The sequence below is a fragment of the Neoarius graeffei genome, chromosome 1, assembly GCF_027579695.1.
Source record: "Neoarius graeffei isolate fNeoGra1 chromosome 1, fNeoGra1.pri, whole genome shotgun sequence".
NCBI lineage: Eukaryota > Metazoa > Chordata > Actinopteri > Siluriformes > Ariidae > Neoarius > Neoarius graeffei.
The window spans coordinates 19,951,947-20,023,787 of NC_083569.1; the positions used below are offsets into that span (position 1 = coordinate 19,951,947).

Below are 71,841 nucleotides of genomic sequence, written 5' to 3' on the forward strand. Positions count from 1 at the left end.
TCAGAAGCTGGACTGCTGGGCTGAGGGAAAAGTTATGACAAGGAGCTCGTTACAACTCTCCCCCTATGAGAGCTTCCACACTGCAAAAAGTTGAAAACTGAATTTGAGAAGAAAATTACTTAATGCTAATGAAATTATCTTGCTGCATGGATGGATATTTTTACTTGATACCCCGCCTCTCACCCATAGTCAGCTGGGATAGGCTCCAGCTTGCCTGCGACCCTGTAGAACAGGATAAAGCGGCTAGAGATAATGAAATGAAATGGAAAGCCATCTTAGAATCAGTTGATTGCAATCTAGAACTAGGTTTAATAATCTCAGAATTGGTGTCTTGTATTCTTCGAATAGGAAATGCTAGATTGTTTCAACTATTTTCAATATATTTTCACTGGCTAAGATATCATATTTTGCAGTGCAACGATAGGATTTCAGCTCTGGGTAGCCTGTACCTGTCTTGGATGGCTTCATCACTGTAGAGTGCCAGTGGATTGAGATGAAGTCTTATTTTTGCATTTCATGTGTTTCTCTAGGGTAGCATGGTAGTGTAGCGGTTAGTGCTGTCACTTCACAGCAAGAAGATCTGGGTTTGAGCCCCGTGTCTGGCAAGGGCCTTTCTGTGTGGAGTTTGCATGTTGTTTGTGTGGGTTTCCTGCGGGTGCTCTGGTTTCCCCCACAGTCCAAAGACATGCATGTTAGGTTAACTGGTGACTCTAAATTTAGTGTGAATGGTTGTCTATGTGTCAGCCCTGTGATGACCTGGCGAGTTATCCAGAGTATACCCTGCCTTTTGCCCATAGTCAGCTGGGATAGGCTCCAGCTTGCCTGCGACCCTGTAGAACAGGATAAAGTGGCTAGAGATAATGAGATGAGATGTGTTTCTGTGACTGAGTTGCAGGATTCACTGGAATGCAGCCATGATTATTTGAACTGTTACCCACAATGCCAAATTAGATAATTGCTTGCCGAATTGAGTTAAATGTGATTAAAGTGTGACAATATCAATGAGATGTTATAATTCCATAACATATTGAAATATATTCGTAATGTTTTCTGTATATTTATTCCATAATTAACTCAATGTACTTGCAGTGTACAAGAAAAATAGTTGAAGACTGGCAGCAGATTCAACACCAGTTTCCCCTATTGATTGTGAGAGTCCCATGCACATTCTGTGTATTTGGCTGTGAGGAGACGCTCTTTGTTGTGAAAGAGTGATCCAGGTCCATCCTCAGTTAAGAGCGAACTAAATTACTACTTTGGCTATGACGTTGTTCAGGAAAACCACATTAGGAATTATGGAATTATGGCAGGTAATAGTGACAAATGTGTTTTTCTTGAAAATAATTATTTCTTGATGAGGGATTTGATTTTCTCTGAATGAATTTATTTCAATTAAAGGCTGGATTTTTCTCATTTACTTCAGTGTGAGATGAAGTTACTTCACCAAACGGTGGAATTTTTTCTCACCCTTTTCACTAATCTTTACAAGGGGTGCCTATAATTGTGGAGGACACTGTATATGAGAGGGTGGAGTTACATCTGGAGACAGCAGAGACAATCTCAAGTACACAACAATGACATTTATTTCTAAAGCTAGAGGTCTGAACTAAACACTCAGGATAACGATGTTACTCCTCTTCATGCTTTTATTCACCATTGCTGAAACTGGTAAGCCATATATATATATATATATATATATATATATATATATATATATATATATATATATATATATATAAAACGTGAAATTTTATGTTTTAAAGGTGTCATTGCATCGTTTTTTCATTAATTATGCGGTGGTCTCTAGTATGAATGAATGCCCTGTGAGCCAGTTTTGGCGGAAAAAAAATGCTGTGGTGCTCCTGTTTCAGGCTGTTCTAGTGTGGTGGAGGAGTGGGTGGGGAGAGAACGACAGGATTTCAGCTCTTACTCATTGTGGCAGCGGGGGCGTGGTCAAGTGCCAGTCTGTGACAGGAGGGCGGAGTCAGGGAAGGTACGTGGCAGAATCACTACACCTGACGTCAATTAACCTGTGTTTGTGTGTGTCTTCCCAGTGACCGCGCCCTATTTAAAGAGGGAAAGCAGAGAGCAGAGGAGCTTCCCCCGAACCAGATGCCGGTTGTGGGTGTGTGTCTGTCTGTGTTTTCAAACCAAGTTAGACTGAAAAGTGTGACAATAAAACGGTTTATCAACCTGAGCTCTGTCCTGCCATCTTCTGTGCTCCGCCCATACACGAGAACTGCCACACTCATGAATATTCATGACATGTAAACATATCACTTCTGATTGGCTAACGGCACTGTGACGCTCCCTCCAGTGGGTTATGGGCGAGGCCATGACTACTAATTTTCGAAGTGACGTAAGTTTGTAGGGCTTTTTCTGATTCGCTCGTTTTTCCATCTATTTTCTTTCATAGGCTAATCCAGGGAATGGGGGTAGAAGAACATTTTCACGTGCAGCATGCAGATGCAACTCAGAGTGACCTATGGTATTTCACAAAGAGCAAGTATTAAACGGTTTGTCGTGGAATGACACCTTTAAAACAAACAAAAAGAACAATTATTTATTGATAAGTTTATTCATCGCGGAGCTCCATCCTGAAGACACACAGGGATCCCAGCTGTGTCCGTCCCCGCCCCTCGAGATTCTGATTGGCTGTTTGATTTTGGCCGGAACTAGAAGCGCGAGCGCGCCTACGTCACTTATTTTTGTCTGCAGATAATTTTGTGTTTTTCGGGTTTTTCCACCGAGAGCAACTCAAACAGCGCAACACAATAATCATCACTTTACACACTTTAATACAAACTTTAAAAAGATGTCAAAACAAGTGAACCAAGGAGAGAAAGATGAAGTCAAAGAGAGTTTTGCCAGAGGAAGAAAAGGAAAGAAGCGGTGAAAGAGCGAGAGAAAGGCAAAGAAATCTTTCACAAGAAAAGCCACAAGCTGAAAGAGGAAGAAAACGGGTAAAAAATGAATTAATATAAATGATGAGTTGTAGGAATTTAATTCTAAATAGTGATGCTGATTTTGAAATCACTGCGAAATTCTTCGGGATCTGACAAGTTGCCCTGAATCCACTCGCACCCCTGTCAAAATGGTTCAACCCACGAAACCCCTCTATCTGACCCAAGTGGTACAGTCCCTCGCTTTCCCCACCTAAACCCGGAAGTGCCGGAGTTTGATTGCCAGTGAGTAAAGTGAATATGGAAATGTCATCACAAAGTTTTACCCAATAAATGAGAGTGTTTGTTTTTCACAGCCCGTGTGTACATTTGCATTTCTTGATATTAGACAAAGTGAACACAGATGAGAGATGTAAATGACAATGAGCATTTTGAACGAGACATGACAAATAGGGTTGCCACCATCAAGGGCGTAAAAACGGTGTTGATATTGGTGGGGACATAATTTGGCCAAACGCCCCAGTGCGCCATGGTTGTCGCACGAAATGTGGCCTACACTGTACAAATGATTGGTTGTCCATTCCTTTGTGTTATTTTGATTTTTAGCACCAGGTACACTTAGTCTTAGACTTAGGCTAACATCTGCATGTATACGGGCAATACATTATCACACAGAGAAAGTGGACATTGAAGTTGCTGTGAATTTCGCTGTAGTGGATGACCTACCCAAAATACAACAACACAATCAATCAAAATTATGTGCTGCTGCTTCATTTTCACACAACTTTTACTATTTTCACACATTTGAAACATCATGTGCTTCCTTTTGAGTTACTGCAATTTCAGAATCTGGAAGTAATGTAGGTATGGGTGGTAGAAGTGTGAAGAGGTTTGGTAGTTGTAGTGCATTTTGCAAAAATGTTTATTCATTAAGTTGAAAGGGTTAAGTGACAATTGTTTCACATTTTTACATTTTCACATTTTATTGCAGAAGTTACATACATACGCATATACACATGCATATATGCATATGCATATACATGCAAACAAAGAGCAAGAAAAAAGTAAATATAAGTAAACATTTAGCATTACCTACAAGCATTTATTTGTGTGTGTGTGAGAGAGAGAGAGAGAGAGAGAGAGAAAACGTCACTGTCTGAAGAGGTTCTCTAACAAGGCTATTTTGTTTTGAATAGCTTACCGTTGACTGGGTAAAATAATGTCTTATGTCCTCCTTACGTTTTCTTTTATTGCCCGACATCACTGCCTGTGTGCTGTTTTGCTGTAGCAGCGAGCTGGATGCTGATTTTACCGCTTGCTACTGCTTACAGCCAATGACAACAAAAAAACCATAGCAACGTCAAGGCAACAGGAGGTGGGCCAATCAAAGCTTTATAAAGCTTTTTTACCTGCTGTCCCCACCAGTAGTCAGCCGTCTTTGAGAGGTCTGTTCACAACTGAAAATCAGCTGGAAGCGATACCGCGTTTGGTGTTTTTATTCAGCGTTTCCCGCATCGCGGCTTCTCCATTCAAAAATGGTATGGACATTTTAAACTCAGCTGAATATTGGTATGGACGCGTCCATACCGTCCATACGCATTTTTACGCCCATGGCCACCATTCAGAAATGAAAATAAGGGACGCCCACCACGGCTCCTTGGGGCCATGACCACCACGGGCACGACTCCCATGGGGTGGGGTGCCCGCAGCAGTGGTATGTTTTATTTTGTAGGTGTTTTTAGTAAAGGGGTGATCAAGAAGCAATTACTCATACTTAAGGCTTGAAATGCTTTATTGCCAATGCTGTAAAAATGTCTAATGTACAAGTAGGCAACAGTGAACTTTTAAAATATAATCTAAATATATTGAGAACTTAATATCACTGTAAATGTAAGTGCATAACTGTTCTTGGTGTAGGGACTCTCTTTGTGAACCTTGGGGACATTTTTATTTAGAGAGGAAAAAGAGAACAAAAAACAACAAACGTATGTCTGCTTATTCAAGAATGCAGAAAACAAGAAAGTGCAAAACATTACTCCTTCCCTCAACAGTCCTGAGTTCATCAGGAACTGTTGTGTTTCTCTTGTCTGTGGAGTAGACCAGATTTAAACAGTCAACAGATTAAATTGAACGGTATTTGTCTGCTCTCTGTCTTATGACTTGAAATGAAGTCATGTCATCCAAACAGTTAAAGTAAACCACACTAATAAAATAAAATTTTTAATCTAGGAAATTTATTTATTTATTTATTTATTTATTTATTTGTTACTATTATACTGTGAATGCTGTGTGATAATAATAATAATAATAATAATAATAATAATAATAATAATAATAATAATAATAATGTGTGTTTTCTGATTGTCAGTGAATGTGTATAGTACGGGCAAGTACGTGGTTGGATGAGAAAGTGAGGGGGGGGGGTGAGTGTGGAAGACAGGGATCCTGTGTGTGAGTGAGTGAGGTGCTGAGATTTAGTGAGAGCTTGATTTGTGGATCAACTCTGTCATCCTTTTTAACACGTCCATTCGGACGGATGAATGATCATTAATTCAAACAATCAATCAAACAAACGACAATCATAACATAATGTCCCATACCGTATCACTCTCAGGAGATGATTGGGGTATAAAGAACTGTGACACTGACGATTGTGTCTTCTGTGTTCTTACATATCTGCAGTGTTGCTCTCCCGACGAATGCTGTCTAATGTCAGACAGCCCACCGTCTGCCACTGAAAACACTCGCTGACAGACTTTACAGTTTGCTGTGTAGTCGTCTCCACTCACGCTGTCCAGCCAAGGATGTGCCTCTTCCCACTTACGTCTGTATTTTTGTAAGCGTTTACGCTTTTGAGGACGTGGTGGAGTCCCGGGTGCAGCAGACATTTTTAAAAGGCCCGGGTTTTTTGAGCAGCGCCGGTGTGTGTTGTCTGTCTCTAGGCAACCGTGACAGCGCCACACGCAGTGATGCAGGCAGCCAGGCACAGACGCACAGAGCGTGACACAGAGTGGAGGGGTTTGTGTCCTGGGTAGATCCCGCAACGGAGTATTTCCTGTTTTATTTTGTTCATTATTGTTAGATTTAGTGTTGATATGTGTGACAGACATGTGTATTGGACATTTATGAAAATATGGAACAAATCGCGTCCCGTATCGGTTCAATACGGGACACAAGATTTAATTGCCAAATAAAGGACGATTCTGTATTTTATGGGACGGGTGGCAACCCTGATGACAAACATTTGGTATCCAAAAAATGCCGCTCAGCCTTTCCCCGCTCTCCCCATAGCACAGTTAAATGCATGAGAATGAAGTGATGGCAAACAGTGATTTAATGCCGAGCATGGCTTATGAAACCAGTTATACTGATCAATTCAAACAGTGTGGACAAAGAAAGAAAACAGCAATACACTAGCGACAGGTCAGCTGATGGTAAAGTGGTGGCAAAAGGCTGCCTGCGCACTGCGCATGAACTGTTAGCTTAGCTTTAATATCGCCTGCACGGTTTGGCTCCTGTTACAACTTGGCCCACGAGGGGAAACATTTCAACCAAAGACCTTGAAAACTTTATATATTTTGCTTACTTTTCGGTGAAATTTGCCATTCTGTGTTCAAAATAAGAAAGCATGTCACCTATGATTTTGTTGTAGAGCAGAGGAAAAACCTGGGTGGGGGAGGGGTGGTTTCTGTCCCGCTCAATCCACAGAAATGACGTCAGAGAGCAGATTATCTCGCGAGCGCAGTGAGTTTCTAAGATGAACACAGTGCCAAAGATGAAAATGACACACTCCAGATGTGTCGTGTTCTGTGACAGACGACTGACTGGCTGTCTCATCTCATGATCTCTAGCCGCTTTATCCTTCTACAGGGTCGCAGGCAAGCTGGAGCCTATCCCAGCTGACTACGGGCAAAAGACAGGGTATATCCTGGACAAGTCGCCAGGTCATCACAGGGCTGACACATAGACAACCATTCACGGTCAATTTAGAGTCACCAGTCAACCTAACCTGCATGTCTTTGGACTGTGGGGGAAACCCACACGGACAACATGCAAACTCCACACAGAAAGGCCCTGGGGCTCGAACCCAGGACCTTCTTGCTGTAAGGTGACAGCGCTAACCACTACACCACCGTGCCACCCCCTGACTGGCTGTATTGGAACTATTAGAGAGCAGCAACTGCAAGTCGTGCGGATTCGTCATTCTAAATGACATGCTTTGCAGGCTGCTTTAGAACATCCCCACACCAACACTAGCTCTATCGGTATTTACTCACCACGGAAATCAGTTTAACCTTTAACTGAACCACACTCCTATCTGTAATTAAAATTTAAATCTTCATATTAGTGGCGCTCCTTCGGCCCATGCGAGCGGAGCCCCATAGGCGTTGAGTGTGGAGACATAAAGAAACCCATCGAGTTGTTTTCTGATGGTTTCGGTCCTGTGTGTGCATGCCTGCCGCCACAGGAAACCCAACAACTAGTGAAGTAGAGTAGTAGTCGGGACAGTATAGTAGTGAGTAACTTGTCACTGTTGTCGCCTGACATTTTGTGCAACATAAGGAAACAGTATAGTAACTATAACGGTAAAGAAATAAAACAAAAGAGGCAGGCTATGATATAAGAAAATTCTACAAACCAGAAACAGATGGGCGCTCCACTTTTAGGCAGTGCCTCAATCTATATATTAGTCTTAATTTGAAGTCTTTTTTGTTGTTGACGTTATCATCTGTGCATTGATGGTGACCTGAGTGCAAAGTGCTTTGCAGAAATTGCACACCAAAGACACCTTCAGGTCCTCAGTCTCATTCAGAGTAATCTCACTGATCTTTAAACTGTCCACATGGGGCCATTCTCACCAGCAGAAAGTGGTCTTCAGGTGATGAGAAATCATGAGCAGCACTTTCTGGTGTTAGTGTTCTCAATATTCCCTCTTTTGTCTGGATCATCTTTTTACCTTAAAAGTATCCCTTACAGGCCCCAGTGAGGCTTGAACTCACGACCCCTGGTTTACAAGACCAGTGCTCTCACCACTGAGCTATGGAGCCTTAAATCTTTCACAGCTGCTGAAGCTTGGGGCCACAGCAGAACCTTGAAGCCCCTGCACCGATCCTCAAAACAGCCCACAGAAATTGGTGTCACGTCACTCACAACTTTAGTTCCTAGCTGCAGTTAGCTTCTGTTTACTATTTGCCTCACAAAAAAAGACACACATTTTAAATAATGTGGTGTGTCAATTGTAGAGTGGGCTGTGGACTGTACATTCTGGCTACTTTCTCATCTGAGCTAACAAAAACACTGGACAGGCCAAGCCCTCAAGAGACGAACCATAAGCACCATGAGTGACCTCCTGATCTTCAGGCTCTTCATGTGGGGTCATCCTCAGCAGCAGCCAATGGTTTTCAGGTGATGAGAACTCCAACCAAAAAGAAATCCAAATAGTATTTTTGGTTGTATGTCTGTGAAGATTCTCAGTCATCCAGGTCATAGTAAACTGTGGGTGGTAAAAGAGAGCAACTGGACTTGCTTGAAGATTCTTGAAGACGTTTCACCTCTCATCCAAATACTTCTTCTGTCTTAGAAGCCTTTCGGATGAGAGGTGAAACGTCTTCAAGAATCTTCAAGCAAGTCCAGTTGCTCTCTTTTACCACCCACAGTATTTTTGGTTCTTTTTTTTATCCTCCGCTCAAACGAAGTTTGGTGGGGGATATAGAAACGGGTTCCATCTGGTCATGTTTTCATTTCCAGGCCATATCTTTAAAACTACTGAAGATATCTTCATGAAACTTTGCATACGTATCAAGCAACATGTGACCTGCTGCGTTTTGCTATTTTGGATTTTTGGAAAAAATTAATTTTCAAATTTTTACATAAAAAATTGATTTTGAACCCGTTCCTAAGAACAATGTTCGTTTCCGGAGCATAAATCCAAAACTATTCATGATACAGATTTGAAACTTGGTATGTATGTTAAAAAGATAATGTATATGTGCCTTTTGATTCTAAGAAATGTGAGAAATTTTAATTTTTAGCTCACCTGGACCAAAGGTCCGGTGGGTTTATGCCATGGGCTGCTGAGGTCAGTGTAAAGAGGTAGGGTTGGTTTCCTGCAGCAGAACTTGAAAAATGTGACAAATAATATCTTGAAACTTGGTATATAGTTGGTATATAGGGTGAGGGATATAGATGACTCTGTCTTCTTGTCATTTTTAACTTGTAATTTTCTTAACCTCATGCTTTTTCTGTGTACATCTCATGGAGTTCTTGTCCCGAGTTTCCTAGTGCTAAAAGTTGGAATTGTGTAACCAGGAACATATAAATATTTGCAGCATGATAAGAATCCTTTAGAGTTTTAATTGAAGTCTTTTGTTTATGATGTCAAAGGCTCACTGATAGATACTTGAGTGCAACATGTTTTGAAGAAACTTTATAGTCAGGGAGCATATGTAACCTCCTTTGCAAAATTTGCCAAGTCTGGTTTCTCAGTATTAACCCTTTATTTACATCCCAAACAAATTATTTTTACTTGTTGTAATGTCAGCAATCACCATTTTCACCAAAAAAAGGAAATGCTAAATATCGCATGTAAAAACGTAAAAAAAAAAAACAACCATATATCCGTATCACTTAAAGTGCTGATGACACGTTTTTGACATCTTTGGCGATGTTTTATAACATAAAAAGTAATTCCCGATGATCCATATATTAATTCACGAAGGCGCCTATTTTACAAGTTATGATAAAAAATGCGGCTATTTGGGCAAATTTGACGGGGCTGCAGCACCCAGGAGACGAAAGAGGAGGAGGAGCTATATGACGTCAGCGAAAGAACCTTCCTCCTAACTTACCAGTTTGTTGTTGATGCGGCAGGTGTTCAGTTTATCATTATTAGTATTATTATTATACATTATTATATATATATATATATAGTTATTATGCCTTCGCGTTGTGTTGCCGGCTTTTGCTCCAAAACCCACAAGGATGGGGTAAGTTTATTCAAGTTTCCCAGAGATCCCAAGCTGCATGCGAAGTGGGTGAGGCAAGTCAGGCGCACTCGTGACAAGTGGAAGCCCTCACCAACATCCGTCCTGTGCTCTGAACACTTCGATTTGGATTGTTTTGACACCCTTCCCAGCTTAAAAGAATCCCTTGGGTGTTCAGTTCAGCACAAACGTGTACTGCTACCATCAGCAGTGCCTACAGTATTCCGGAGGGGGTCTACTAGTAGCTATGCCGGATCCAGCAGTCACCTGGGACAAGCCGACTCCTCCAAAGACAGTCCTCCTGTCAGAACATGTGTTGACAAACGACATAAGATAAAGGTACGTAGAGCTATAGAGTGCTCCAACATGATGCTAAAAATAGTAACCATGCGGTCTGCGTGGCCATCTTGGAAGTGACTCGCTCCAGAGCGCTCATAGAGTACACATCATAGAGTACACATTCATGATAATCATAAATGTAATCATAAAGTCAGCATGATAGCAGTCATGTATTTGCTTGTGAAAGCTTGCGGCTTTCATGTAACTGCCGCCTAGCAATGAGAGGCAAAGGGTAAAGAGGGTAGGCTATCATAGATTCTATTCGGAAGAGATCAACACATGCTTGCATTAGGTATTTTAACAATTTGCATCTCTTTTGTGATTATCGTGACACTTGTGTGTTATAGAGGATTTCGACGTGACGTCACAGGTCACGTGACGCCCTGGTGTCTGCCATTTTGAAGGTCAAGCTAGCTAATGTCAACAACAGTAGCTAGTATGTTACTGTAGCAATGTTTACGTTCAGTCATTTGGATGACTGTTAAAACCTTTCAGTCTCAAGTTTTTCCTTTACTGTATTTACTAGTTTACTGAGCTAGCGTGCTCGGGCAGGCTGGGAGCGAACGTGCTAGCTCGGGCAGGCTGGGAGCGAGCGCGCTAGCTCCCAGCCTGCCCGAGCGCGCTAGCTCAGTAAACTAGTAAATACAGTAAAGGAAAAACTTGAGACTGAAAGGTTTTAACAGTCATCCAAATGACTGAATGTAAACATTGCTACAGTAACATACTAGCTACTGTTGTTGACATTAGCTAGTGCTAACAGCTAGCTGCTAGTGCACTGCTACAACTACACCGACCCTAATAATACAGTTCTTGGTCATTGCCTGGTAACAGCAAATTTATAACGGGCCATGTCTCAACAGACTAAGAAGTTATTTCAATGACATTTAATAACATTTTGTTTATCCTGAGGACCGAAAGTAAATGAAAATGTGAACAAACCTTAGCTGTAATAAGATGGCGACCACCGGCTCCAGGGACGACCCGCTGATGTAGGCATGTTACCCAGCCTGGTTTTTAACGACATAGGTATACAGATCATGTGGGCCGAAGTCAGGTAAAGACGAGGGCTTCGTGTACTTCCGTATGTCAGTGAACAATCCTGGTGGAAGCAGGTAAACGTCGTTCTCTAAGCCTGCTAACCTCAATTTTTGCAAATACCTCTCCCTCTGCTCGCCCTGTAAATGCCCTACGTCGCTGGATAGTGAAGGTGTTTTCTGCATCTCGCTCCTTTTTCTTTTATGTTTTTTCCCTGGTATTTCCCACATGCCTGACTGCAGGTCAGGAAGATCACCCGCGCTGCAGCGCTGCAAAGCCAGAAAAAGATAGCCTGGTAACGTGTACGGATCACGTACACCAGCATCATTGATTTTCTGGTGATATCGCTTCTTACTCGCGTCATCTAGGCCGGATAAAATACTCGACAATGAGACTTCGTCATGATCAACAGTGTATCGCTACCAGTAGTCGCCATATTTGTGACCGTCAAAATGGTGGCATAAATATTGTCACTATGGAAACAATGACGTAGGCCGAAATCCTCTATATAGAACTATATGTCTTATCAGCACATCGAGGATCTTCCACCGGAGGCTTTAGCAAGTACTCGTAGCAACACTACACTTTACCCTTTGCCATGCGTTGTTAGGGAACGGTAGCAAGTACCCCGATGACCAACTTCAAGAATATGTAGAAAAAATTTAGAAATTATACTTTCCAAAAGTCATTTGAGCTTAGTGTATTGCATTTCCATTTATATTGTAGGTTCTTGCTGATGTTTTTGCGGAGTATGACGCAGCTGCTGAATCAGAAGCTGCAGAGTTTGTATGTACTAGTTGTGAACATTCACATTATTATCAATCTCATTTATTTAAAATCAGATAAAATCATGCCATCATGATCACTGCTTAAAGTACCAGTATTTGGTTGTTGAAGAGCTAGCACTAGAGAGTTCACCGGTGTTTTCATGCACCATTTCCATTGAGTAGAACAGCCAGTGAACCGCAGCGTGTTCTTCTGCTGACGTCACAGCATGGCCGCGAGCCACGGACCCAGTTTTCTTGCGCTGTGCAATTAAAAGTTGGATATTCGCGTAACAACAGCTTCTTTTCACGTAATTATAACAGAAATCTAACATGTTTGCCATGTTGTATAGTTTATTTAAGAAATTGCATAGAGTCATGTTTGTGTCATCAGCACTTTAAGTCCATTATAACATCTGTATTTTTTTATTTACCCGTTTACTAACTTTATATGAATAGAAATCATATATGTACATGATATTATCAAGTTAAGTTTAAAATGAGACATTTAAGTACAGAGAGAACATAAAAAAGCCAGAAATATTTTACACTATTGCTACAGAACTTGAGAATATTTATAGCTTATCTACATTCCAGAACTCAGCTCACAATCTCTCATCTCATCTCATTATCTCTAGCCGCTTTATCCTTCTGGGTCGCAGGCAAGCTGGAGCCTATCCCAGCTGACTACGGGCAAAAGGCAGGGTACACCCTGGACAAGTCGCCAGGTCATCACAGGGCTGACACATAGACACAGACAACCATTCACACCTACAGTCAATTTAGAGTCACCAGTTAACCTAACCTGCATGTCTTTGGACTGTGGGGGAAACCGGAGCACCCGGAGGAAACCCACGCGGACACGGGGAGAACATGCAAACTCCACACAGAAAGGCCCTCACCGGCCACGAGGCTCGAACCCGGACCTGCTTACTGTGAGGCGACAGCGCTAACCACTACACCACCGTGCCACCCACAATCTCTCATTGTAGAAATTTCTGTGATACATTTATTACTAAGCTGCTCGCAGTTTTTATTTTTTTTTATGCCCAAACTACATCAAGAAGGATTCAAACACAAAACACAAAGATAAAAGCAGTTATTGGTAACACATATTATGACCAGAACAGCCACTGGACTATTTTCAAAAGTAAACAATGTCACTTTCACAACTAGACAATGTCAGTTTCCTCTGTATCTGCTGGACTGTCTGTTGTTCTGTATGGAGAGTGCATGGACAGATAAGCATCAGACAGCGGACATTTCAGTAACTCTATAACTAACAGGTTCACTAGTTATCTACAATTTGTAAGAAAGAGTTATATTCTTAATTATGGCAGACATCTGAGACAAGCATGCAAACGTACAGATAGGCAAAGATAGACACACAAAGAAGTGACTAACTTGCTGAAATATTTTTTGCAACAAATCTCACAGTTATGGGACCCCAACAGAAAATCAGTCACCTTGTTAAACACTTTTTTCATCAATCTTGAAACAAACGTACTTTTAGATCAGTGGCGGCTGGTAGTCTTTCAAACAGGGGACGCTGGTTGGTTACGATATTTCCAGATTTTAAAAGAAAAAACATCAATTTTGCCCATACTCTTGCCTCTGATCTGGCTGATTGTTGGCAGCGTCACAAACTGTGAAATAACAGGTTCTTTTGGCCCATTAGCCTACTGTCCAATATACATGATGGTGGTGTTGGGGGGGAAGGGTATATTTTAACATTTTATATTTTAAAATTGTGGCATGTTGTTTAAAAATTGATCATTATTGAAAGTAGCTCTTTGTCAGGAACCTCAGCAGTAGAGCTGGGTGCCACACATTTCATTCAATGACACTTTCCCTATATTTTACTTATTTTGACTGAGAAATGTTTTATTGACAATTTTGATAACCCTTCACTTTTAATCCAGGTCTGTAGTGTGAAATGTTCTTGGCTATGTTTTTGTTTAAAAATGTTTTCCAAATTGTAGCGGTGTTTAATTCATATCCAGAAAAATATATATTCCAATATAATATACTCAGCATAAACATTTTAAATAGATTCTATATTTTTGGTCCATCCATGACATATTACTAAAGTAGCCTATTTACTGTTGTTGATGTGGGTCACTTGCTGTTAGCCAATTCACTTTCTCGTACCAGGAGAGCTGAAAGGAACGAGTATTATTCCCTACCTTTTTCACCAAGTCAATTTGAGGCGTTGGTCTACTCTGCTCTTAAATTTTAATTTTTTCCTCGAAAGGAAGACTGGCAAATGGCTTTGCCAAAATTAAATCAGCAATGCTTGGCATCCGTGCGCAGCTTTCTTGCTAGCTGACTAGCCCCCTCAAGTTCAAGTTCAGTCACTCAAATAAACGAAATTTCTGGAACTAAGATAGCAAACTTGACAACACTATATTTACACTTTATTTACAATGAAAATATATACAAACTAAAAAAGCTGGTAGAAACCGTATGTAATGAATGAAATCAAAATGTAAGCTGATCTCTTACAATACACCACAGCACTTGCGAATCTGCATGGGACTGAACTGAAATTCACCACTGCCTGCCTATATTTGAAACGAGCTGTCAATCAAAGAAAATATCCGGCCGCTTTCACCAATCATCAGTCTCCTCGCAGAAAGCTTTGCCATGTCCTTCCCACTGTGAGGCTGGGAGTCCGTGGGCGGGCATTTTTGCAGTATTTGTCCAATAATCGTCTTGCATTTTGAGATTGAAAAGCGCATAGCTCCCAAATGCCATTGAAGTCCACTGAGGCTGGGCTGCATCGCACTGTCACGAGGGGGAAAAACTCACGCACACATTAAAGTTATAAGGGAATGGTTTTGCACTGTAGTGGGTTGAGCACATATATTTCTATGATTCTGGATTTGAAATAGCAATGTTATAAGGTCGGCTATAACATAAGCCTAGCGCAATTCGTCCTACACGATGTTCGTCATTTTTAGAGGAGGCTGAGCCTCCCTCGTTGTCTTAGAGCAATTGCCCATGTTTTAGATAAAGAATCTATAGAGTAACAAACTCCAAAAAGCAGAAAGTTATGTCAGTTGAATAGACTGAGCAGCACACCACCTCTGAGGTTTTAACTGATCCCACTCAGTAGTTTAGGTCCTTTTAGGGTTAAATGGGTATCTAATGTATGAACCATGCTTTTGACCTGAGTAAAAAGGTTGCGTGCCACAAATAACACCTATTATGGATATAATAATTGCATATTAATTATGTAATACTTTTATACCAATTTCCTATATGTGGTTTCAGGGCTCTTTTTATGTGCAAAGTTCCCCTGCATAATTAACTATGAAACAGCAGCCTACAAACATTACAACAAGCCCAGATTTATGAATTCATATCTGAACTTGTATATTATTACCAAAAACAAGGCTTGGTAAATTTTGCAAAGTAGCCTCCAAATATAAACAAATACCACCTGACAATGGGCATTGATGGAGACTTGAGGGCAAAGTGCTTTGCAGAAATTACACACCAAAGACAACTTCAGATCCTCAGCAATCTCACTGATCTTCAAACTGTCTATATGAGGCCCTTCTGACCAGCAGAAAGTGGTTTTCAGGTGATGAGAAATCATGAGCAGCACTTCCTGGTAGTAGTGTTCTCAATATCCCCTCTTTCACCTAGATCATCCTTCCACCTTCAAATCATTCCTTGCAGGCCCCAGTGAGACTTGAACTCACAACCACTGGTCTACTAGACCAGTGCTCGCACCACTGAGCTATGGAGCCTTAACTCTTTCACAGCTGCTGAAGCTTGGGGCCACAGCAGAACCTTGAAGCCCCTGCACTGGGGTTATGACTGTGAAAGTGTTTTCAAAATTTCTACTTTCCTGATGTTGCATTTGGTGAACTTTTACTCATATATTACTTTTTTGAAGTTATTTTTATTGGGTCATGCAAAAACCTCCCGCACCCAACATCACCTCACTTTTGATAAATACATGTATATTAAAGAAATAAATCATGATTATAAAATAAATTCATTGAAAAATGTGTAAAGTACTTTTATATAACAATAAATTGCTTAACAATTGTTGCAATAATAATTATAATTGTTAATTAAGTATTAATTATTGTTATATAAAAGTACTTTACACATCTTTCAATGAATTTATTTTATAATCATAATTGCTATTTGTGGGCGGCATGGTGGTGTAGTGGTTAGCGCTGTCGCCTCACAGCAAGAAGGTCTGTGTTCGAGCCCCGTGGCCGGCGAGGGCCTTTCTGTGCGGAGTTTGCATGTTGTCCGCGTGGGTTTCCTCCGGGTGCTCTGGTTTCCCCCAAAGACATGCAGGTTAGGTTAACTGTTGACTGTAGGTGTGAATGGTTGTCTATGTATCAGCCCTGTGATGACCTGGCGACTTGTCCAGGGTGTACCCCGCCTTTTGCCCGTAGTCAGCTGGGATAGGCTCCTGCGACCCTGTAGAACAGGATAAAGTGGCTAGAGATAATGAGATGAGAATTACTATTTGCCTCACAAAAAAAGGACACACATTTTAAATAATGCAGTGTGTCAATGGACTGTACATTCTGACTACTTTCTCAAGTATTTTTCAAATTTTTACATAAAAAATAGATTTTGACTTAGTTTCTAAGAGCAATGTTTGTTTCCGGAGCATATATCCAAAACTATTCATGATACGGATTTGAAACTTGGTATACATATTAACAAGGTAATGCAGATGTGCCTTTTCATACTAAGAAATTTGAGAAATTTAAATTTTTCATGTTTCCATGGAAACAATTTCAGACTAAGTCTCTCAGGTTAGTCTGAGGTTTTGTTTCCAGAGCAGAACTTGAAAACTATGAGTGGTATGGTCTTGAAAGTTAGTCTATGCCTATCTCTGAGTATTTTGCCATGATCGTATAGTGGTTAGTACTCTGCGTTGTGGCCGCAGCAACCCCGGTTCGAATCCGGGTCATGGCAAGAAAAAAAAAAAGCTACCTGAGTAGGCAGAATTTTGGGTGGCATGGTGGTGTAAGTGGTTAGCATGGTTGCCTCACAGCAAGAAGGTTCTGGGTTTGCAGCCAGAGGGGGCCTTTCTGTATGGAGTTTGCATGCTCTCCCTGTGTCTGGGTGCTCTGGTTTCCCCCACAGTTCAAAGACATGCGATTAGGTTAATATGGGATGGCCTTGAGCAAGGCACCTAACTCCCAACTGCTCCCCGGGCGCTGTTAGCATGGCTGCCCACTGCTCTAGGTATGTGCGTGTGTGGGTTCACTGCTTCAGATGGGTTAAATGCAGAGTGGAAATTTGACAAGTTTATGATGAATAAAGTTGTGCTTGCTTTCTTTTCTTTATGTGTTGATTAAGTAATGTATATGTGCCTTTTGAGATGAAGAAACGTGAGAAATTTTAATTTTTAGCTCACCTGGACCAAAGGTCCGGTGGGCTTATGCCATGGGCTGCTGAGGTCAGTGTAAAAAGGTAGGGTTGGTTTCCTGCAGCAGAACTTGAAAAATGTGACAAATAATATCTTGAAACTTGGTATATAGTTGGTATATAGGGTGAGGGATATAGATGACTCTGTCTTCTTGTCTTTTTTAACTTGTAATTTTCTCAACCTCATGCTTTTTCCATGTACATCTCATGGAGTTCTTGTCCCGAGTTTCCTAGTGCTATGTAACCAGGAACTTACAAATATTTTCAGCATTATAAGAATCCTTTAGAGCTTTAATTGAAGTATTTTTGTTGGTGTCAAAGGCTCGATGATAGAGACTTAAGTGTAACATGTTTTGAAGAAACTTCTCCTTCCTCAGCAGCAAGAACTCACAAGCACCACTTCTCTCAGGTCCCAATATTTTTAGATCAGAACCTGAGACGTGATCTTTCTCCCTTCAGGTCTGTCAAAGGCCCCAATGAGGATTGAAGGAGGAAATAAGAAACACAAATAAATAAAACACCCAGTTTCTTTCTCTCTCTCTGTGCAACCTTCACTTGATCCAGCAAACTTCACACACAAAATACATCACACCTCTTAAGGCCTAATGGCTTGTTGGCATCTTTCATAATATTACAAAGAGCAGCAGCTGGTTTGTTCCTCACCTCAGTGAAATAACAGGCTTCATTAGTACAAAGTCAATAAATCAATCACATTGTAATAATAATAATAACTTGTCAAACTAAATTATTTGTCATGATTTATACTTATTTACAGCAATTTCAGATCAGGCCAAATCTCCTAATGCAGCAAAACCACTTTTAAAACAAATATAACAGGGAATTTAAACATTTAATAATGTATTAACTATATTACATTTTTACAGATTAGAATGACTGATTTTTCATAATTATATGAATTCTGCTGACAGTTGGAGTTGAAGACAGGTTCCCCATGTGAGGCTGAATGTAAAGCCAGGATGCTTCAGTAAGAATCAACAATCTGTCAGTAACAATGGTGACACTGTCATGTGGTGCTGTGGGCTGGAGCTTCATGAACCTTTATGATGTGAACATATCATAGTACAGAAAGAATACTTTCACTCAGCTGAGCCCATTCATCATGTTCACTGTTATATTCATGTGTCTGTGGCTTTCACTCGGTGAGTTAACTTTGACCTTTTTTTTGTCACTGCAGAAATATTAAATGTTGAATTAGTGATTTATTCTTCTGTGTGGTGGTCAGAAAAATGAGAATGTGCATGCTCTCTTCTCCATGACAGGTGACTCCATGGCAGCTTCAATAAAGCCACTTTTCACACATACAGTTATAGATGAAGGCAGTCATGTTACTCTGTCCTGCAGCTACAAATCAAGTGGTACAGGAAGCTACCTGCACTGGTACAGACAAAATCTAAACTGGAGTTCCTTCTTTTTATATCACAAAGTGGACATAAAAGTGATTCAATCCCACCACGTCTCTCTGCTGAAGTTCATGAAAAGAATAATCAAGTGGATCTGCTCATCTCCTCTGCTGCTGTATCAGACTCTGCACTATACTACTGTGCTCTGCAGCCCACAGTGACAGGAAATCCAACTGCACTGTACAAAAACTTTCACACAGTTATATTATACTGAAGGCTGATCAACTGCTAAGGTTACACAATTCCGGATGATATAATATCAATTATATAATCAGTTAAAAATAAATAAATGGATGGTTTGAGAGGTCAGTAAAAATATACACTCACCTGCCAGTGTAATCGGAACTTGTTCTTGATTTGAAGATTCCTGTTCTTGGCTGCAGGAGTGGAACCCAGTGTGGTCTTCTGCTGTTGATTGCTGAGCTGCTTTTCTGCTCACCATGGTTGTAAAGAGTTGCTGTGAGTTGCGATATCCTTGCTAAAAGCACTAAACAAGTTTTCAATAAGTTCATATACATCCCACTTTCTAAAGTCAAGATCCTGCAGAGTCTGAATTTTACAATGATATTTGTGTGTTAGCTTTTTGTGATCCACAGTGATTTTACACAGTGAGGTGTGTTTTAGTGAAATGAAGTCATTATTGAGAATTTCTGATATATATTAGCCTGCTGGATACACAGTACAACTAGGAACAGCTATTACACAGAATATAATCTTGTACCTTTTATATATTTACTTAAAATGAGAAAATTGTCATGCTTGTGTGCAATCTACTTTCAGTGTTTCCTCTTTTTATAATAAACTCTTTATTGGTGAATTATTCTGAAATGCTTCAATATGTCTCAAGGCTTGTAAAAATATTTCTGCGAACAAAGACTAAACAATGGGAGAAAATCTTTCAGCAACATTGGTAACAGCCGAACATTGGCACCAGTTACCAGTTCTGTTCATACGAACTTTCATTTCTGAGAGGATCCATAAGCAAAACTCTTCTTTAACATAATGAGAGCATGAAAACTGATTCCATCATTGTCTTGATTGTTGGATTTTAAGTTATCCTTTTAATGTACTTCTTATATTTAATGACATTTTTTCAATGAAAAAATACTGCTTCACAAAAATGTTCAGTGATTCCTTGATGACTTCTGTTAAAAGCGAGTTTGGATATTTGGGGTTTATATTCTTTTTTCAGGTTTTTTTTTCATAATCTATTTTTTTTATACCAACACAAAAGCTATACAGCACAACAAAACAAAGACAATAGACAAAGACAACAGTGCACAAACAATGAACACAAGATGTGCAATGAACCAAATGAATAGGTAGATTTTCAAAAGTGGAAATTAAATCCTTAAGTGATTCATACAGTATCAGTGATTTGTATCAGTTTTTTTTTTTCTATTACCATTTTCTACACCGCAGAACAATACTGGAGACACCAAAACTTTGAAAAAAAAAAAAACATATGGAACACACACAGAACTATGTGACATACAAAAAAAGTTAAAAAAAAAATTCCCACAGGAATGACAGACCGCATAAGAAACAAGGGGATACAAAAATTAGAACAACAGGGACAATAGAAAGAAAAGAGCAATGACAAAACCTACACAACACCTACACAACAATCACAATACAAAAGAACAGTAAAAGATAGTGCAAAAACCCCCATCATCCCACCAGCCACCGGCGAAGCAGGCAGGGGCCCGATACAGACACAGCAACCACCGATGGGTCACATCACCACCTCCAGGACCCCAGACAGACCAAACACAGGGCAGCAAACGGGAGAGTAGAGCCGACACCAGTGTGCAGCTTTGTCCTCGACGTGCACTGCAACGACCTCATGCCATCTCTCCTGCACATCTACCATTGTGTGTGTGTGTGAGTGAGAGAGAGAGAAAGATTTTGATCATATAATCAAAATCTCCCTATTCTTTATTCAGTTTTTTATTTCACAATCTATTTTATACACTACACACAGATCAAAACCTCTCTCTCTCCCTCTCTGTGTGCATGTGTGCACTTATAAGGGAGATCATTACCCACTTGACACTGTGGATAACAGTGAAATAATCAAGACTGCATGATTGGGGTGTAACAGTGAAATGAGCAAGCACAGAGAACACATTTACCTCATTATTTAGCTTATTATTTACTCATTCTTTCATGTGAACATTTGTTCATTTAATTAAAAACACGCTTGGAATAAAACAAATTGCCAACAACATAAAAGAGTTTTATTAATCAATTAGCACATTACATACGTAATGCTTCCAGATGATACTATCTATTATTTTAAACACTTTATATTTCATTAGATTTTGGTTAAAAAGGAAAACCATGTGACCTTACCGATTGGATTTAGCAACTACTAATGTTTATATCGGTGACGTGACTGCTCAGATGGTGGCATGCTCTTGCCGAAATAGCTCAGTAGGGAGAGCGTTAAACTGAAGATCTAAAGGTCCCTTGTTCAATCCCGGGTTTCGGCACTAAGGAGTGTGGTGTGTGTTCATCTAAGCCTTTGATTTTTTTTTGCCAGGTCGCTGTCAGTATATGCCAGTAATTTGGTGGTGAAAACAATCTAACCTCTGTTCCATGGTGTAATAGTTAGCACTGTGGACTTTAATTCTAGTGATCTGAGTTCAAATCTCTGTAGAGCTTTTGTTTGCAGATTGTCTCAACTACAGGGTCCTTTTGGTCAAGCAAGCTGTCATGTCCCAAACCCTTTGTTTCCGTTAAAGTGCTCGTCTTACAAAAATTACATTACCACTGGAAATTATACCTTATAATACTAGACATGTTAAACAGTTTACTGTCTAAATTGTATTTTAATATGAGACCAAGGACATGTTCTGTTTAGTTGGTAAAGTTTGGCTCTTTGAGTCCGCCATTACACGAACGCATTCCTGGTAAGTTACTGTTCATTCAAAGAAGTGACGTCATATGCAAAACGCTTGAAAGTTCGTGGCATTTCTGGCTTCGTCTGCTTTGCAAAGTGCAGCACATTTTAAACTTTTTTTAAAATTCTGCAACAAAACCAAAGCATACCTCCTAAGGGGTGTGTCCTTCAAGGCTGTTCAAGTGTAGCCGATGAAAAAAGTAGACTTTTGATCCATTGTAGCCCAAAGTCAGCAGGACACTTGCGGAATGAATGGGTTTGATTTGTACCAACAAAGAGAGGTAACTTCAAGCCGACAGGACAGTTTGGTGTCTGCTCCATACATTTTGCAAAAGACAAATTTGTGCGGCAGATTCACATAGAAGGATGTGAGCGATGTCTGGTACATGGAGCAGTTCCTACGATCTGGAAACAAAAGTCAGTAACGCCATCCCAAAGAGCTCACCGCACAGGAAGGGTCAAGCTTGTGTTTAACCTGTTGCTTGAATTTATGAGTTGTCCATCGGCGTCGCCAAACCCATTTTACTGGGGCATGTGCCCCAATATATATCTGCTGTGATCCAGTAAAATTTCCTGATCACATTTCAGAAACAGTAATGTATTTGGCACTGCGGAATAACCGTACACTGTAAAAAATTGCAGCCTCATTTAGTTCTGTCCACTTACTACCTCTCTTTAACACAAAGAGCTCTGACAATTTTTGGATTTTGAACTCAACTTTATGAGTTTTAGAAAGTAAAACTTATTGCTATCCATTGTGTTGACTATTTGAGAATTTCGCAGATTTGTATGTGTTGATTGAACTTGGGTTTGTACGTCATCAGTTGGAAAAAAGGAGAGGAAAAAAGGCGGGAAATTAAAATTTATTCATTGTGTTGACTATTTGGGAATTTGTCAGATTTGATTGAACTTGGGTTTGTAAGTCATCAGTTGGAAAAAAGGAGAGGAAAAATAAGGTGGAAATGGGGGATGGGAGCTACAGAAAAAAAACAACTGTTTGCAGTGTCTTTAAGGCAACATTGAAGAATGCGAATGCATTGCAGATAAGTCATATTTCAAATTCTATCCAAAATATACACATTTTGCAGTAAACAAGGAAGAGAGACGCGTGAGTTTTTCATGCAGCATCAGTGCCAGGTGAGTTTAATAATCTTTAATTAACTATTTTTCCATTAAGCGTCGGTGCAGTAATGTAATATCAGTAACTATGTAGGTTGTGTTTTTTAATAGCAGGGAAAAGCTAAATTTGAGCCTTTGATTATAAGCTAATGGCTTGGTGGCATCTTTCATAATATTACCAAGAGCAGCAGTTGGTTTGTTCCTCACCTCAGGCTTCATTATTACAAAGTCAATAAATCAATCACATTATAATAATAGTAATAATAGCTTTTATACTAAATTATTTATCATGACTTATTCACAGCAATTTCTGATAAGGCTAAAGTCCCTAATGCAGAAAAACCACTTATAAAACAAATGCAACATGAAATTTAAAGATTTAATGATTTATTTATTCAATTACGGTATATTTTTACAGAACAGAATGATTGATTTTTCATAATTCCATGAATTCTGTTGACAGTCGGAGTTGAAGACAGGTTCCCCATGTGAGGCTGAATGTAAAGCCAGGATGCTTCAGTAAGAATCAACAATCTGTCAGTAACAATGGTGACACTGTCATGTGGTGCTGTGGGCTGGAGCTTCATGAACCTTTATGATGTGAACATATCATAGTACAGAAAGAATACTTTCACTCAGCTGAGACCATTCATCATGTTCACTGTTATATTCATGTGTCTGTGGCTTTCACTCGGTGAGTTAACTTTGAATTTTTGTTCTTGCAGAAATATTAAGCATTGAATTAATGATTTATTCATCTGTGTGGTGGGAAGAAAAATCAGAATGTACATGCTCTCTTCTTTATGACAGGTGACTCCATGGCAGCTTCAATCAAGCCACTTTTTACTCATACAATTATAGATGAAGGCAGTGATGTTACTCTGTCCTGCAGCTACAAATCAAGTGGTAAAGGAAACTACCTGCACTGGTACAGACAATATCCAAAATCTAAACCTGACTTCCTTCTTTATATATCACAAAGTGGATATAAAAGTGACTCAATCCCACCACGTCTCTCTGCTGAAGTTCATGAAAAGAATAACCAAGTGGATCTGCTCATCTCCTCTGCTGCTGTATCAGACTCTGCACTATACTACTGTGCTTTGGAGCCCACAGTGACAGGAAATCCAACTGCACTGGACAAAAACTTTCACACAGTTATGTGACACTGAAGGCTGATCACTTGTCAAAGTTACATAATTCCAGATGATATAATATCAATGATATAATGAGTTAAAATAAATAAATGGGGGGTTAGATCAGTCAATAAAATCTATATTCAGTGTGTCTTGGCTTGGGGCGGCACGGTGGTGTAGTGGTTAGCGCTGTCGCCTCACAGCAAGAAGGTCTGTGTTCGAGCCCCGTGGCTGGCGAGGGCTTTTCTGTGCGGAGTTTGCATGTTCTCCCTGTGTCCGCATGGGTTTCCTCCAGGTGCTCCGGTTTCCCCCACAGTCCAAAGACATGCAGGTTAGGTTAACTGATGACTCTAAATTGACCGTAGGTGTGAGTGTGAATGGTTGTCTGTGTCTATGTGTCAGCCCTGTGATAACCTGGCGACTTGTCCAGGGTGTACCCTGTCTTTCGCCCGTAGTCAGCTGGGATAGGCTCCAGCTTGCCTGCGACCCTGTAGAACAGAATAAAGCGGCTAGAAATAATGAGATGAAGTGTCTTGGCTCTGTCTCCTGCTCCAGATCTATGTTCACACTCAGGATCACACTTTTTGGTTGCTAAGTACAATGATTTCGTAGATTTTTGTTATTGTTGTCAATGGCTTCATAATATATTCAAAACACACACACACAAATACTTTCAAGACTCATAATGGCCATTTTAGTCTTGCCTTGCCTGACCATAGTTTTCATTGATATCACTGTTTAAAGATCATGATGGCCAAATGAGACTTCGAAGCGCATATCAAGAATAAGGGGGCAGATGAAGCCCCGCTTTGAGGCTTTGTATCATTGAGCAGAAAACCACATGACCCATGATAAACAAGGCCTCGGTTGTGATTCAGTAAAAGGTTCATTACTCAGACTCTCATTCAGCAGACTTCACTAGCGACCTACTGCTAAGAGAAATGTACAGCATGTTTAATTTCTACATCACGTCAATGTTCTGCCACTTTACATTATTCTTTGCATGTACAGTAATTTGCACAATGTTCCATTTTAAAATAACTTATGTCATCAGATTTTTTTTGCTTGTTTGTTTTACTTATTTGCCTGTATGTTATTTGGTGTTGACCCTCTGTCTCTCTCTTACACACACACACACACACACACACACTTTGTGTCTTTCTATGGATTAATGATCAGTATAATTTTGTCTGCACAATAAAAAGGTGTACATAAACGGAGTAAGCTTTGTGTCCAGTGCTTGTGTGATGGGACTGTGAGTGTTACTGCAGCCGTGCAGTGCACAGAGTAACTTTTAGGGGAACCTTTATTGATTTTTGTTGAGGAACAGATTTTTTTTCACTGTGTTTGGATTGAGGTGATTCCTTTTCTTAGAAATTCCCTCCCCAGCCTCACATGGTTCCCTCACGTGGTTTTCTTCCGAACGATCCATGCCTCGAGGCGGGGCTTCATCTGCCACACCCCCTTATACTCGACACGCGCTTCGAAGCCTCGGCTTCAGATGGCCATCACTACCGACCAATAATTGCTGATTATTGTCTGTCTGTGTTTTGTCACAGCATTAAATCATAATGTATTTTGTGTGTGTGAGCAGTTTAAGGACAGTTCCCCTAGCCTGGCTAACGCGACTTCAAAGCTCTCCGAGCATTTGGTCTGGCCAAGCTATTAAGCCAAACCGTTTCCCAGAGCCCGTGGTTGACCCGCCTCCCTGAAATGCCTCAGTTTGCTACTGATCGAAGCCAGAAAAGGCTGTGACGAAGCTTAAACCAATCACATCACTCTTTCCTCTGACGTATGCGACGCGATGGGGCTAACTGGTCGATTAAACTCTTACCAAAGCTGGTCGGGAGCAAGGCAAAAACGTCCTTCCTTTCAATAAATACCTCCAGGGCTGCTCTTTGCTCCGTTTTCAATGAGAACTTCCCGTTGAATGCTTTCAATACAGCATCTACCGCTGTGTTAAAGGCTTGCCGCTGCTCCATGTTCGTGATGTGAATGAAGTGCTTCCGGCATAGATTCTGTAAAGAATCTATGGCTTCCGGTCGCAGTTCTACTACGTCACTGCCTTGAACACGCCTCTACCCAGGGCCGTTGGAGATGCTCAAAGTTGATTGGCTCCCGATTTTTCGGGAGCTTGGAAATGCTGTAGATAGCCTGCCTGGCCAGACTAAGCTCGAAACAGGCCCTCGTGTTGCGTCACGCTTAGGATGGGCGGGCCCAGGCTACAGTTCCCCCATTTCCCCCTGATGAAGCGATCAGCCAGGATGTGTTTCTATCTGACACTTAAAGACATTGATTTGAATTAAAAAGTCTGCAAAGGGAATAAATCTGAATTAATAGTACAGATCTTTGCACAGATAACGAGAAAAGGTGTCATGAATTAAGTTACAGGTGTTTACATTTTTCCTAAACCTTTGTTAAAATTGCATTTTATATACTCTATGTTAATATTTATTTTTAAACCTTTATTTGTCATATGCACACTTCAAGCACAGTGAAATTCATCCTCTGCATTTAACCCATCTGAAGCAGTGAACACATGCGCACACACCCAGTGAGCAGCACCTTGCTCAAGGGCACCTCAGCCCAAGGCCGCCCCACGTCAACCCAACTGCATGTCTTTGGATTGTGAGGGAAACCGGAGCACTCGGAGGAAACCCACACAGACACAGGGAGAACATGAAAACTCCACACAGAAAGGCCCTCGCCGGCAGCTGGGTTCAACCCAGAACCTTCTTGCTGTGAGGCGACCGTGCTAACCACGACACCACCGTGCCACCCAAAAGAACAGACATGCGATGAGGGTGGGACTCGAACCCACACATGCAGAGCACAATGGATTAGCAGTCCATCGCCTTAACCTCTCGGCCACCTCACCCACATTTATGTATGTGTTTATTTATTTTAAATGATGCAATGATCTTTGGACTTTGACAGAGTGAGTAATTCTCATCTCATTATCTCTAGCCGCTTTATCCTTCTACAGGGTCGCAGGCAAGCTGGAGCCTATCTCAGCTGACTACGGGCGAAAGGCGGGGTACACCCTGGACAAGTCGCCAGGTCATCACAGGGCTGACACATAGACACAGACAACCATTCACACTCACATTCACACCTACGGTCAATTTAGAGTCACCAGTTAACCTAACCTGCATGTCTTTGGACTGTGGGGGAAACCGGAGCACCCGGAGGAAACCCACACGGACACGGGGAGAACATGCAAACTCCACACAGAAAGGCCCTCGCCGGCCCCGGGGCTCAAACCCAGGACCTTCTTGCTGTGAGGCGACAGCGCTAACCACTACACCACCGTGCCGCCCGTGAGTAGTTCTGTCAAAGTCAAAACTCAGACTCATTAAAATATTTGTTGGAACATTGTTGCTGTATATTTATTTAATAAGCCTGTTATGAAAATGTGAAAACTACATATTCAAAAATAAATCCGTCTAAAATGCTCATCTGAAGTCTGACTGAAAATGAAATTATAATCATTTGAAACCAATCGCAGTAAATTTTGTGCTCCTTTTCCTGATCAGAGGCTAATTATAGGTGGTGGTGGTGGGGGGTTAAGAATTTTGACTTTTCCATGTTTTACCCCCCTAGAAATATGGAGATGGTCCATCTATGTGGGAAAATGTCAAATTTTATTAAATTGAACCTTGCTAACCCCCCTGTACATACCCTCTGAAAGTTTCCATTCATGACAAAATACATTACAGTGCTGTTTGATATTAGAATGCTGCTTTTTTTAATGTGTTTTAAAGTTATTGATGAATGTGAACCTCTTCAGGTATGCCACTAGGTACGACTACAACATTTTCAGTGCAGATGATCATTATTTTAAGGTAATAAGCTTAGTGGTAAGTACTGTAACCTTACATTCAAGTAAATTAAACATATGGTAATTCTGCTCTTTTTCAGCAAGTTTTAAAGTTATTGATGAATGTCACACTCTTCAGTAATACCTCAAATATGAACTATTTTTAAGCACAGAGGATCATTACTTAAGGTTACTAATTTAGTTTTAAGAACCAGTATGCACAAATGATTCATATCTGAATTATATCTCCCAGTGTATACTCTCGAGTTCCGAATAATAGCGCAGTTGGGAATAAGAGTGTAGGGCGGCAAAATGGGCAAAAATTAATAAGAGTGTAGGGTGGAAATAAGCATGCAGGCCGGAAAATTCTCGAGTTTCGAATAATAGTGCAGTTGGGAATAAGAGTATAGGATGGCACATTAGGGCAAATATAATAAGCGATAAGCACACTTGTAGTCTAGAAAATTATGCTGAACAGATCTTGGAGACCAAATATCAATTCAGTAAACAGACAAATCATATCATGGCTGTCAAAATTTCTTGTTCGTGTTCTTTTTATCTAAAACAAAAAGAATATCTTGATACTAGTAGAGTACTTTTGCTTGAGAAACTCAAGTATGCAAATTGCTTTAATTTACCTTTATTTAAGGTCTTAAAACATCAAAATTCTAATTTAAAAATGTCAAAATTCTATTACAGAGGCAGAGGAAGACTTTATTGCACCATTTGAATCCAGCAGGTGAAAGAGCATGAACCGTTAAGTCTTCATCCGATTCTTCAACAATATCACAATTAGAATATGAAGCCAATAGATACAAACGCCTCTTAATTCCAATTAATACAATATGACTTATAGAAAAAGGCTATATCTTAATGCTTTATTACTTCACTTCTGTGTTTAGTCCCAATCAGTGATGTACGGGGGATTTGGAGAAAATTTTTTGACATGACCATGTCAAAAAATTGTCTCCGGATCCCCCATACATCACTGATTGGGACTATTCTGTGTGCAGATATGCACTACAAAATATACGTACATAGCCAATGGACATACACACTGTTTTTAGTCGGCACACATCATGCCGTTTGAGAATGTTGCTAGCATAAAATACTTAAAACTAGAAAGTTTACATGTATAGTTGATTAATTGTTGTCACTGCACTCCAGCATGGATTTCCTAATCTTGAAATTTGAGGGGTTTTTTTTAATTGCATATTTATAACTTTATAATCTAGGAGAATTTCTGAGATATTAACGATCATAGATACGGTTGTTTACCACCGGCAGTGTTGTTGGTGCATCGGCGGTGCTTCGTTGTGTCTGCGCATGTGCGTAGTGAGTCGTCTGTGTTCAGGCGTTATTTTCGCTCATTCGTCACACGTGCTTGTATTGACAAATAGAATAAGCATGTAGGCCCGAATAAGACCATGCAGGCGGGAATTTTTCGCAAAAATAAATAGCCGTGCATGCACGGTTATTCGGAACTCGAGAGTAAATAGTCATTATTTGTATTCTTGCAGGTAAATAATGGCTTCTGTTGCAACACGGTCAAAAGCTAAGAAGATACTAGGTGTAGTAGAGTACATAGAGCAGGCTGAGTTCCCTTCTGGGATGCTTCCAACAGGGAAGGACATCATTCAGAATATGCTCTATCTGCTGCGGCCGAAGCATGCTGGTCAAGCACAGAGATCCGGGGATGCTGCTGCTCAGTTGCTGGCAGAACTTGTTCAAGAGCACTGGTTATTTTGTAACTTATACACCATCCACACCAGACATATAAAGAAGCATCTCTTGAAACTTTATGGAGAATTTGTTACTCTGATTCAAACCCGTAAACAGAGACAAAATGAGGGTTTCTAACAACTCTTTTTGTGAGAAATAAATGTTATTACTGTGATTTTTGATGTTATATTTAAGAGTTATTTACGTTAAGGAATGCTTATATTAGTGAAAAAGGCAGTTTTTGACTATTTGGAGGGGTTATTAACTTCAGAGGGTATGTACAGGGGGGTTAGCATTTTTCAGTTGGCCAAATATTAGTATTTCCATAGATAGATCATCTCCATATTTTGGAGGGGGTAGAAAAATTTTTTTGGTCTAACCCCCCTTATAGGATTGGATCAAAACACAGTAAATGAATTATTACATAATGCTGGTTTGGGCCATAAACCTGTGTTTTGTACAAATCTTTTATTTCACTCAGAGGCGCTCTTACAATAGAGGCGAAGTAGGCAATTGCCTTGGGCCCCTCCAACTTTCCCATTCGGCAGGGGCCCCAGACCAGCTGCCCCTTCCCGAATCAGCTGGGGATTTGGGGGCCTTTGGACAGCGATCCATTCCTAAGCCATTGTGTTTGTAAATTGTAATTTTGTATGTTTAAATCGGAAACAAAGACAAAAAACTAAAATACAAAGGAATGAAGTATTTGTACCCCCCCCCCCCCCCGTTTGTGTTGAAATGGAGTATTCCATGCAATGATCGCGCGAGTCCGAGAACATTGCGCGACGAACGTGAACTGAACCTGAGTGAGTGAATTCAGGGAACTTCTAATAGCTACGGAAGCGTATTAGGGCCACTTGGAGAAAATATTTTTTTCTAAATTCCGAGATTAAAAGTCGGAAATTTCAAGAAAAAACTCGAAATTCCGAGATTAAAAGTCGAAATTTTCGAGAAAAAAAGTCTAAATTTTCGAGAAAAAAAGTCGAAATTTTCGAGATTAAAAGTCGAAATCTTCGAGAAAAAAAGTCGAAATCTTCGAGAAAAAAAGTCGAAATCTTCGAGATTAAAAGTCAAAATTTTCGAGAAAAAAAGTTGAAATTATGACATACAAAGAACGCATGCTCTAACTGCTGTCATGGCAACGAATGGCCACCGGAAAGGGAAGTCGTGGAAAGTGGCTGCCAACCGGCCTGGCCCTGAACATGTGAACTTAGCCACGTTGACTCTGAATGCAAGACACAAGGGATGCAGTTGAAAGGTAAGATTATCATTCTGTTCTGTTTGATGTTACATTGCGGATATGGTTAAGGGTACGCAATATCAATTAGGATCAGAAGTGACACTTACTACCATGCAGGCTGCATGCTACAACCACAAGGCGTACTGCTAGTTTAGAAACCTGGACATGACACGACCCTTAGTAGCCGATCATGTCCGAGTGCTAAACGTTTGTGCGTGCAGTGAAACGACACACTTGGTGTCCGTATAATGACTGCAGAAACCCGTTTAATCTAGCTAGTATTGCTAATATTATGCTAACGCCACTACAGTAGGCCTAAGCCTCGTCTGTAGAGCAGAAGGGTTTCCAAGTCACCTCTAATATTTCAATCTAGAGACATCAAACATATAATTTGCCTCGGCAGGCTAGATGAATAATTCCACTTGTACCTACCTGAAGTGTCATGAGTCCAGGAGTTAAATTCCTATTAAACGTTTTCTGGTGAGATTAGCCCACTGAATTGCTTTCGTTTTGGATTAATTGGCTATGAAAGTAGTTTAATCAAGGAAGATAACGTTAGCCTAAATTTGGCCTCAGCATGGGATGACTTTTGATGTTATCAGGGAAACCTGTGGGGATAAGATGGAACAGGCATATCTGTCCATACAATGTGAGAGTAAAATATTGTGATTTCTACAGAAAGTATCATATGTGAACGTTCTGTTATGACTTTTCTCAGTTTAACGCACTGATTTTCATATTTTCCTGTATGAAGTAGTGTTATCACACATGAAAATTAAATACATGATGTCAGAAGCACTTTGCAAATATTATCTGGTGCTACTCAAATTCTTCAGTGTTATAATTTAATGCACTTGATCTGAGAATTTGTTACACATGGCATTACACAATAGTGCCTCGGCCTAAAAAAACGTCCCATCCCTAGCCCAGGGTCCCTACTACTGGGTCCTGGATAATGAATCCCACTTTGCCTCCCACTTCAACACCCCTGCTCCTGGTTTGTTTGTATTGTGCCCACCCCCTCTCCCACCCAAATGAAACCATTTCAACCACTCCATCTTAAATAATCAGGATACTGTTACTGAAACTGTAATACAGAATTTATATACTGAATATTATGTCTGATCTCTAGGAAGAAGTTGATGGGGTTGTATCGACTTGGAATGACCACAGAGTCCATCAAGTCCACAACTCTCGTTCACCTCATGGACGTCCCTCCATATTACATGCAGTCCCTCAGCTGTACGGAGGCAGAGACGATTTGCAGAATGTGGACCTGGAGAAAGTTGAAGTCTGCCTTGAAGAGTGTATGTTCAAAGACTTTCCATGTGATGAGGATGTGTTTCACATTTGTGTGGACCTAATGTCAGAGCATAATCTGTCATTAACAAATGTATTTGAAACAGTTAACCTGTATCTCACACTCAGACAGCTGATAAACAATGATCTTGATGTAAATCATTAATTTTATTGGACGCGGTCTTGTCACCTGTTGTAAGGTGAGATAGTACTGTATTCAAGCATCCCGTAACATCCACAACAAGATACACATGATGTCAAGGTTGCCATGGTCGTGGACACCTCAACAGGCACAGGCCATTTCAGAGATGTCTTTTTGTTTTTTCCTTTGCCCATTTTATTCACAATTTGAAATATTGCAGTTTAACTGATTGCCAATTAAAATGTTTTTTTACTTGTAATACCTGCTTTAAAAGATGTAGCTTCTTATTTTCACATCAAATGTATTAGCAGTCAAGTTATTTTGTTCTACCATTCAACATTGGCAAATATGAATAAAAATGCAAAATCCTAACAAGTTTTAACTGAATTATTTATTCAGATATTTAAAAGATCACAATACAAAGAATGCAAAACTATATAATTTCATTGGAACTGTAATGCCACCTTAAAATCTTTACAGAAGGAAGCCTTCAAAAGTAAGATTTTTTTTTGTAAACAGCAACTGTATGGAGTAAAACAGTGGTTGCCATGAGAAATGTAAACAAGTAGTCATACATTGGTAATTCCGACTAAAATCCATGACATCTCATCTGAAATTATTTATAAAGATAACTGGAATTTTCTGCTGATAATAACTCTTCCCAGGCAGACAAAACAACAACAGTACAACAGTAGGCCTAATCCATTATTAGAAGGCATTTTGTTGTCCTTAAAGCACACAACAGGTATTCACAATTCTCTGCAGCATACCACTTAAAGTTCATGCCACTTAAAGTGTGTAAAGTAAACTCAAAAACAAAATACAAAAAAAAAAAAAAAAAAGTGGTCAACAAGGCGGTGACACTAACATCTAGTGAATGCTGCTGAAAGTCAGTTAACTCACAGTCAAAATCATCAAGCTTCTCCTCTGCATTTCTTCCACCTGGAAAAAATAACTGCACAGCTTTATCAATCAAGTCTGATTTTTTACTTTCCTTCTGAACACTCGTTTTTCTGGTTCCACCTCCTTTTTTGGTTCGTACCTGCACAAATTCCCCTTTCCTAAAATGCAACCATCCCAATTCAATTTTTCTCTCATTCTTCTGAGCATTTCTTGCTGTGGTTTGACACTCACTCTCAGACACGCGATCAGCTTTTTTTCCCTGCAATCTTTGCTTTAAGCCGCTCAAAGACCTTTGACTTGTGACTTCTGGGTTCTTTTTCCTTCCGTCTGCAGTATCCAAAAACAGCCAGTCGGTCACCATAGGAAGGCAGATATTCCCTTAGCTGGTCATCTGTCATTAGGTTTATGATGCTGGAATCAATCTACAATAAATACAGTATATACATTATTAATTCTCAGATCAAGTGCATTAAATTATAACACTGAAGAATTTGAGTAGCACCAGATAATATTTGCAAAGTGCTTCTGACATCATGTATTTAATTTTCATGTGTGATAACACTACTTCATACAGGAAAATATGAAAATCAGTGCGTTAAACTGAGAAAAGTCATAACAGAACGTTCACATATGATACTTTCTGTAGAAATCACAATATTTTACTCTCACATTGTATGGACAGATATGCCTGTTCCATCTTATCCCCACAGGTTTCCCTGATAACATCAAAAGTCATCCCATGCTGAGCCCAAATTTAGGCTAACGTTATCTTCCTTGATTAAACTACTTTCATAGCCAATTAATCCAAAACGAAAACAATTCAGTGGGCTAATCTCACCAGAAAACGTTTAATAGGAATTTAACTCCTGGACTCATGACACTTCAGGTAGGTACAAGTGGAATTATTCATCTAGCCTGCCGAGGCAAATTATATGTTTGATGTCTCTAGATTGAAATATTAGAGGTGACTTGGAAACCCTTCTGCTCTACAGACGAGGCTTAGGCCTACTGTAGTGGCGTTAGCATAATATTAGCAATACTAGCTAGATTAAACGGGTTTCTGCAGTCATTATACGGACACCAAGTGTGTCGTTTCACTGCACGCACAAACGTTTAGCACTCGGACATGATCGGCTACTAAGGGTAGTGTCATGTCCAGGTTTCTAAACTAGCAGTACGCCTTGTGGTTGTAGCATGCAGCCTGCATGGTAGTAAGTGTCACTTCTGATCCTAATTGATATTGCGTACCCTTAACCATATCCGCAATGCAACATCAAACAGAACAGAATGATAATCTTACCTTTCAACTGCATCCCTTGTGTCTTGCATTCAGAGTCAACGTGGCTAAGTTCACATGTTCAGGGCCAGGCCGGTTGGCAGCCACTTTCCACGACTTCCCTTTCCGGTGGCCATTCGTTGCCATGGCAGCAGTTAGAGCATGCGTTCTTTGTATGTCATAATTTCAACTTTTTTTCTCGAAAATTTCGACTTTTAATCTCGAAGATTTCGACTTTTAATCTCGAAAATTTCGACTTTTTTTCTCGAAAATTTCGACTTTTAATCTCGAAAATTTCGACTTTTAATCTCGAAGATTTCGACTTTTAATCTCGAAGATTTCGACTTTTTTTCTCGAAGATTTCGACTTTTAATCTCGGAATTTCGAGTTTTTTCTTGAAATTTCCGACTTTTAATCTCGGAATTTAGAAAAAAATATTTTCTCCAAGTGGCCCAAATACGCTTCCGTAAATAGCGACTGTGCTGAATTGTTTTGAACTTGTGATCAGCGAAATGAAGCACCACTTTCCAAGTGGTGCTACGAAAAGCAGGAAGCGGGATGAGGCGAAATCAAAGAATGATGCACTTCCCAAGCTTACAAGTTTCTTTAATGTGTCAACACCGTCGGTTGACTTGGATGTTGTAGCGGAGCAGGAGGAGCTGCTGTTGATTCAGGAGGGGAGCGAGCGGCATCAAGCTCCACCACAGCAGACGAGCAGCAGACTAATCATTCTGAAAAAAAAAACCATAGCGGAGGTGGTGAGCGCGTGTCCCGTTTCTGTTGACCACCACGAAGAAAATGACTCTCATTCATTCACTCACCCTCTCTCTGTCTCACACACACAGAACACTCTCTCTCTCTCACACTGTCTCATTCTCTCTCACTCACTGACACATACATTCACATGGATATGGAGTTACTTAGAGCCAAATGCCACCTCATCTCTCCTCAGTCCACACTTCTTACCTCCCCTCACTCACTCTCTCTCACACATACTCACACACTCTCATACATACAAACACTAACTCACACACACACACAACTATGTACATAGTTTTATTTATAGAATGTTTGAAATGTTCTGATCTTTTAAAAAAAATAAACAGTGCTGGTTTTCCTGGCATTTTGGCAAAGACAGATGTTATCTGAAATCTTATTCTCTGTTGGGTTCCATCATGACTATTAGTTTGTGTAGTGCTACACTTTTTGTGTTCTCTGCTTTCCATCTTCATTTTGGAGTAAAGAAGTGTATGCAGGGTTTAAAGGGGAATGTTTTTTTTTCTCCTCTCCAACCTTTACTTCCCTATAGATTAGCTTTACCTGCTTATCCACCATGCAGTCGGTACATATTTTTTTTGTTTCGGATCGGATGAGGGGGGCCCCATACATACCTTTGCCTGGTGCCCCCAATTTGCTAAATCCGCCACTGATTTCGCTCCTTTTGAAGAAAAGTCCAACTTTATTTACGGATAATAATCCACGAACCACAACAACATGCATTTGAAACCAATCGCAGTAAATTCTGTGCTGCTTTTCCTGATGGTAGAATAATTATTGGACTCGGACTGATGGGTTCGGAACCAAACAAAACCGCTTCCTCATAAAGTAATGCGGTAGAACAGAAAGACTTCACTGGCCAATCAGGCGGCACTTTCCTAATGAATATTCATGAAGTCCCCGCCCACCTCGCTGAAATTGAAAGGTGTTTGTGTTTAAATTAGTGCTGTCAAGCGATTAAAATATTTAATTGCGATTAATGTCGCGACTGTCATAGTTAACTCGCGATTAATCGCAATTTAATCGCACATTTTTGTCACATGAAAAACCATGTAATTCTCTTATCAGCATAAAAAAGTGAATGGGCTTGCTCACCGTTCGAACTACGGGGGTACTTGGGGGATCCGAGATCCCCTGAAACAGACATGAGATCCCTTGAAAACATGATTTGGGAAATGTTGGGGGGTCTCTAAAATATTGGCAAAATGATGTTTATTGACATAGCAATCGTGTGTAATGGGAAGCATTTGCATATCCGAAGTGAGCGCGCAATGGAGATCCGCGCTCTGAGACAAGCACAAGCACCCCCCCAAAGGAAAAAAAGGGACCCCCCGAAAATATTGGCATAGTTCGAACACTGGTTGTACCAATGTGTCAGAGCCACTGCAAAGTGGGGCTGGAGCCGCCAATGGGAAAACGAAACCTAAGCCGAGCACCGTGGCTCTTCGGGGAGGGCAGAGGACTCTGGCTGTGCGGGGTGTGGCATTACAGTCTAGCTGCTATCGTTTTTCTAAGCAAAGTCTCTGTTCCAAGTTCCTGGCAGTTTCAAAAGCTTATGAAAAACCTACATCATGTCACAGAGCGTTAATCTCGCGATAAAAAAATTATCGCCATTAAAATTGAGTCAAGTTAACGCGTTAATAACACGACATTTTTGACAGCACTAGTTTAAATGTTTGGAAATCCCCACAAAACGCTCATTTGTAGAAGCAGCGAGATCAGGATCCCAGCAGCGACTCTGACACAGCGGTTATTCCTGCAGCACCACTGGGTTTATTCCCGCACTGGCAGCAATGAACTCTCAGTTTTCCTTTTCACTTCAACAACAAGCACTTTAAACACCTCATTATTACAAAAAGGGTCAAAAATAGCAGTGAACAGGCGGAAACGCTCTCAGGAATAGAGTTAACGCTCATTTGTGAGTGGGACAGGCAAAGTGCAGCCAGGTACTCTTTCTTTATTTTACAGACAAGCGTACTTGATTGGGACAGGCCAAGTGCAGTGAGCTACTCTTTCTTTCTTTTACAGGCAAGCGAACGTGAGTGGGACAGGCAAAGTGCAGCCAGGTACTCTTTCTTTCTTTTACAGGCAAGCAAACGTGAGTGGGACAGGCAAACTGCAGCCAGGTACTCTTTCTTTGTTTTACAGGCAAGCGAATGTGAGTGGGACAGGCAAAGTGCAGCGAGGTACTCTTTCTTTCTTTTACAGGCAAGCGAACGTGAGTGGGACAGGCAAACTGCAGCCAGGTACTCTTTCTTTGTTTTACAGGCAAGCGAACGTGAGTGGGACAGGCAAAGTGCAGCGAGGTACTCTTTCTTTCTTTTACAGGCAAGCGAACGTGAGTGGGACAGGCAAACTGCAGCCAGGTACTCTTTCTTTCTTTTACAGGCAAGAGAACGTGAGTGAGACAGGCAAACTGCAGCCAGGTACTCTTTCTTTCTTTTACAGGCAAGAGAACGTGAGTGGGACAGGCAAAGTGCAGCGAGGTACTCTTTCTTTGTTTTACTGGCAAGCGAACGTGAGTGGGACAGGCAAACTGCAGCCAGGTACTCTTTCTTTCTTTTACAGGCAAGAGAACGTGAGTGGGACAGGCAAAGTGCAGCCAGGTACTCTTTATTTGTTTTACTGGCAAGCGAACGTGAGTGGGACAGGCAAAGTGCAGCCAGGTACTCTTTCTTTGTTTTACAGGCAAGCGAATGTGAGTGGGACAGGTAAAGTGCAGCCAGGTACTCTTTCTTTGTTTTACAGGCAAGCGAACCTGAGTGGGACAGGCAAAGTGCCACCAGGTACTCTTTCTTTCTTTTACCAGAGATGCCTACTAGTACGGATTGCCGTATTTTGTACGGAAAAGATACGTAAATACGATGTTACGGCAAACAGTGTTATTCTGTATGGAATTATTATAAAGTCTTAAATTCCAGTGAGTTGTTTTTAAATGTCCAAGCGACTTTTTCAATCCATGCGCGATTCACGGCTAGGCTATTTATTTTTCCGACAACCGCACATGCTGTGTGTGACATGCGCAGATTCCGCACATTTGTTCGCGCTATTTTCGATGCGGTAGAATGGCCGTGCATGACTGGGTGTAAAAAGGGCAATGGATACGCGCACTGCAAACTGTGTAGAACTGACATTAACATGGTGGTTGCGATGACTGCACACGGCATGTCAACTACAAAAAAAACATGGAGTATGCTGAAATGGCGAGTCAGGCGGAAAGTAAATCTGGGGGTATCCAGCAGTTTTTTACGAAATCTGTGGATGAAAAGACACGGAACGTGACACGTGCTGAAGCGGTGATGGTTGACCTATGCTTGGAGTTGAACTTGCCAATTAGTGCCATGAAATGTGAGTTAAACTTATTCAATTTCTTTTTACATGTACAGTGGTGCTTGAAAGTTTGTGAACCCTTTAGAATTTTCTATATTTCTGCATAAATATGACCAAAAACAACATCAGATTTTCACACAAGTCCTAAAAGTAGATAAAGAGAACCCAGTTAAACAAATGAGACAAAAATATTATACTTCGTCATTTATTCATTGAGTACCTTAAGATGCAAAACTGGATTTCAGCGTGCTATCAGTACACCATCCCGAACATCAGTAAGCAGGACTCAACAGACCTCAGGATCAAGATAGAAGAACGCTTCTTCACTGGACACCGCTAGCCGGACGCTGCTCCTAGTCAAAGCCGATTTCAGATGGCGTCGGCAGCACACTCAAAGCAGCGTGGGAGACGTCGAGCGGACGTCGAGGACATCGCTTTAAGTAGGTGGCCACGACTGCACACGGGGCCTCGGGACAGCGTGGACGAATTATCAGGAGACGCTTCGGTGCACTTCGTTTCAAAACGCATACGCTTCAGGGAGGCAAAATCCTCAGGTTGGACGTGAACGAGTCTACGGCCTAGCCTCGTTGATTCACTGGACGTACAACCGTCTGTGGGCAGCGCTGCTAAATAAAGCCAGGGTTGTAAAATGAAACCCCTGAATGGACTGCAATGACCAGTTTTCACCCATCGTACGGCAGACGGAATCTCAGACTTACTCGTAAGCATGCTATATCGCGTAGGGAAACCTCAAGGCATCCGTTTCAGTACCTTAAGATGCAAAACTGGATTTCAGCGTGCTATCAGTACACCATCCCGAACATCAGTAAGCAGGACTCAACAGACCTCAGGATCAAGATAGAAGAACGCTTCTTCACTGGACACCGCTAGCCGGACGCTGCTCCTAGTCCGCTCGGCCAGACACCAAAGCGAGACGCATCGTTGACCACGCCCAGGTCTTGAGCCGGCCACGCACTTGGGTCACTGCTCAAATGCCTATATTCCCTGATCAAAGGAAGACCGCCGCCCCGTTTCAGGCCGAGAGCACAGGGGCCCTGGCGAAACCCGTCCGCCGCCAGCCGGGCAACACTCGACAGGCCCCAAATTTCACACCGCACGTAGCCAGCAGGATTCGAACCTGCGCGGGGAAACCCCAACGGATTTCAAGTCTGTCGCCTTCACCACTCGGCCATGACTACTGGAGGCACCGAAATTCAAGTGCAGCAAAAAGTTGCTTTGAGCACCTTTTTTTTTCTTTCGCAAAGGCACACCAGCCAAAGCCTCCGTTTTCACGCCACGCATGGGCCACGAGGCCCATCAACAACCCGCTGCAGCAAATGTCAGAAGTGGGATTCTAACCCACGCCTCCAGAGGAGACTGCAACTTGAACACAGCGCCTTAGACCGCTCGGCCACCCTGACTCGCCACGCCTAGCCCGAATCCGGCGTGGAACATGCTGAGGTCTCATGCTGCTCTCACGCGTGGGCCATGCGCTTGGCTCACTATTGCAATAGTCTGGGCAGTGCTTTTACAAGTTTGCAGAAAACACGGACTTTCCGGCAAACGTTTTACGGCCGTGCTTTGACTCGACCTGTCCGGGAGAGGAGCCCTTTCCGTTTCGGGCAGATTCCTGGACTTGGACCCGCTCCGTCTTTTGCCAGACAAGCTCGGGTAAAAGCCGCCACAGAACAAGGCTCCGGCTGCCTTTCAACAAACCCGATTTCAGATGGCGTCGGCAGCACACTCAAAGCAGCGTGGGAGACGTCGAGCGGACGTCGAGGACAGCGCTTTAAGTAGGTGGCCACGACTGCACACGGGGCCTCGGGACAGCGTGGACGAATTATCAGGAGACGCTTCGGTGCACTTCGTTTCAAAACGCATACGCTTCAGGGAGGCAAAATCCTCAGGTTGGACGTGAACGAGTCTACGGCCTAGCCTCGTTGATTCACTGGACGTACAACCGTCTGTGGGCAGCGCTGCTAAATAAAGCCAGGGTTGTAAAATGAAACCCCTGAATGGACTGCAATGACCAGTTTTCACCCATCGTACGGCAGACGGAATCTCAGACTTACTCGTAAGCATGCTATATCGTGTAGGGAAACCTCAAGGCATCCGTTTCAGTACCTTAAGATGCAAAAATGGATTTCAGCGTGCTATCAGTACACCATCCCGAACATCAGTAAGCAGGACTCAACAGACCTCAGGATCAAGATAGAAGAACGCTTCTTCACTGGACACCGCTAGCCGGACACTGCTCCTAGTCCGCTCGGCCAGACACCAAAGCGAGACACATCGTTGACCACGCCCAGGTCTTGAGCCGGCCACGTGAGTTGGCAATGCACTTGGGTCACTGCTCAAATGCCTATATTCCCTGATCAAAGGAAGACCGCCGCCCCGTTTCAGGCCGAGAGCACAGGGGCCCTGGCAAAACCCATCCGCCGCCAGCCGGGCAACACTCGACGGGCCCCAAATTTCACACCGCACGTAGCCAGCAGGATTCGAACCTGCGCGGGGAAACCCCAACGGATTTCAAGTCCGTCGCCTTCACCACTCGGCCATGACTACTGGAGGCGCCGAAATTCAAGTGCAGCAAAAAGTTGCTTTGAGCACCTTTTTTTTTCTTTTGCAAAGGCACACCAGCCAAAGCCTCCGTTTTCACGCCACGCGGCCCATCAACAACCCGCTGCAGCAAATGTCAGAAGTGGGATTCTAACCCACGCCTCCAGAGGAGACTGCAACTTGAACGCAGCGCCTTAGACCGCTCGGCCACCCTGACTCGCCACGCCTAGCCCGAATCCGGCGTGGAATATACTGAGGTCTCATGCTGCTCTCACGCGTGGGCCATGCGTTTGGCTCACTATTGCAATACTCTGACCAACTTAATTGTATTTTGTAAATATAAACAAACTCAGAATTTGATGCCTGCAACACACTCAAAAAAAAAAAGGTGGTTTATCTAATGGTTATTAGATGGTTTCAAGATGGCGGCATGTATTGATGCAGCAGCCCCTCGCAAACCCAATAACATGGTGTTTTGAAATGTTTCTTCATCAATGTCCACATGTCTGTATACGTTAAGACACAAGTACAGTCGCCAGTTTCTGGTGAATATTGGCAGAACAAGTGAACACAGCTTGACAAGCAGCACAAGAACAAAAACTCTAGAGCCTCAGCCGACTCTGCCAGAACACAACATCACTGACTTCAAGTACTGTTTCCTATCAGGAGAGGGGGTACTGCAGGCATTGTGAGAGGAAGCAGGAAAGGGGAAAGTGCAGAGGGACATGGGCTAGGCTAGCGGCTCATCCAAATAGACCGGCAGTACCATCATATTCGCCAATGTTCGTTCCATAGACAATAAGATGGACCATGTACACCTTCTGAGAGCCACCCAGTGCAACACAAGAAAATGTGTTTGTATTTTCACAGAAACATGGCTAAATAACACCATCCCGGACTCCGCCATACAGCTAGACTGGCTAATGTGCCACATAGCTGACGGAGCCTGGGAAGTGGGAGGTAAGACCAAGCAATGCTCAGTGTCGGGATATGATAGTGGTTTCTAAACACTGTTCAGTTCTGGTGGAGTTTATGATCATGAAGTGCTGAACTTTTTACCTGCTGATGGAATTTACAGCTATTTTGTTAGTAACTGTATACATTCCACCCAGCACTAATAACAGCAACAGAGAGGCAGCACTAAGTGAACTGTACCAAGCTATCAGTGAGCAAGAGCCAGCCTGCCCAGATAGATTTCTTAGTCTTGCTGGGGATTTTAACTCTGCCAATCCAAAGTCTGTTTTACCCAAGCTACACAAACATGTTGATTTCCCGACAAGAGGAAATAATACACTGGACCTTGTTTTCACTAACAACAAAGGAGCATACAAGGCTGCCCCCGTCCCCCACCTCGGACTCTCTGACCACATCACAGTTATGCTAAAGCCAGCATACAGGCCAAGGGTGAAAGTGACCAAATCAGTTCTGAAAGAGATACGTGTGCAGCCAGAGGTGCTACTTCTGCACTTCAGAACTGTTTTGACATTACAGACTGGGACAGTGATGCAGGCAGCCATGTACAACCAAAACATCGACCTACTAACCCTTCACACACCTTCTTCAGTCCTCTGCCTTCTGGAAAAAGGTACCAGAGCCTCCAAGCTAGCTCCACCAGACTGGCGAACAGCTTTATATACCATGCTGTTGGGATGCTGAATTCTCTCTCTCTCCCCTATCTTCAAATAACTCAGTCTGTTACTCCAATTCATCTGTAGTATTGTCAAGTAATAAAGCACTTGTCACTTTATGACACTTCCTCACCTCAACATCTGCTCACTACTCATCCTGTAAATGGATCATGATTTGCATATTGCAGATACTCCCATATCCTTAGCCATTTTGCACTATTACAATTACCATTTGCACTAATATAATTTGCACTATTTCTGCTTGTGTGGTATTGTATGTGTATGCTTTTTTTAAGATCAGTGCTTGTTTTGTTTGTGTATTTATGTTTACACCGAGGGTCTTGGAGAAACAATATTTCAATCTGTGAAAAAGCCTGTTTGCATTGATCCGTCTTCCGTTGCATAGTTGCTCTGTTCACTAGATAAGCTCTAGTGCTCCCTTTTTAGTGAGCTCAGTCAGCAGGCTGGTAAAGTCCAAAAAATTAAGAAAAACCTCCTGTAATAGCCAACCAGCCCCAGGAACTGCCTCACCCCCTTTTTGGTCTTGAGCAGGCCACAACCACTGCATTCTTATCAATTTAGGGACGCACCTGCCCATGACCCAAGTGAAAGCCCAGATACTGTACTTCTACCCACCAAATTGCACACTTCCTTGGGTTTGCTGTGAGTTGTGCATATTTCAGTGATCTCAAGACAGCCCTTGGGTTTTGGAAATGCCACTGCCAATGTCCCTGTGTGCTCGTGACAGGAATTGAACTATGATGCAACGGCTGGAGTGCACCTCTGCAGAGCAGGGACCTAATCTGTGAGCAGTGTCCACTGAGTAAGCCAGCTGGTTCACAATGTCCTGGGAGACGTGTTTGAAAATGTCAACAATGATATTCTTCACTTTCTCACCTGCTTGCTCCGGAATGCCAGACACTCATAGATTCCATCTTCTTTTATAGGCATCCAGGTCACTGCATTGTTTCTGAGGACACTGTTCTCTGTTTCTAAGATGTGGACTTTACTTTGTAAGGCGATGACTTGATTTGTCACATCTTCTACCTGTTTCCCCATAGAATCAGGGACGTCAGTGACACTTTTAATGGAATTTGTCTTATCTTTAACCTTTGCCTCAAGTGACTGCAGCCATTTGAGAGATTCTTCTTGCATCTTTTCAATTCTTTCCATTATTATTAGCAAAAGCGAGATGGGCACAGCCTCTTTATAATCCTCGTCACTGGCACGTGTCTTCGACCTTTTGGCTGGTCATGGTTTCGGAGTTTCTGGTAGTGGCACCAAACACTGTTCCATTTTGTCTTGTAAAGCATCTGGTTCAAACTTTTCACTCAGAGACTTTCTGGCATAGAAATGCATTACAGCGCAGCTACCTTCCTCTGTTTCCATATTGATGGATAACCTGAAAAAAGTAGCAAGTATGCTTACCAACTCCTGTCGGTTTGGTTCGTATAGTGATATGTTCACTTCTCCTTTAGTTAGCAGGTTCACTGAATGGTTAACTTGAGGCACTAGTTGGATAACCATGAATAAAATGAAAGAAAACAAGGATTAAAAAATTGTTTCTGAGCGAGGTCCTTGTAGTAGCTATTTAGTTTATCAATTAGGTTCATTCTAATCAGCCCTTAAGCATATTTAGCAATTCAGCACATTAGGTTTCGTTTATCATGTTGCGGAGCTCCACAAATCACATATTACACTGACGCCATGTTCAGGGGCGCAGATACGTTTTTTGAACTGGGGGGGACAAAAAACTGGGGGGGACAAAGCTGCCAGCAAACCAACCCCGATATGCCTGTCAAACTTGTTGTGGGTTACTATAGCAACCAAGCTCGAGCTCACAACCTGTGCAGTCTGCGCAGCTCAACCAACCGAATATCAGTCTTTGTTTTGTTTTATGTGAGTTGTTGCAACTATGTATACACTGCTGTGCACCTCAATAAACCGAATGGTAATTAGTCTTTTGATTTTTCCGTGAGGTTTGCCTTATGCAAAGAAAGACAGCATAGACGTTTTTTCCTCCCTATATGTGGGGGGGGACCGAACGAGGTGAATTTAAATCTGGGTGGGACGAATCCCCCCCGTCCCCCCCTCTATCTGCGCCCGTGGCCATGTTGGCTGCCCCCCTGTTGCTCTTCTTCTTCACGAGCAACTTGGCTTGTATATTTGTCCTCCTCTTTCTCCATGGCTATAGGTTCTAAATCATCCTCAGACAGCCAACCAAAGATTGGGGACGAATTTGAAGAGCCTTTTTGTCTCTTTCAACAGAATTGGTTTCAAGAACGGACACCACTGCAGAGAATAGTATAGAGTCCATGTGGATGCAAAAAAGGCATTGGTGCACATGACGTCATGCATGCAGCACCGCTAACCTGTAAATCGCTGTGATCTAATAATGGTGGAAAAGTTTAGTGATTTTTGGAGCAGAATTCATATACAAATATTTATTTTTCAAACCAATTTTTTATTTATATGCTAACTTTGAAGAAGAAACCTTTATTTGTCACATGCACACTTCAAGCACAGTGAAATTTATCCTCTGCATTTAACCCATCTGAAGCAGTGAACGCATGCACACACACCTAGAGCAGTGGGCAGCCACACGACAGTGCCCAGGGAGCAGTCAGGGGTTAGGTACCTTGCTCAAGGGCACTTCAACCCAAGGCCACCCCATGTTAACCTAACTGCATGTCTTTGAACTGTGGGGGAAACCGGAACACCCGGAGGAAACCCACGCAGACACAGGGAGAACATATAAACTCCACACAGAAAGGCCCACACCAGCCACTGAGCTCGAACCCAGAACCTTCTTGCTGTAAGGCAAAAGTGCTAACCACTATGCCACCCTTTAAAGTTTTCGAGCCAGCAAGGAGTCGAACCTAGAATCTTCTGATCCGTAGTCAGACGCGTTATCCATTGCGCCACTGGCCCTTTAACTTAACTGCCATAACTATAACTTGACAGAGCACCATGTACAGACCATTTTACATGCTCATTCATACATAGGGACATTTTATCCCAGCAAATTTCCTACAGTCTTGTTTATTTTGGAGGTGGGAAGAAACTGAAGAACCCATGTGGGGTGAACATGTAAAACTGCACGTGTCACAGTGCTGCCAGTAAAACAAATACTCATCTCATTATCTCTAGCCGCTTTATCCTGTTCTACAGGGTCGCGGGCAAGCTGGAGCCTATCCCAGCTGACTACGGGCGAAAGGCAGGGTACACCCTGGACAAGTCGCCAGGTCATCACAGGGCTGACACATAGACACAGACAACCATTCACACCTACGGTCAATTTAGAGTCACCAGTTAACCTAACCTGCATGTCTTTGGACTGTGGGGGAAACCGGAGCACCCGGAGGAAATCACGGCATAAGACTGATCGGTCATTGATAAATGTAGCATCTGTAAATCATCGTCATTTAAATATCACACCCCTAAATATTCTCGGTTTAGAGCCTGTGCCTAAGACTTTCCAACATGGATAGGCATGATACGTTCAAGAAGAAACATTTCTCCACCCTCCAAATAGAAGCTCAAATGTCCAATTGAACAGATTATTTATATTTGGCAGCCAGAAAAGTAGCATCATAGAAAGTCAGAAAAACGCAGTATTGAAATCACTGCTGCGGTCAACAGCATTTTGCCATCAACAACTGAAATCCAGCTGTTTGATTATTTAATTTATATATCCATGAGATATATAGCCTATATTCTGTCCATAATAATAAGGATATACTAGCTTATATCGCAAATCTTTAGATGTGGGTGAAGAAATAATTGTCAGATCTCAAACAAGCCACAAAAATTATACAGTTGTGGAGTTTCTTATTTCCTCATTTTCATGATGTTTCAGGCAGCAGTGGTGTTCAACCTTCAGCTAGACAAACTGGTCTGGAGCCACCCACAGAGCCAAGGAACCACAAGCTGTGAGAGAGAGCATGTGCCTGATCAACTTCATTTCATTTACTAATATACATCAATTCCTGCATTTCACGTCTGAAACACATTCCAAAAAAAAGTTGGGACAGGGAAATTTAGGGCTAGTGATGGGGTAAAACAATTAAACAATGATGTAATTTGAAACAGATGATGCCAACAGGTGATTGCACGGGCGCAGATAGAGGGGGGGACGGGGGGGATTCGTCCCACCCAGATTTAAATTCACCTCGTTCGGTCCCCCCCACTTATAGGGAGGAAAAAACGTCTATGCTGTCTTATTTCTTTGCATAAGGCAAACCTCACGGAAAAATCAAAAGACTAATTACCATTCGGTTTATTGAGGTGCACAGCAGTACAGACATAGTTGCAACTGCGCAGACTGCACAGGTTGCAAGCTCAAACTTGGTTGCTATGGTTACAAGTTTGACAGGCATATCGGGGACAGCGCCTCTTAGTTCAGGACCCCAACACGGCATGATGAAGGGTGCCAAAAGGCAGAAAACTATTGCATCGTTTTTTCAACAAAAAACAACGACTGTAAGTAAACTGTGCCTTACTTTATCATATCACCTTGCAATTTTTTGATAGTCTGTTCAAAGTAATGTCGGAGTGAAAGTAAAATCGTACGGAGTAGAGAAGCCTTTCTGCTAGCCTCCTTCTTTCGGTGGTAGCCTGTAGATACAGTGCTCAGAAGGCAGTTTTAATGTTTAATCTGGCATTCCCTGCCATAATTTCAGCAAGCTTATTGTTTCATAAGGAAACTTTGTGAAGAGTTGTTGACTGACTGCCGCTCATGCAACACACAGGCATAGTTAGAAAGTCAGGATGCACTGGTTTACACTTTACACACACACACGTAGCCCAGCCTCTCGCTATGGTTAACAGTTGGAATTGAGCGGTTTTAAAACTAGTTTTGCAATTTCTGTGCGTGATGATAATGTGTAAACTTTGGATTTCCATAGGCTATGTTAAAATGTTATCATTGCCCTGGCCTGCAGGTAGTTCCTGGTGATGGCAGTGAGGGAGGTGAAATAACATGTACCGGTATACACACTACCATTCAAAAGTTTGGGGTCACCCAGACAATTTTGTGTTTTCCATGAAAAGTCACACTTTTATTTACCACCATAAGTTGTAAAATGAATAGAAAATATAGTCAAGACATTTTTCTGGCCATTTTGAGCATTTAATCGACCCCACAAATGTGATGCTCCAGAAACTCAATCTGCTCAAAGGAAGGTCAGTTTTATAGCTTCTCTAAAGAGCTAAACTGTTTTCAGCTGTGCTAACATGATTGTACAAGGGTTTTCTAATCATCCATTAGCCTTCTGAGGCAATGAGCAAACACATTGTACCATCAGAACACTGGAGTGAGAGTTGCTGGAAATGGGCCTCTATACACCTATGGAGATATTGCACCAAAAACCAGACATTTGCAGCTAGAATAGTCATTTACCACATTAGCAATGTATAGAGTGTATTTCTGATTAGTTTTATGTGATCTTCATTGAAAAGAACAGTGCTTTTCTTTCAAAAATAAGGACATTTCTGCACCCCTGGGTGATTGTATTCATGATTTGGTACAAAATCGATATGCAGGAAAGGCCTAGTCTTTGAGGAGCAAAGATGGGCCGAGGATTTCCAGTTTGTCAACAAATGCGTGAGAAAATTATTGAAATGTTGAAAAACAAATGTTCCTCAAAGAAATAAAGGAAGGGATTTGGATATTTCACCCTCTACATTGCATTATATCATTAACTTATTCAAGGAATATGGAGGAGTTTCAGTGCACAAGCCTCAGCTGAACACCTGTGATCAGGGGCGTGTCACCCGCGGGGGATGCGTGCGTTTCATCCCCCCACTTTTGTTGAAACACAATTTCATCCCCGGCACTTTTGTCAGATTAAAATGACATCATTATGAAAATTATACAGCTACTATAAAATGTGTAACAAGGAAGTAAACTATTGCCATAACGTTAGACAAAAAACAGCCACGCAACGGACTCAAAACAGTTTTTCTCACCCGAACTTCCTTGAAGGCTGGGGAACAATAGTCTGTTAAGGGGGGGAAGAAAGGAGGGAAGGGGGAAAGGGAAGAGAAAAGATTATTAAGGGCTTAGCTTTTAATTTTTATGATTTTTAAGTATTGAACCATGGTAAACATTAGTTGTGAATAATTTTTTAAAAATAATTTTTCTATTTTCCCATAAATATATTTGACTTTGGCATCGCCGGTTCGAATCCCACCTCCGGCGAAACAATTTGACATTCAGTACAATTGTAATATTTCATCAACTTTTATTAATATTGATATTAAACATGTTCCATCAAGTACTGTTGGCTTTTTTTAAAGGTTTTTGGTTGTTAAAGGTTTTTGATTGAGTGACAGCTAGTGTAAAGACTGACAAGTGTCTTTTGAATCACATCAGATTACGTTATATAACATGTTAACACTGATTAAAATAGACATTTGCCTCATATTTTCATCCAAAGTGTTTTTGCTATCCATGTGGTGTTAAAGGTATATTCTTCAAAGATTGTATTATATTAGCGTTTGTAGAATCCTTATTATAAAAAACTTAATTAAAAAAATATATAGTATATATATGAAAGTGCTTAAGTCACAAAAAGACCCATTTTGATATATTTAAAAAAAATTTATTTCACATTTATTCATAGAAACATATTTCACATTTATTCAAGATCACACAAAGAGTTGGGGCAGCGTGTCCCCCCAAAAAATAACAGAACATATTTACACATTCAAAACAACAACAGCTCCTCTCTAGTGCAAACAAACAGTCTGCAGCCTGCCCCCAAACAAGAACAACAAATCACAGACTGTACCTTTAAGGAGGAGTCCTACAATTTTTTTAATTCATATAATTAAACAGTGAATTAATGGCACTGTAATATTCACAATTAATGAACAGCATTCACCAGCTTGCTTCAGCTTTACTCACTTGCAGGTCAGGATAAGCCTGAACATCTGGGCGTGCGGCAGGTCCAGCTGCTCCCGGACAGCTTGACTGGTCGACAAGTAATTCAGGGAACAGACCGTGCACCTGAGGGTTTCGGTCAGCATCAGGTAATACCTGTCAATGTCCAGGACTTTACGGGCCTTTTTATGGACACCATATCCAGTCAGCTGCTTTCCACAGGAGGGGCAGAAAACTCTCACTTTCCACAGGTGGTAGGGCATCCACACCATCAGCCTGTGTGTGAAAAAGTGGTCTGGAGTCGGGGTCTGGTGGTAAATGAGTGCTGGGACTGGGGGCTCATACCACAACTTCAGATCCGCTCGTAGTCTGCCAGACTGGAATATGGTGTTGGCAATCCAGCGCTGGTCCTGTGTGGGGATCGTCTTCCTCAACTCCCCTGGCAACCAAAATGAAGCTCCATCTCCTGCTTCATCCTGATAGGTTGAAGATAAAATAAGAATTAGTTTTATGCATGAATACAAGTTAAAACTCAGCAAATAAAATGCAGACACACACATATGCACGCACACATAAACACACACACACACCCACACACAGACACACTCAAGTAATCTGTGTGACTTCTGTAGTGTGTTATTCCTACCAGGCTGCTGGTGTGGGTATCGCCATGTGGACATGCAGGAGGAGGAAGAGGAGCAGGGCTTGGGGTCCTCACGGAGGATGCAGCAGAGGGAGCAGGGCTTGGGGTCCTCACGGAGGATGCAGCAGAGGGAGCAGGGCTTGGGGTCCTCACGGAGGATGTAGCAGAGGGAGGAAGAGGAGTGGGGCTTGGGGTCCTTCTGGCCACTAGATGTGGCTTCAAAGAGGCTGACTGCACCCCGCCAAAACGTTGCTTGGTGAACTGAAAGCAGTTAACATTCAGTAAGAATTCAATGAAAACAGACACAGAACACTTAAAGCTCAAGTGGGATGGCATCATTCAAAGCAATCAGTATAAATCATATTCACCGCTGACAGGCTTGGAGGAGGCCGCAAGAAAGTCTTCTGAGCAGCTGCAGGGGCCACAGATCCCTGACTGGCTGGCGCTGGCTCTCCTGCCGCTGGTGACTGTGTGGCAGGCTGCTAAAATGGAATTACAGAATGGGAAGAGATAGTTAACAGCAGATGAGCATGTTTTAGTACCACAAAAGCTTGAAGAATCAGTCAGCACATCAAATAGCTCACCTTTGTGGTATGGAAACCACAAGTGCAGCCTGTGGGCCCACCAAAAAGTGTTGCCTGCCCACGTGTCTGGAGGGGGCATTTCTCTATCTACAATGACATCATTATCGCTCAGTCAAGAATGAGTTACTCAGTGTTCAACATACTAATCTCTGTTAAGCAGTCAGTACTGTCTTCCTACTTTACCTTTTGATAGAGGTCATGCCATTTTTTTTGCCTTGGCGCTGGTCAGTTACCAGAGCCAGAGGGCCAAACTCTGCTGGAGGCAAAAGTTCTCAATCTCGCCATCCACTCCCCCTCCCCCACGCCTTTATGGCTCTTACTCATCTGAATGAAGAAAACGTAAAAATGAAGACAGTGATCACAATTTCCATTTATATAACGATAGAGAAATAGCTTGGATACACACATTAACACCCTTTATTCTTACACTAATGCTGGGACTGGTGCACATTTACTGTAAACAAGCCATATGCTTACACTAATGCTGGGACTGGTGCACACTTACTGTAAACAAGCCATATTCTTACACTAATGCTGGGACTGGTGCACATTTACTGTAAACAAGCCATATGCTTACACTAATGCTGGGACTGGTGCACACTTACTGTAAACAAGCCATATTCTTACACTAATGCTGGGACTGGTGCACACTTACTGTAAACAAGCCATATTCTTACACTAATGCTGGGACTGGTGCACACTTACTGTAAACAAGCCATATTCTTACACTAATGCTGGGACTGGTGCACACTTACTGTAAACAAGCCATATTCTTACACTAATGCTGGGACTAGTGCACACTTACTGTAAACAAGCCATATTCTTACACTAATGCTGGGACTGGTGCACACTTACTGTAAACAAGCCATATTCTTACACTAATGCTGGGACTGGTGCACACTTACTGTAAACAAGCCATATTGAGGTAACATTACAAGAGAATGCTAACAAATAAAATGCTAAACAAATTCAAACTATTGTTGGTTTATCATTGAATATCAACACTGAGTCAAGATAAATAGCCTAACGCACGTTTATAATCAACCATCATATTACCATCGTGGCAGAAGTTAATGTCCAACCACAAAATTACCATCGTAGCATAGGTTAAATATAATGTCCATCCTTACGTTAATATTATGCTAACATCATTCATATGTAAATCTATGCCTTTTGATCATCATATTTGCTTTCTTTACGTCAATAACAGTAATTTCGCAAAAACGCTGACATGCCATTGAATTGATATATGATCATTTTCCACAGGTATTAAACGTTAGCAAGACAGTAAACTTATCTGACAATCGTTTGTTCGTTGCTGAATTTACACAAAGTTTTTACAGAAAACTTTTATTCATAATATGGTCTTACTTTTAGTATTGCCGGATTGATGACGACAGCCGCTGAAAAAAGTGAACTGAGCGAAGATTCTCCGTTGCAAGGTACGCACAATCCAATGTGAGATTGGAGAGAGGCGCAGCGATTGGCTTGTGAGATTGGAGAATCCAATGTGAGATTGGAGAGAAGCGTAGCGATTGGCTTGTGAGATTGGAGAGAAGCGTAGCGATTGGCTGTGACATTGGAGAGACTGGACTCATAGAAACAGACTATCGCTGGAGCCTTAACGCTTTCTCAGCTGCTGAAGCTTGGGGCCACAGCAGAACCTTGAAGCTTCTGCACTGAGCCCCAAAACAGCCCCCAGAAACTGCTGTAAAGTCACTCACAACTTTAGTTCCTAGCTGCAGTTAGCTTCTGTTTACTATTTGTCTCGCAAAAATTGGACACGCATTTTAAATAATGCAGTGTGTCAATTGTAGAGTGGGCTGTGGGCTGTGGATTCTGGCTACTTTCTCATCTGAGCTAACAAAAACACTGGACAGGCCAAGACCTCAAGAGACAAACCATAAGCACCATGAGTGACCTCACCACACTGTCCTGCACGTATACTGGATCAGTTTGGTGTGTCCACTGGTGTCGACAAAAGCCTGGATCAAGACCAGATTTTCTGATGCTGTTTGATGAAGTCACTGAAAGTGTCACCAAGGATCAACTGCCTCGTTCACAATTTTCCATAAAACTTGATAAAACGAGTAAGAAAGTGGATCTGCTCATCTCCCCTGCTGCAGTGACAGACTCTGCACTGTACTACTGCGCTCTGGGGCCCACAGTGACAGGAAACCCAACTACACTGTACAAAAAGCACTACACATGACTGGACCAGAACCGTGCTTTTCTCATAAGATGGAGCTATTTATATGTTCACATGCACATTCTAACTGCCTGTATGTCAATTTGCTTTCGGATGATCAACCATCATTTTTGTCCTGATTATAAACTGTTAATGTTTAATTTGGATTTAGACCTAAATACTAATCCTCACCTCTAACTTCTTAAAAATACTAATGATTAGTTAAAACTTTGCTTTTTTTTATTATTTACTTCATTAACAATAATTATGTGCAAAATATATTCGTTGCCACCATATAGCCTGTAAAATTATTCTTGAAGTTGTAGCACAGTAATGATCCACTGAAAGCCTCGCAGTGTTTCTCACACACATGTGAGACTTGCATGCTCCAGATATACTGATGATGCCCCAAGGATAATTTTTTTCTGATTTAAAAAAAAATAATCACATTTTATTTATTAACTGATTCTGCAGAAATGTCTTCATTCTTTTTTGTTGGTGGATGCAAGAAAAAGAGAGCTGAGAGAGAGAGAGAGAGAGAGGAGGGGCAGAGCAACAGCAACACTAACTGAGAGAAGAAACTGGTAAAGATTCTCCTTTCCTCTTCATGTTTGGATGTTAATTACCCATTAACATACATGTCAACCTTTGGTCAATCAAACCTGTATAACCAACCTCCAAAATCCGTATTTCCCTTATAAAATCCGTATAAGATGCAAATTAAAATAATTTACCTAAAATTTGAATGATAATTAACAATGATAATGGCACTGGTCTCCTAAGCCAGGGACTATGGGTTCGAGTCCCATCTGGGGTGTGAGGTCAGCAGAGTGGTGCAGCGGGAGCGTGCTGGGCCCATAACCCAGAGGCTGATGGATCAAAACCATCTTCTGCTAGCTGGTGGTCTTTTTACTCCAACGTTTTCCAGAAGGCAGCTATTGCAGGCTCCAGACCCACAGAAAGTGAGAGGTCAGCAGCGGGAGCGTGCCGGGCCCGGAGGTCGATGGATCGAAACCATCTTCTGTCGAGTCTGCCAAATTTTACTCCAACGTTTTCCATGACCCAGTGATTGTGGGTTCGAGACCCGTGTGGGGTGTGCAGAGTGGCGCACCGGAAGCGCGCTGGGCCCAGAGCCCAGACGCCGACACAGTCCGCTGCTCTTTCTAGCCACTTTTCTTCCCAAAATTCCCAGCAGAGGCAATAAACGTCATCTATCTGTCTTACTAGAAATTTGGTGGCTGGCCTCAAAAATTGTCCATCAGGAGGCCTGATTTTCAGTGCTCTGTCACTAGTTTGCCATTGGTCAGTGCTTTGTATCACGCAGACAGGCACATAGGCATTATGGGAGTGAAATAAGGCCCACCGCATCTACCAATTGTTGTCACAGTATGTTACCCATGTGTACGACTCACAGATCAGAGCTCTTTGGGTAGCAAAGATCCTGGTCAGTGAATCAGGAAAAATCAGAGTGATTTCATGGTTTTCTAACTTTTTTCCACATGTTCTTCTTAAGCACAAGACATAAAACGTAATTAATCAAGTGCCCTGAATTGTACACATACAGTCGTTCATTTTCTGTACCCATGAGCTATCTCAGGGGTAACCCAGACACATTAACACCTCTGGGCTATTCAGAGTTTTCGCTTGACCTACTCTAGGTCTAGGAACTGGGGCAGGAACCCGGAGCACCCGGTGCCAATCCTCACAGGCACGAAGAGAGCATGCATGCTCCAGGCATAAAGGCTGCCGGTCACCCACTAGGCTCAAGCCCAGACCCTGCTCGGTGTGAGTTGACACTGCTAACCACCGCAACATTATGCGGCCTATGTAAATTCAGTACAAAGCTGTGCTTTCCAGTGTAAAATTGCTTGGCTACGACTAGCAGTGTACATGCTTCCAAAGAAAAGTCTACTTACTTAAGTCGGGGTAAAATGCCTTGTGAGCAATTTGTGACTGGAATGAGGACGTGCTGATATTAAAGCCGGACGTTGCAAGCGTTTGACTTTGGTGCAGACCCAGCAAATTATTTCAAACTGAGCAAACACAAAAGAAGTTTCTGTCACGGAGATGAGAGACGGCTGAGGAACGAGCCTAGCTATTTTTGAGTGGCTGCCCTTTTTCGTCGGGTTGTGGCAGAGCCCCAGTAGCCTAATGGATAAGGCACTGGTCTCCTAAGCCAGGCACTGTGGGTTTGAGTCCCATCTGGTGTATGAGGTCAGCAGAGTGGCGCAGCGGGAGCGTGCTGGGCCCATAACCCAGAGGCCGATGGATCGAAACCATCCTCTGCTAGCTGGTGGTCTTTTTACTCCAATGTTTTCCAGAAGACAGCTATTGCAGGTGAGGAGTGGGCAAGGAGATGTTCTGATTATTTAACAGATTGTCAGCTACACAAGAAATCCTGCCTCAGCCAGCCCCAGGATGTTTGTGCGCCGCCACCAGCCTTCCATCCCCTGCCCCTGGCCCAGTGGTTTGAGGAAGTGTATGCCAAGGATGGTTTCGGCTGTGGACCTCCACTGTGCGTTTGGATGTGTTCCACTTCATGAGGCGGTTCGCTGACGGTCTCACCACAGAACACCATCCACTGTATGGTACGTTCTGTTCTAAATTGTCAAGCACAATTTTTGAGTGGGACAAGAAGGATATCTGTCATCTGAAGGAGGCCAAGCAGGCAGAGCTGAAGAAGAAACATCCTGGCTATGAGCCAACAGATGCTCAGGTGTTGGCAACCATCAGCACAAGTGAGCTAGCGAGGCACTGCCGCAGGAGAACCCAAGGGGTAGAAGAGACCCGTGCACTCATCAAAAGTCTGCTTGACTCCATGTGGCAGCTGGTGGACAGCACTGGACTGCACCTCATCAATCACAAGAGCATGCCTCGAGTGTGGGAGATACAGCAGAAACACCTTGCCTGCATCCAGGATCCACCAGGAGTGCAACTGTACACCAACATTGGGTCAGGGGTGGAGAAAGGGGACAAGACACTTGACACTATTTTTTCCTCTTTTTCTCTTCTTTTCCCCCTTCTTTCCCCCATTTTCTTATTTTTCTTTTTTCTTTTCTTCCCCCCTTCTTACAGTCCATTATGCCCCTCGCCTGGCCGGGAAGGCAGCTATGCCAGCCACTATACCACCAATGCTGCAGACCTACCCTGGGGACACATGCCTAAGTGCCATTGCTTCTGTATTTGAGGCCCAGGCCACAGCTGATCGGCCCAAGAGCTGAGGTTTCTGTAGTGTAGTGGTTATCACATTCGTCTCACCTGTGAAAAGTCCCTGGTTCAAAACCGGGCAGAAACAGCAGTGGGTTGGTTTATTTATTCATTTTTTTGAGCGACTGCTGAGCTGTGATCTCTGCTCTGACCGTGCCAACTACAGAAGCAAGTGTTTGCTTTTCACCAGCCAAGGTATGGACACATTTACTGAACAAATCTTACACAGTGACTCTCCAGTTCTCTGTTTGTGGACAAACATACACCTGTCGCTTGTTGCCAACGAAAGGAAAACACACAGGAGCCTGTGTTGTTCACGGCTTCATGGGTCTACCGTGCGCAGGAGCAAACTGATGTCATTCAAACCTGCAAACAACTACTTACAGTACATTGCTCGTGGAAAGTGGAAGGACTGTGGAAGCATGGACATTGCAATTGGTCACAAGGAGGTGGTGTTCTCAAATACCACTTGGTTGCTCGTTTACGGAGTGAGGTCAGGTCAACAGGGCTGCAAACGGCATCAGAACGCTGCAAAGTGGCACTGACTCTGGAATGCTTCATCATGTATCAACGAGTATTTGCCAGCCAACATTCAGACACATTTGCTTATTAACTCTAAAGCCGTGACTGTGCAGTTCTCCGTTTGTGGAAAACAGGCAAAGTAGCTTGTCACCAATGAAAGAAAAACACGCAGGTGCCCGTGTCCTTCAAACACGCCCAGGTTTGCGCAAACTGATGCTATTCGACTACATGCAATGCGAGCGGAAAGCAGAAGGAGCAGCCCTCAGTCACCTCCCGATCCGTTCCTGCTGTTTCCTCCCAAGTGCCTCGCCACACTATCTGCCTTTGGCCCGGAATCAAACCCAAGTCAACTGCTTGGAAGGTAGCTATGCCAGCCACTATACCACCAACGCTGCAGGCCTACCCTGGGGACACATGCCTAAGTGCCATTGCTTCTGTATTTGAGGCCCAACACTGCAAAAAAATGCCCTCTAAAAAAATAAGAAAAATATATAGTGTTTCGGGGGAAAATCACTTATTTTAAGCAAAATAATCTGCCAGTGCAGCAAGATAATGGGACTTGGTAAGATTTCTTAAAACAAGAAAAAAATATGCAAGTAGTAAGCATACCAAAAATCTTAAATTAAGCATAAAAAGCTAGTTTTTATTTTACTTGTTAAGATTTTCTCTCTTATTCTAAGCCATTTCTTCTGATTTTCAGTAATTATTGCTTAGAAACCAATTTCATCTGAGCAAATATTGCTCAAAATTAGAATTTAATAGGCTTAAAAACAAGGCAAATGTGCTTGATTCCAGCTTATTTAAAGGCTCAAAACAAGTTTGTTTTTCTTAGCTAGAATACTTATTTTCTTATCTAGAATAAATTTCCTGTTTAGGTGTGATGAATGTAGGGGAAAAATAGACTGGACAAGAACTTCAGATCTGCATTTTTATTTTTATTATATCAACAAAATGCTGCAAAACACAAGTTGGCATGAGAGGCATAGCAGGCTATGGGGCAGCAAGGAATTAGAAGAGGGCCTTCAATGAACACAAAAATAAAACTTTGTTCTGTTTCACACAATGAATGTCTCAGGCACGCACACCTCACTCACATGCACTAGCTAAGAAAGGCCTACCAGTCAGCTTTGGCACATTTAAAGGCCGTGGTTTGGTCTTTCTCATGAATCTTATCACCCAAGACCTCGGTCTGAAGGATCGAAAGAACAGATGCCACACATTTCGGGTACGTCATATGAAAAGCGTAGTAGTACGCCATGATGTATAGGATGGATTCCCCAAGACCGCTCCTAGGGAATGATGTGACAGGAGCATTTCCAGCACAGAAAAAGCAGTCTCCCTCTCCCACTAGGACAAACAGTGTGGCGAGTGGCCGTCTTCTTAGGTATACGCCTGGGTCCTCTGTGGGCTGAACATTAACACACAGTATTACTTAAATCCAACCTCCTCCAGACACATACTGGATTAACTCAAACCTGCAAATAGAAATAACAAATAGAAAGTTGCAGAAGGTTATGGAATAAATTGTATTTACCAGTAGAACATGAATGAGTGCCTCTGATAGAGATGCCATCTTCTTTGGTGCGGGGTAACCGGAAGGAAACATAGCTGGCAGTGAGATGATTAGATGGCTTGCTCATCTACGGGGGGGGAAGTAATTTGAATTACTCACAATTACTCAACAATAAACAGTGACAAGCCATCATCATGAAATTGGCCATTTCAGAAGGATTCCAAACCCTTACCAGCAGGAAGTCCCAGCGGGGGCTTCAGTGCCTTCTTGTAGACGCCATAAAAGGTGAGTTTGGTTCTGAAGTCTGCCCAACGCTCCCTCAGCTCTTTCACATAGTGCATGTTGTCCTTCGCAACTATTCGTCGCAGCTCATCAAGAACCTAGGCATTTTATTGCAAAAAAAGTGGGTAAACACAACTCATGTTTTAACATACAGAGCTATAATTGTAATGAACATTAATTTTAAATGAAATTAGCAGGTACACAGATGAGTAAAGCTACACCACATTAACTTAATTTATATTCAAGCATTATCATTCTTACCTTTTAAGATGTTGATGGCCACACTGTCTAATTTTTCCATGACATCCATATTCCTGTTGTGAGCAAAGCAGTTTATTTTCAACAACTCATTTTAGACACTAATTTACCATCTTTTTCAAAACATGCAAGCCATATATTGGGCGGAGAATAGTGCAAAGTCACCCTATCGGATTTTTAACCAGGCAGAATTATTGTTTGGGGAAAGTATCCAATTAACACTCGACACATACAGCATGTCTGTAAGTCGGAGTATAGCCGCATTACTGTACACCAGAAACGACCAAAGCGACGGAAGTTATTATTTCTCTATGGAGGGCCGGCGAACTCAGCGACCAAAGCGAATTCGCCGGGGGCGAAGCGAAATGGGCGACCAGAGCGAATTTCAGAAGTTAAAAGTCAGTTAAAATTATGTAATGAACTATGACACGGTTCAGCGAAAACCAATTGGAATGTCCATATCTTCGAATGTCCCAGGCTGACAAGCCAGAGCCGTTCTGTGATTAGCTAAATCAAACATGTCAATATCACGTCCAGAGCGAATTCATGGCGAAACTTCTTCAACGACCTCAGCTACTTGGTCGCTTTGGTCGTTTCTGGTGTACACGTACAGTTACTCAAAACAATCAATTGTATGTTCAGACCGAAAACGACCAAAGCGTGGTCAAGGACGCTAAAGAAGTTTCGCCATGAACTGGCTTCATTCGCTCTCAACGTGATATTGACATGTTTGATTTAGGTAATCACAGAATGGCTCTGGTACATTCGAAGATATTAACATTCCAATTGGATTTCGCCAAACCGAGGAAAGAAATGCACCAGATATAACATTACACCGCCCAATGCTGATTGCTAAATCTCCGCTTAGCATGCTGTAAGCACAAAAATTAGTCTAGGAATTTACCATTTAGCTTAAGAACAATTACTTGTAATAAGGCACGAACACAACACTCACTATATATAGGCCTACTATAAAACTGACCAGTGGCGCACCATCTGCAAACCCGAGAGCAGAGTCCGTCTCTGAGCGGAGTGATGTCCGGGGGGGGAACTAGCGGCTTGAAGTCACGTGTCATGCAGATGGGTCCCTAACTCGCTAACATGCAGACCAAAGGCAAAACCTAGAGCTTATACTAAGGGCAGTGGCGATCCTAGAGTGATTTACTCCCCGGGCGAAACCCCCTGCTGGCGCGCCCCCCCCCCCCCCCGGTCTTTTTTTTTTCTGGGGGGACTTTTTTTGGGGGGACCGTTTTTTTTTTTTTTTGCGCCCGCGCTCGTGCCCCCCCCCCCGCGTTGGTCTCTGTATTAGCCAACAGAATGTTAACAGCTTTAGATGGTCGTTTAAACATTTCTCGTCGTGTGTTGTACGTTGCGGACACGGCCCGTTATAAATTTGCTGTTACCAGAATGGCAATGATCAAGTCGTAATGTATTACTTAAGACTCTGTGTAATGTCATAGTAGTGTAGTACTATGGTAGTAAAGTCTTTTTGATGACTAGTACAACGTTCCGCTGGCGGGATTGTGCATATTATGGGGCTACGACAAGTTAGGCACACACACACACTGATGACGTCACCTGCGCAACTTTGGTATAGAGGGCTACCGCATGACGTCACCGCGCTGCGAGATTTTGTTAAGCGCCATATTGGAAGACCAAGTACACATCTATGCAAGTACATACATTCATAAAACAAACTACACCTGAAATGTAGCCAGGGCCGGTTCTGCCCTAATCTGGACCCGGGTGCAACATCGCGCAAACCCCCCCCCCCCAAAAAAAAACACACCAGTCTAAATCAGGACAACCATCACATAACTATAACTATAAACATTTTATATCAACTATTTTAACTAAATGGCTATAATAAATAAGCCTGCAGGCAGCCACGGCGGGCTGCCTCAGAAAAGTAACCATTTGTCCTACCTTACAACTCGTTTTGCATTTTCTCCCTCCTTTTTTGTATTTTTGACCCTCTGTTTATTTTCTTTCCTTTTCTGAAAACCCGATTTGTGTCCAGACATTTTGTTCTGCTACCAACGAACTAACTCGTCAGGTCTCGTCTCTCGAGCCCGCGATGATTCCCGTGGGAGGGGCAACAACTGATACATTTTTACAAACAGCCAATAAACAGCCAATAGGGAGGTTGCAACGTTCAGGCTCTCCTTTGCTCAGAGACACTCAGTAATGCACTTATTCTCTGTCTCCTGGCAGAAAGCTCCTTGGTTTGCTTGTGTCTCAATCACAGCTGGTATTCTGTAGAAAGACTTCTTTTCACCTTTCCCATCAGCTTTGTTGGAACACCCTAACACAGCACAAAAGTTTACCATTGTAGGTTTATGATGAATCAAGTGCCTCGTGGGTTTAAATTCCGCGCGCTGCCGTTATTTCCCCCTAATCACGAGTTTGTTGGTCTTCCAATATGGCGCAGGGTTTGTTTACTTCCGGTTTCCGGTGACGTCAGTGAAAAGGGTCTATTGGGCTTCCCCATCCAAAATGTTCACACACACACACGCACACACACGCCCGTCTTGTTTTTTTTTTTTTTCGGGGTTTTTTTGGGGGGGACCTTTTTTTTTTTCGCGCCCCCGCTCGTGCCGCCCCCCCGCGATGCCGCCCCGGGCGGCTGCCCGGTTGGCCCGCCCCCAGGACCGCCCCTGACTAAGGGATTCACGCTGCTATTCTGCCCGACCGTTGGCAACAAAAGACAGCGTATGCATGTATAGAATGTAATTAGCTGTGTACAATAAATCATGCGAGGTTACCACATAAGGCGAACATGTACCGTATGTGGTCTCCCCGTCAGGAAGTCCAGCAGCCAGTTGCACAGGGAGGTGTTGAATCCCAGCTGGTCCAGTTTGTGAATGAGCTGCTGAGGAATGATTGTGTTGAATGCTGAGCTAAAGTCTATAAACAGCATTCTGACATACGAGTCTTTTGAGTCTTATTCTTTCTTTTTTAAAATAAAGTAACTATTCCTAAATCTATTATAATACCATATGAGAATACAAAATAAAAGGACCAATTCCTATTTTTTATTCTCTACTCTAAAAAAAAAAAGCCCTATTTTTCAATTTCATTTAAAAAGCACGCTAAACAAAAAAAAAATTCCTAGAACATAAGACGTACTACAATATCAGATTGGTATATAGAGCCGAAAGAGCAAACTCCTATCCCAACTCCTTGTTTTAAAAAAAAAAAAATCTGCTTGATATAACGCTCCCGTTTAGAGAACAAATCAGATATCAAATTGATTAGAATAAATACACTTAATCCTGATTGAAATACAGAGAAACGATAACTTACTACAGCTAATGGCTTTAAATATACCACTTCCACATATTAAACTCCAGAAAGGTAAACACAGCTAGACTCCGCCCCCAACAGCTGGATCCTTTTGAAGAGAGACATCGCCTTTTGGGGCGTGTGGGAGATGCTTTCATGCAAAAAGGATAGTGACACTGGATTGGAGGTGCAGAAAGCTGGTATTGAGGTATTTCACCTGACGCCACAGGGTCACGTGACACCCCGGTGTCCGCCATTTTGGACGGCAAGCTAGCTAATGTCAACAACAGTAGCTGGTATGTTACTGTAGCAATGTTTACGTTCAGTCATTTGGATGACTGTTAAAACCTTTCAGTCTCAAGTTTTTCCTTTACTGGATTTACTAGTTTACTGAGCCAGCCGGCCCCGGAGCGCTAGCTAGCCAGCCAGCCGGCCCCGGAGCGCTAGCTAGCCAGCCAGCCGGCCCCGGAGCGCTAGCTAGCCAGCCAGCCGGCCCCGGAGCGCTCGCTAGCCAGCCAGCCGGCCCCGGAGTGCTCGCTAGCCAGCCAGCCGGCCCCGGAGCGCTAGCAAGCCAGCCAGCCGGCCCCGGAGCGCTCGCTAGCCAGCCAGCCGGCCCCGGAGCGCTAGCAAGCCAGCCAGCCGGCCCCGGAGCGCTCGCTAGCCAGCCAGCCGGCCCCGGAGCGCTCGCTAGCCAGCCAGCCGGCCCCGGAGCGCTCGCTAGCCAGCCAGCCGGCCCCGGAGCGCTCGCTAGCCAGCCAGCCGGCCCCGGAGCGCTCGCTAGCCAGCCAGCCGGCTCCGGAGCGCTCGCTAGCCAGCCAGCCGGCTCCGGAGCACTAGCCAGCCGGACCCGGAGCGCTAGCCAGCCAGACCCGGAGCGCTAGCTAGCCGGCCCCGGAGCGCTAGCCAGCCGGCCCCGGAGCGCTAGCTAGCCGGCCCCGGAGCGCTAGCCAGCCAGCCGGACCCGGAGCGCTAGCTAGCTAGCCAGCCAGCCGGCTCCGGAGCGCTAGCCAGCCAGCCGGACCCGGAGCGCTAGCCAGCCGGACCCGGAGCGCTAGCTAGCCAGCCGGACCCAGAGCGCTAGCTAGCCAGCCAGCCGGATCCGGAGTGCTAGCCAGCCGGCCCCGGAGTGCTAGCCAGCCGGCCCCGGAGCGCTAGCTAGCTAGCCAGCCGGCCCCGGAGCGCTAGCCGGCCAGCCGGCCCCGGAGCGCTAGCCGGCCAGCCGGCCCCGGAGCGCCAGCCGGCCCCGGAGCGCTAGCCAGCCAGCCAGCCAGCCCGCCCCGGAGCGCTAGCTAGCTAGCCAGCCAGCCAGCTGGCCCCGGAGCGCTAGCTAGCCAGCCAGCCGGCTCCGAAGCGCTAGCCAGCCGGCCCCGGAGCGCTAGCTAGCCCCGGAGCGCTAGCTAGCCAGCCAGCCAGCCCGCCCCGGAGCGCGCTCAGTAAACTAGTAAATACAGTAAAGGAAAAACTTATAACGGGCCATGTCTCAACAGACTAAGAAGTTATTTCAATGACATTTAATAACATTTTGTTTATCCTGAGGACCGAAAGTAAATGAAAATGTGAACAAAATTTAGCTGTCAGTGAACAATCCTGGTGGAAGCAGGTAAACGTCATTCTCCAAGCCTGCTAACCTCAATTTTTGCAAATACCTCTCCCTCTGCTCGCCCTGTAAATGCCCTACGTCGCTGGATAGTGAAGGTGTTTTCTGCATCTCGCTCCTTTTTCTTTTATGTTTTTCGTTTGTCGCCTTCCTCACATTCAAACTGATTCGAGCCGTGCCGTCCAAAATGGCAGCGTCACATGACTTGGTCACGTGAGTGAAATACCTCAATAGGGTCTGGTGGCCTGGGCCAATCTCTTACACCTTTACAGCTTTATTAGCCATTGCACACAGGCAGAGAAATGTCTGACCAACGAGCTTTTTTGAAAGAAAGATTGATCGATCGATCGATCGATCGATAGATAGATAAGCAAGCAGGGTGGGGGGTGTTGAATTTTGAAAAGGAACAGTTGAGTGCTGTGTGATCTGTCCAATATCACGGATGTAGGCCTATAAATTAAATATGAAAACATCAGCTGGAGTTTGATTATTGACAGGAACGCTGTTGACCCCAGCAGTAAGTGCTTTCCATACCACATTTTTTATTGATAAATGAGAGCTATTGTGTCATCCTCGTTAGTATAGTGGACAGTATCTCCGCCTGTCATGCGGAAGACCGGGGTTCGATTCCCTGACAGGGAGGCTTTAAAATTTATTAACTTGCGCAGCAGGGGGATGGAGTAGTTCGCACTGCAAGAAGGTTCTGGGTTTGAGCCCAGCGGCTGGCGGGGCCCTTTCTGTGTGGAGTTTGCATGTTCTCCCTGTGTCAGCTCTGGTTAACCCCACAGTTCAAAGACATGTAGTTCGGTTAACATGGGGTGGTGTTGGGCGGAAGTGCCCTTGAGTGTATGCATATATAAAATGTTTGTGTATATATATGAATGACCACATTTTGTGTCAATTAAATCTTATTAATAGTAACAGATCTAGATAAATCCAGTGACTATAGACCATACTTTAATATGCCTAAAGTCAATGTCGATTATGACTATTATGAATTGCCAATGGTAGACCCTCTGATGATGTTCTTCTAATATTCTATTTCTAAGTCTAGTAAAAGTCAAACAAAAAAAAGTTTTCTGTGTTTTTAGCTTGTAGGTAAATATCAGAAAATTGAGTTAGCTAATTTAATGGATGCCCGCTAACATATCTTTGCGCATGGAGCCTTAGCAAACCTCCCTCGTGATAGTGAGAACTGGCAGCCTGGATTTTTCCATTGGCTCGCGCGCTCGACTCCCAATCCAATGTTGCTTTGGTCGGTCAAAGTTATGAGGTTGCTGTGGGGTACTAAGACTAGACTAAATAACAAAATTAAATGATTCAGACATCCCTAGTCTCCCGGACGCTCTGGGAGTCTCCCCGGGAGCATGTAGACAGAGACAGGAAAGGCAGGAGAAACTTGATCTAAGTCTTATTTGGAAAGTTGTAAATTAAATTGGAATGACTGGCTATTGCTGATATGTGGTTTGATGTTGTGACATGTAAGTAAGTTTAGCAAACAATTGATTTGACTGATGTAGATTTATGATGTGAAATGTAAAGAACCATTGTTAATATGTGAATTGATGGTGTGAGATGTAAACAAGTAATGCAAATAATACGGTAGATTGATGAGATGTAAATACTATTGCTAATATGTGAATTGGTGGTGTATATTGTGAATAGGTTTTACAAATTACAGTGTAGATTGATGGTGAAACGTAGGCGTAATAAGTTACCAATATGTGCATTGATGTGAGATATAAATAACTAGGCCATAAGCTGATAAAATATGTATTAAACTGATGGTGCGATAAATAAAAATGTTTTGAGAGATATTGAACACTGTGAGTGAAGAAGAGCTCCCCCTCCTTACAAAAGCCAATTTAACCACTGTCTGACCCAATGGATTTTTGACCAAAATGCTCTGAACGGATCAAACTTTGGTGCGCGAACCAGAACGGAACCCGTTCCCTGTTGGTGGAAAAGGGCTACATGTCGGTCGGTGCAAAGTCTTGTCGGGTCCATATCTTGTCTGACCAGTAGAGGGAGCGCAATGAAATCACCACCAGTGTCTTGTGCTGACTTGGAAGAGGAGGGGCCAAAAATTATGCAAAACCCTGTTCGGATGCTTTGCCTGCCCTCACGGAGCGGCCTACACCCTTGCAGGGTTACATCTCAGCCAGGTAAAGAAGCTCATACTTACCTGGCAGGGGCAATACCATGATCAAGAAGGTGGTTTGTCCAAAGTGAGGCCTAGCCATTGCACTCAGGTTGTACTGACCTTTGTGAATTCTTCAAATACAGGAATCTCAACTGCATAATTTTTGGTAGTGGGGGACTGTGTTCGCGCTCTCCCCTTTTGCCTAATTCTGTGGGAGTCAAAGATAGAGCTGTTTATTTTTCTTTGTGTTCAGATGTTTTATATCAAGAGCTACTAGCTGCTTTAAATCTTCGAGGAGCTAGAAGGGTTATGCTCTTAAGGGTAACGTGGAAAAAATCTCTCTGGTTCTGTGTATTGCTGTGTTTCTGAGTGCGAGAAAACAGGTTTTGTTCAGGCTTCTTTTATTCTTAGCACCCAGCTAGGGTTTCCATGAGTTTTGAGCAGCAAATGGTTGTTGAGGATGCACCGTTGACGGAGAGAATTTCACTGGGGTCGTGCAGACCTTTGCGAATTCCTCAAATGCGTGAATATCGACTGCATAATTTCTGAAAGTGGGGGAATGCGTTCCTGCTCTCTCCTCTTTCCCATAACCCTGACAGAGTCAAAAATAGAGCTGGTGGCTTTTCTATCTATCTATCTATCTATCTATTTCCTTCCTTCCTTCCTTCTTTGCCCTCCCCTGACGTTGTGCGCTGGAGTGCAAGTTGTACGATGTGTTTGAAGTCTTATGAAGACAAGTGGGCTCAGGGACCAAAGTGCAACATGTGGAGAAAATGTAGCTGGCTCCGCATGTTGCTGTTATTTTCGCTCTGCTCGCACGGCTTTCCGACCACCAGGGAACGTGTTCTTGAACGGGTTTAGGTCAGGCTTCTGGGAACCTTGGCACGAGCAAGGGTCTCGATCAGGGGTGTCACTAGGAATTAAGCTCTACTGGGGCACTGCACCCCCCCCCCCCCCCCCTGCACAATGCACCTTAACGTTCCTGGACAACCTATGCAAAGTGGATAATTCTTATGCTCTCGTGGATTAAGTTATACAAGGAATAGGCCAACTAGATGGAAAACACATCCCAGTCCCCCAAAAAATTATTGTTGGCATTTGGGCTTTTAACGCATGCTGATGCTAAACGTGTCACCTCAACTCTCACGATTCACGAACTTAGCTGGTTAGTTATGACTGACTAGCACATAGCCTACAACCTTAATCTTACTTCTCTCATCCTCCTCCTCATCTGTCACTGTTTCCCTGCCCCTGTCTCTGCTTTGTGAGAAGAATTGTCTGATATCCATCTGGAAAAGTAATTTAATATTGTTTAATTCGATGTAGTTTAATGGGTTTGTTAGAATATGGTTTGCTTAGTTTTGTTGCAAAAACTTCGTGGTACCTTAACTCATCCAGAGTCTGTTCTCTGACTCATCCAAAGAGTAGACTCATCTCTCCAGTAGGCTAAATGGACTCATGGCACGCCGCACGCACGCTATGTTTACATTGAGAATCTCCCAGACCAATCAGAAAATTAGTTAGAAAGAAGAGGCAATAGAAGTTTGAAACACACTCTGTCCTACAACTTACAGTAGATAAATAATCTACCAAAGAAACTAGTTTGTTACAAAAATCTTTCAACATTTCCTTACTGGGGCACAGCTGATTTTTACTGGGGCACGTGCCCCCGTAAAAAAGGCCTAGTGACGCCCCTGGTCTCCATGAGTTTTCAACAGAAATTTGTCATCAAGAATGCGTCATCGACAGAAGGCATTGCACAGTGCACAGCAGAAGTAAACAGTAGTCCGGAGATGGTGGATCGCATTGCTTGCCCGCAAGCTTTGTTCTGTTATTTCTTCCCTGGTGGTCAGAAAGCTGTGTGAGCAGAACGAAAACACCAGCAACATGCGGAGCCAGGTACATTTTCTCCACACGCTGCGCTTTGAGCCTCCTTGTCTTCATAAGACTTGCAGACATAGCAAATATTTGCTTTCTTCCAAAATACGAGCACAGACCAACTAGTAATCATAAGAAGATGTAGAAACTTGTCCTAAACTAAAAACACGCCCTCTGATGTCGTCACGGCTCGCCCCAGGAAAAAAACAAAAAACAAAACGGCTATCCGGAAGGGGACCGACTTTTCAGGTTCCGAACCCAGAGATTAAATTGGGCGGGGCCCTCTGGAGCTCAGCTCCGCCTCCTCGCCTCGGCAGTACAGCCAGCAGGAGCTGAGCTCCCTCTGCTTCAGTGTTTATTATAATATAATACTTTTATTCATTTTCATCTATTCTAAAAACACCATCAATATGAGAGTTTGTCAAAAATGATTTATACAACAAAAAAATAAGCTGAAGTGAATTACACCCATCAATTTTTAAAATAACATTTTTATTGGAATTATCATTGAATGCGCATGCGCTGCGAGAATGCGTGACATCACACAGCATCATCATATGTTTAATGTTAACGTTAATGGACTTCAGCTCGAGAAATTGGCGCCACTGTTTTCTATCAGTCTGTCATACTTTATATTTTATGAGGATTTGTGTCGTACGAAGTTGTAACTATCTGCTAAACACGATGCCTTAGCAAAATAGAAGAGGTAAGTCGTGATTCTTTTGTTTATTTTGTCTTTAGTTGAGAAACTTTCTCAGGCAAAATATACTAGTGCAGCAGATGACATAAGTAGCGTTAGCTAACACTGACAGACAGGATGCTAGTCGAAAAATTCATGCATCCATTTGCTGAAGTTCAGATCTTTTTGTCTGTAGTCCTGTCATATTTTATCTTCATTTACTAAGTTGTAGCTGTTTTCTGTGTTTTTAGCTTTTAGGTAAATATCAGAAAATTGATTCAGCTAATTTAATGGATGCCTTAAATGGTCGACCTGAACTGCTGGCGACATGGATTTCTCTTGGCTGCATCGTTCTGAAAGTGCTTGTTTCATGAAAGGTGCATCAGAAAATACCTGGTTTTCTGTGTGTGATGTGCCAAATACACTGTAAAGTTGGGAGATAAATAAAAAATGCTTCTTTGCATCTGAATTCTGTTCCAAAAATTACTAAAAGCTTGTCCGCCATTATTAGATCGCAGCGACTGACGGGTAGGTGGATTTCACTCGGCTGCATCGTTCCGAATGTGCTAGTCTAATGAAAGTTACGTCAGAAAACCCCCAGTTTTCTGTGTGTGCTGTGCTCACTGTTAGCAAGGTAGATTTAATAATTGAAAGACTGTTGTACCGCTGGAGCAATATTCCCTCAATGTTGGTTAAGTGAATTTAAATGTAGTGTAACCAGGGTTCCCACTAGCACTCGTCACGCTTGTCACTGACAAACATAATCCATCAATGACGAAGAGAAAATTACTAGCAGTCATCACTGTGATGAATGTATCTGTCATCATTATCATATTTCATCTTTTCTAGAACTCCCTCCACAAATCCCTCCGTTTGCCAAAATCCAACCCCAGTGAAGAGACGGCAGGAAGCCAGAGTGTAAACAATGAGCACATGCTTGTGACCAATAAAAATCGACAACACATAATGCCCAAATAAGCTCCAAGCTTTTGACCAATTGCAGTGTGTCTTAATCGGTCTGGTGTTTTGGTGGAATTATCTCTGCGTGACCCAAACAATGGCATAGTCTAAGCTGACAAAGTTTTTTGGGTGGGCTTCTTTAAGCACTGAAGATGATTTAAGGACTAAAACAGCCATGAGGGAGGCACACTCGGAGCCCCTACTGTCCCCAAGCACATCAGACAGTGTCAGTAATAGAGGAGTCAGTTAAAAAAATGGCAAAGTAAAATTGATGTCAGCTGCAGCAAGAGACTGGAGGGAGCTACATTTTGGGGTGGCATGGCGTGTTGACCTCACGCGTGGGCCATGCACTTGGCTAACTATTGCAATACTCTGTATTGGCAGTGCTTTTACAAGCAACCTCTGCAAACATTTTATGACAGTACTTTGACTCGACCTGCCAACCGTCTGTGGGCAGTGCTGCTAAATAAAGCCAGTGTTGTAAAATGAACCCTAGAATGGACTGCAATGACCAGTTTTCACCCATCGTATGGCAAAGAGAATCTCAAACTTACTCGTAAGCATTCTAAATTACGTAGGGGAAGATCAAGGCATCTGCTTCAGTACCTTAAGATGCAAAACTGGAGTTCAGCATGGTACTGTATCAGCACACCATCCCAAACACCAGTAAACAGGACTCAACAAACATCAGGATCAACACTGAAGAACGCATCTCCACTGGATACCACGAGCCGAACACTGCTCCTTAGTCCGCTCGGCTAGACCGACAGCCGGGCACCAAAGTGAGACGCATCGTTGACCATACGCAGGTCTTATGCTGACCACATGAGTTGGCAATGCACTTGGGTCACTGTTCAAATACCTATCTACAGTGACCAAAAGAAGACCGCCACCCTGCTTATCTTCACCAAGAGCGACAGGCTAAATGCAAGCTTGACACTTACTGTGTGGTGAGCTCTTTGGGATGGCACGTCTGACTTTTGTTTCCAGATCGTAGGAACTGCTTCATGTACCGGACATCACTCAAATCCTTCTATGTGAATCTGCCTCACAGATGTATCTTTTTCAAAATGTATGGAGCAGACACCAAACCATCCTGTCGGCTTGAAGTTACCTCTCTTTGTCAGTACAAATCAAACCCATTTTTTCCGCAAGTGTCCTGCCAGCTTTTGGGCTACAATGGATCAAAATTCTGCTTTTTTTAATGGCTACACGAACAGTCTTGAAGGACACACCCCTTAGGAGGCATGCTTTGGTTTTAGTTTTGTTGCAGAATAAATAAATAAAAATTATTAAAAATGTGCTCCAATTTCCAAAACAGACGAAGCCAGAAATGCCAACGAACTTTTAAGCATTTCGCATATGATTTCACTTCTTTGAACAAACAGTAACTTATCAGGAACGTGTTCGTGTAATGGTGGACTCAAAGAGTCAAACTTTACCAAATAAACAGAACATGTTCCTGGTCTCGTATTAAAATACAATTTAGACAGTAAACTATTAAACATGTCTAGTTTTATCGGGTATAATTCCCAGGGGTAATGTAATTTTCAGAAGACTGGCACTTTAACGGAAACAAAGGGTTTGGGATGTGATAGCTTGCTTGACCAAAAGGAGCATACAGTTGAGATAGTCTGTGCATGTGAGTTCAGAAGCCACAAACAAAGGCTTCAGAGGTTCCACTGAGATTTGAACTCAGATCACTAGAGTCAAAGTCCAGGGTGCTAGCCATTACACCATGGAACCAAGACACAGCTAAAGGGTTATTTTCACTGTCAAACCTTTGAATGATAGAATGAAATTCCAGCAGCACATGAACACGATTGAAGGTTTTACCTGAAATCATCAACCTGCTGGAAAAAAAAAAAAAATTCTAGAAACCCTGACTGCTGGCTACATGGTTAATCATTCATTGTTGTTTGTATTAATTTCTAGTTTTGTAGTTTATCAATCAATGTCAACAGGCAATTTACATTATAACCATATGAAAATCCAGGTCAAAGGTCGCATGTCATTCCATGAACTAAAACTTTATATTTTTACATCTAGAAACATAAAATACCTAATGATATTGTAAAATGTGGCAGATATTCACAAGAAACTGAAAAAAAAACTTATCTGAAAATAATCTAAAAATCTGAATATTTCAAGCATGCAATTTTTTACAGGCTAAGAAATTAATTCTGATCGAATTTTATTTATTGCACTCCAAATACTCTCGAAGCATTCTATTCCAAAAGTTTCTCAAGCTTATTTTTGCAAAGGCATGCTAGCTGAAGCTTCCATTTTCACTCACATGCAGGCAAAACTCCCAATGCATTCAACAAACACAAACCATGAGCATAAAACCAATGGCCCGTTAATAACCCGTGATAGCAAATATCAGAAGTGGAATTCAAACCCACACCTCCAGAAAAGACTGCAACCTAAACACAGCGCCTTAAACCACTCAAAATCTAGGTTATACTTAACCAGGTTAGTGACACTGTATTGGAGATGCAGAAAG

At 42.6% G+C, this 71,841-nt stretch overlaps 14 non-coding genes and 1 gene segment (V, D, J or C); 5 read left to right on the forward strand and 10 right to left on the reverse strand.

Annotated features, from left to right (window-relative positions):
• Positions 1 to 7,878: 7,878 nt before the first annotated feature.
• On the reverse strand, positions 7,879 to 7,951 carry trnat-ugu (transfer RNA threonine (anticodon UGU)). The gene has a single exon. It is a non-coding gene; the product is annotated as a tRNA-Thr (tRNA).
• A 7,758-nt stretch (positions 7,952 to 15,709) lies between these two features.
• On the reverse strand, positions 15,710 to 15,782 carry trnat-agu (transfer RNA threonine (anticodon AGU)). The gene has a single exon. It is a non-coding gene; the product is annotated as a tRNA-Thr (tRNA).
• Positions 15,783 to 16,908: 1,126 nt separating this feature from the next.
• On the forward strand, positions 16,909 to 16,980 carry trnah-gug (transfer RNA histidin (anticodon GUG)). Its single transcript has one exon. It is a non-coding gene; the product is annotated as a tRNA-His (tRNA).
• Positions 16,981 to 21,279: 4,299 nt separating this feature from the next.
• On the forward strand, positions 21,280 to 21,352 carry trnaf-gaa (transfer RNA phenylalanine (anticodon GAA)). Its single transcript has one exon. It is a non-coding gene; the product is annotated as a tRNA-Phe (tRNA).
• Positions 21,353 to 23,535: 2,183 nt separating this feature from the next.
• Positions 23,536 to 23,987, forward strand: LOC132886868 (T cell receptor alpha variable 12-3-like; the record flags this gene model as incomplete). The annotated part of the segment is given in 2 exon segments: positions 23,536 to 23,575; positions 23,692 to 23,987. Coding segments are annotated over 2 exon segments (336 nt in total), but the record flags the coding sequence as incomplete, so codon positions are not given.
• A 2,826-nt stretch (positions 23,988 to 26,813) lies between these two features.
• trnas-gcu (transfer RNA serine (anticodon GCU)) lies at positions 26,814 to 26,895 on the reverse strand. The gene has a single exon. It is a non-coding gene; the product is annotated as a tRNA-Ser (tRNA).
• Positions 26,896 to 39,640: 12,745 nt separating this feature from the next.
• trnas-uga (transfer RNA serine (anticodon UGA)) lies at positions 39,641 to 39,722 on the reverse strand. The gene has a single exon. It is a non-coding gene; the product is annotated as a tRNA-Ser (tRNA).
• Positions 39,723 to 39,861: 139 nt separating this feature from the next.
• trnal-caa (transfer RNA leucine (anticodon CAA)) lies at positions 39,862 to 39,944 on the reverse strand. Its single transcript has one exon. It is a non-coding gene; the product is annotated as a tRNA-Leu (tRNA).
• A 1,062-nt stretch (positions 39,945 to 41,006) lies between these two features.
• trnas-uga (transfer RNA serine (anticodon UGA)) lies at positions 41,007 to 41,088 on the reverse strand. The gene has a single exon. It is a non-coding gene; the product is annotated as a tRNA-Ser (tRNA).
• A 128-nt stretch (positions 41,089 to 41,216) lies between these two features.
• On the reverse strand, positions 41,217 to 41,299 carry trnal-caa (transfer RNA leucine (anticodon CAA)). Its single transcript has one exon. It is a non-coding gene; the product is annotated as a tRNA-Leu (tRNA).
• A 4,269-nt stretch (positions 41,300 to 45,568) lies between these two features.
• Positions 45,569 to 45,641, reverse strand: trnar-acg (transfer RNA arginine (anticodon ACG)). Its single transcript has one exon. It is a non-coding gene; the product is annotated as a tRNA-Arg (tRNA).
• Positions 45,642 to 56,233: 10,592 nt separating this feature from the next.
• Positions 56,234 to 56,306, forward strand: trnav-cac (transfer RNA valine (anticodon CAC)). The gene has a single exon. It is a non-coding gene; the product is annotated as a tRNA-Val (tRNA).
• Positions 56,307 to 61,897: 5,591 nt separating this feature from the next.
• On the reverse strand, positions 61,898 to 62,092 carry LOC132898824 (U2 spliceosomal RNA). The gene has a single exon (XR_009656587.1). It is a non-coding gene; the product is annotated as a U2 spliceosomal RNA (small nuclear RNA).
• A 3,760-nt stretch (positions 62,093 to 65,852) lies between these two features.
• LOC132896510 (U1 spliceosomal RNA) lies at positions 65,853 to 66,016 on the forward strand. Its single transcript, XR_009656071.1, has one exon. It is a non-coding gene; the product is annotated as a U1 spliceosomal RNA (small nuclear RNA).
• A 4,993-nt stretch (positions 66,017 to 71,009) lies between these two features.
• trnaq-uug (transfer RNA glutamine (anticodon UUG)) lies at positions 71,010 to 71,081 on the reverse strand. The gene has a single exon. It is a non-coding gene; the product is annotated as a tRNA-Gln (tRNA).
• Positions 71,082 to 71,841: the final 760 nt, after the last annotated feature.